Source organism: Rattus rattus, chromosome 6 (genome assembly GCF_011064425.1).
Source record: "Rattus rattus isolate New Zealand chromosome 6, Rrattus_CSIRO_v1, whole genome shotgun sequence".
Taxonomy (NCBI): domain Eukaryota; kingdom Metazoa; phylum Chordata; class Mammalia; order Rodentia; family Muridae; genus Rattus; species Rattus rattus.
Window position 1 is genome coordinate 3,639,916 of NC_046159.1, and position 71,884 is coordinate 3,711,799.

Consider the following 71,884-nt stretch of genomic DNA (forward strand, 5'->3'; position numbering starts at 1 on the left):
AGTTTGGGATGCTGATTTCCTGGCTGACACCAGACCATCTGCTCTCCCAGGGTAAGCACTAGCAAAGCCTATCCAAGGTAGGGTGATAGGATGGCATGCTACCCAGTTGCAAGAAGGGAGGGGAGACGGCAGTTGGTTTCGTCTCTCACACACTGGACTACAAGCCCTCAGATGCCTTATGGAGGGGTCCCCGGGGTGTAGAGAGTGACAATATACAGAAAAACAACTTTTGAATGCCTCAGTGTTCAGATAAAAGCTGTGACTTCTAAGAGGCAGTGGAAACGGGAGGCAAGATGAATGTCTGGAGACAGTGCTTACCTCAGCTCTCCACAGTATGCGACAGTGTGTGAAAGCTGTCTGTCTGTCTGTCTGTCTCTGTCTCTCTGTGTGTGTGTTATATGTATGCATGTTTTGGTTTGGTGTGGTGTGTGTGTGTGTGATATGTGTGCATGGTATGGTGTAGTGGTGTGTGTGTGTGCTATATGTGGGCATTGCGTGGTGTGGTATGATATGTGTGTGTTGTATATGTACATGGTGTGGTGATGGGGCATGTATGTGTGTTATATGTGTGTAGTGTAGTATGTGTGTGTGTGCTATATGTGTGCGTGGTGTGGTATGTATGTTATCCATGTGTATTATATGTGTGTGGTGTGGTGGTGGTAGAAGGTGTGTGTGTGTGTGTGTGTGTGTGTGTGGTGTGGTGTGTGTGCATTGTGGTGTGTGTTATATGTGTGCATGGTGTGGTGTGTGTTATATGTGTACATGGTGTGGTGGTAGTAGTAAGGGGTGTGTGTGTGTGTGTGTGTGTGTGTGTGTGTGTGTGTGTTGGGCATGAGCATGTGCGAACATGTGTGTGGTGGCCCAAGGTCAAATGTCTTTCTCAATCATTTCATCTTTTGAGATGGGGTCTCTGACTGAACCTGGCACTCATAGACTCATGTAGTCTGGCTGGCCATTGAGTCCCAGGATCCTCCTGTCTCTGCCTCTGCATTCCTTGGTGTATGGGTTTGCTTCTGTGCCTGACTTATACAGTGCAGGGCATCTGAACTCCGGTTTTCATGCTAATGAGGCGCCCTTAGCAACCGAGACTCTGGCCTAGCTCAAGAAACTGTACATCTGAGCGTGTAGAGTGTGCGTGGACACCTGCCCCTATTTTTGTGATTGAGAGGGGATCTCAACAAGGGTGGACTGACCTAAGTCCTTCCCACTTTCTCAGCATCTATCTAGTACAGAGCTGAGCTGAGAGGCATCTTCAAATGCATGGCATTAATTCCAATTGCCCTAATTAGGAACTGTCCTGAGCCATTAACGGACCATCTTCCTCCCTGACTTCAAAGCAGGCTGGAACATGGTGCTATTCTGAGTCTCCTATTTACCGAGATGGAAACAAGTGGGTTGATTAGCAGAATGAACTGCTTTCAAAGCGGCAAGGCACTGTACAACATCTACACAGGCATCTCAACCCCCCGAGTCACCTCTTGTTCTTTAATTAGCCCCCATCAGGACTCTAATTTTTCCCCGTGGCTTATGATTTGCTGACTCCAAATAAACGAGAGGAAATCTGCTCCAGTGCAGAATCCAATCGGCTGTGCTTTAGAATTCGTTGAATATGTACTTACTGAGAAAACTCCTCTCCCCACTTGGGTGTCTTTGTTCCTTCTTTAGTCCTAGCTGTGAGCTAAATGGGGGAGACTTGGGGAGCAAGAGCTTTGCCCTTTGGGTCATGGAGCCAATGAGGAGCGAGGGTGCTGTTCATTCGTTAAAGATGTACAAAGCGTGTAGCGTCACCGACATGGGAACTCCGAAAGTAGGAATTGTTAACCATTATTGTGTAGATGAGGAAACTAAGACTTGGGGTAAGGAACTTGGGCAGAAACTACTATACCAGTGGAGATGGCATTCAAGTGTCCCAGGTTAGCCCTCTGGGTCCTCTTCACAACACCACAGTTAACCCTTTTCTATCCGAGTCTGATGGACCACGCTCCTGTCATTGCTGTCTGAGCTTAGATGCATTTCAGTTAGTCCCAAAGTTGTCCGTTCCTTTGGCAGCTGCTGTTTTGATGCCTGTGGTGTGTGTCGCTGGCTGGATGAATATCAGTGACCTCTAGGTACCTGATTACACTTAGACAAAAGGATGGGAAGGACGGGCTACAGGCGGGGTGGCTTCCATGAGGGAAGCTCCCCACGGGGACGAGAACTGTCATTTGAAGACTTTCAGTTTCTTTATTTCTGATAATACTTTTGAGAGGAAGTAACAGAGTAACAGTTGCATTATGGCATTTTCACATATATTATATATGTGACATATATATGTATATATCTAAGTTTGAAGCACATCTATAACTATATATGAACAAACTCAGTGATACACACACACACACACACACAAATTGTATCTTGTTTTTATTCATCCCCTGTTCTCCCACATTTTAGTGACACCCCCCAGTTTGCAGATCTATTTCCCAACTCTTCCCCCTCAAAACTGCAGGTGCAGAGCCCAGTACCTGCTCACATTCCCCTTAGAGCCCCAGCCCTGGCCTCAGCTGGAGCCCGTCTCATTAAGGCTCCCCAAAGCCACCCCCTGCCAGGATGCTCCCTTTCTGATGGTGCCCACAGAACACTGGTGCCATATTGTTTTCTCTAAGTTGTTTTTCTACGTTTCCCCCTTCTTTAAGGTCATTTCTTTATACAGAGTCTGAGAATACACACAAACACATGCTTTCTTGTTATTCCAGAGGCCTGTGTCCTTCTCTTGGGAAGTTACTTCAAGCTTTGAGGGAGGTGGACAAGGTCCTCTAATCTTAGAATCATACATTTCAGTGAATTTGGAAAAAACATCCCAGGACACTAAAGTATGTTGACTTGGATTTTTCTTTCTTCCATTACTACGTTGACCTTTCGTGGCTCATGTCTATGGAAGATTAATCTAAATGGTGTCCTCAAGGTCAGATGGAGACATGATGACTCATAAATAATGCCACAGAACACCCAGGCACGGCTTATCTCAGAAACAAATGGAGTGGGTGGTGCTTGGCATTTCTGGATGAAGTTTACAGGTTTCTATTGGAAGATCCTGGTTGCAAGAGGGGGATTCTGTGGTTGAAAGCATTTATATGTATGTATGTGTGTGTGTGTGTGTGTGTGTGTGTGTGTTGAAGTGTGTGTGTATGTGTCTGTGTGGTATGCATGTGTTCATGTGTGTGTTGAACGTGTGTTGCTGTGTGTGTGTTGCTGTGTGTGTTCCTGTGTGTGTTTGTATGTGTGTTCATGTGTGCGTGTGTTCATGTGTGTGTGTTTGTGTATGTGTTCATGTGTGTTCATGTGTGTGTGTGTTCGTGTGTATGTTGATGTATGTGTGTTGATGTGTGTCTGTTGGTGTGTGTGTTCATGTGTGTGTTCATGTGTGTATGTTCATGTGTGTGTGTTCATGTGTGTGTGTTGATGTGTGTGTGTTGATGTGTGTGTGTGTTTGTGTGTATGTTCATGTGTGTGTGTTCGTGTGTGTGTTGATGTGCGTGTTGATGTGTGTGTGTGTGGATGTGTGTGTGTGTGTGTGTGTGTGTGTGTATGGGGGGTGCCCTGCTTTTATTGGTCTCCATGTATTAAGAATGCCTTGGTCACATTGTACCGATTAGGATCACAGCCTAGTAAATACAAAACAAACACATCCAGCAAAGCTCCTTGCTGTAGCCGTGGAAAATGGCAGGCATTGGCTGGGCTGGAACACAGACTTCTGGGCATCAGCTTCACCTCACTGCATACACAGTGATCTCTAAATATCATCTTGGTTAAATATTAATTGTTCCTCCAGCTCTGCTTAAGCTGAAAACACTGACCGCATCTTCCTGTGATTGCCCACGGATGGATTTATTAGAAGTGATCGACAGTCAATAATATACATGTAAAACGCGCCATTTGATACAGAGTGTGTCTGCGTGTACGTGCACGTGTGTGCGCCCAAGTGTGTGTGCGAGTATGTGTATGTGTGGGCGTGACTGAGTGTGCATGTGTGTGTGAGCAGATGTGTGCTCCTGTGTGTTTGCATTGTGTGTATGTGCATGCATGGCAATGTGTGCATACCTCTGTGTGTGTGTGTGTGCGTACACATGTGTATGTGTACGTGAGTGTGCATGGCTGACCTGTGTGTGCACGTGTGTGCATGTGTGCGTGAGTGTGCATGACTGGTATGAGTATATGTGTGTTTGCATTGTGTGTGTGTGTGTGTGTGTGTGTGTGTGTGTGTGCACGGCTGAACATGCATGCCCTAGTGTGCATGGAGGCTAGAAAAGGACTTCAAGTTCTCTGTCACTATCTCCCTTATTCCCTTGAGACAGGTCCCCCCGAATTGGCCCTGCAGTGTGGTGGCAGCCAGCAAGCCTCACTCCCTTTCCCACAGCACTGAGGTTGTAGGTGTGGTTAGTCATGCCCAGCTTTTTACATGGGAGCTGGGGATTTGAACTCATATCCTCATGTTTGTGCAGCAGTTTGCTCTGACCACTGAGTCTTGACACCAGGCCCTGCCCTATCTTTGTGGTGTTAACTGCTCTGATATGTGGAGTGATTTCCCACTGTGGTTTTAATTTGCATTTCTGTACAATAGGATAGGAAACGTATTTCAGCTGTTGACTGGCTGGCCATCTGTCTTCTTTCCTGAGAAGTCTGTCTAAATCGTTTGCCTATTTTTATTGGATTTTTTTTTTAATTCTTGAGAGTTCTTCATATGTCTTTTGGTATAGGTCTTTTTTCATTTTAGACTTTTGGTTACATATTTTCCCAGCCTGTTGAACCTCCTTTAATTCTCACTATCTACTTAGACTTACTTCTATGTATGTTACATGGGAATTTTTTTGTTATTTAAAAATCTTTGTATTTGAATTTTTTTTTAATTTGGGGAGTAGGTGCTCACTATGTGGACAAGGCTAGCTACAAATTCACAGAGATCTGCTTGCCTCTGCCACCTAAACTCTAGGACTAAAGTCATGTACTACTGTACCACAAAAATTACATTTATAACTGGTATATCTAGGTGCTCAGGTATACAGAAAAGCTGGGTTGGTGCCAAAATAATAACTCAATAAGTACATTTTGAAGAGACAGTGTACTCCAACTGTTAGTCCACAATGGAAAGTCCAGATCTGAATAATCCACTGACTACTTTTTGAAATTAAAGATTGCTTTTTAAAAACCCCAATAATCTTTGTAAGTATATTATATCATAAGTGTAAAACTTAGTTTTAACTTCTCAGATGAAAATAATTCAGATCTAGAAATCCTTTAATCTCTGTCTCTGTCTCTTTCACTGTCTCTCTGTTTCTATCTCTGTCTCTCTCAATGTCTCTGTCTTTCTCAATGTCTCTGTCTTTCTCTGTCTCTGTCCCTCCCTCTATGTCATGCTCTCTCTGTCTCTCTCTCTCTGTCTCTCTGTGTCTTTGTCTCTGTCTCTGTCTCTCTCTCTCTGTCTCTCTCTCTCTCTGTCTCTCCATCTCTGTGTCTCTGTGTCTGTCTTTGTCTTTGTCTCTGTCTCTCTCTGTGTGTCTCTCTGTCTCTGTCTCTCTGTCTCTGTCTCTCTGTCTCTGTCTCTCTCTCTCTCTCTGTCTCTCTCCTTCCTTCCTCTTTCTTCACTTAAACCCCCGCTCTGCGTATGTTTGGCTCTGTGGTCTCCCACTCCAGCCGCGAGCCTCCATACACACAGCTTTGTCTGGATGTCTCAGTCTGGATTATTGTTATGTAAGAACTTACTTATCCTCTAAGTCTGTGGCTTGTCACATGATGGAGGAGCCACAGTCTTGGATGGTTCCTAGAACATCTCCTAAAACATCTGATTTTGTGACTCACGAGTGCGTGAGGGAGAGACGCTGGCTGACAGTCTTACGCGAGTTACAAGACTAAATTCTTGTAGTGACACCACAGTCATAGTAAGGCAAATGAAGTAAGGCTGGTGAGGCAGCCTGTGCTAACTGGAACTGAGACCTGGCCATGGCTCTTTCTCAGCACACTGATGCAAAACTCTGCCCAGTAAGTTCAGTATTAAAACTCCCTCCCCTGGGCTGGGGAGCTGGCACAGTGGGTGGAGTGTCTGAAAGCATGAGGATCAGAGTTCAAATCCCCATCGCCCATGTCAATCCTGGGAGGGCTTGGCAGTTGGTGGTGACCCCAGCACAGGGGCTCCTGGAGTACTGGACCGTCCAGACTGTCTACAGAGCTGGGCTTCAGGTGAGAGAACCTGTCTCAGTACAGAAAATGTCCGAGGAAGAAATGCAGGAAGGCTCCGTCTTCCACATATCACCAGTGGCCGTACATATGTTCACACACATGAAACAGCACACATGAACATGCATACACGCAAGCATGCACACCCGTATCAATGCAAAGCAAACAAACAATAACAAAATTCTTCAGTTTCTACCATTGTTGTCATGACTGCTTACCCAGATTAACAGTGGTCTTTCCTCCATAAAGAGTTGGTTTTTATCTTCTAAAGCTACCTTGTCCTGTGTGGTGGTCACAGCACCCCTAAACTGGTAAACACGTAGGAATGATTTCCCCTTTCCGTGTTCCCAGTTCTCTTGCTCAGTTTGCTCCACCAGTTCTTGCTGGGTCACCGTGGTCACCTCCCATTGGGTGTCCCTGCCGCCTTTCTTCCCCTCTTAACCCATGGTTGTAACTATGACATGTTCACTCCAGACACCTCACTTGGTTCTCTGGTACTTGAATAGTTTTTATTACCTTAAGAATGAAGTCTCAGGCTGGAGAGATGGCTCAGTGGTTAAGAGCACTGACTGCTCTTCCAGAGGTCCTGAGTTCAAATCTCAGCAACCACATGGTGGCTCACAACCATCTGTGATGGGATCCGATGCCCTCTTCCGGTGTGTCTGAAGACAGCTACAGTGTACTCATAGACTTAAAATTTCAAAAACAAACAAAACAAAACAAAAAGAATGGTATCTCATATACAAAAAATAAATAAATCTTTAAGAAAAAACTTTTAAAAAAAAGGGGGGGCTGGAGAAATTGCTCAGCGGTTAAGAGCACTGACTGCTCTTCCAGAGGTCCTGAGTTCAAATCCCAGGAACCACATGGTGGCTCACAACCATCTGTAATGAGATCCGATGCCCTCTTCTGTTATGTCTGAAGTCAGCGACAGTGTACTTATATACATAAAATAAATAAATCTTTAAAACAACAACAACAACAACAACAACAACAAAAAGAATGAAGTCCAAGTTTCTCACTGCGACCTTTCGTGGGCCCCTTTGCTGAGCATTACCTTGAGACAGTACCAGAAGAAGAGAGGTTGGTAGAACAAAAGTTTCAGGATGTGGCAGGAAGGAGCAGGGAGGGGGATTTGCCCAAAGTACATTTGTATGCAATCTTCCTTGTGAGATGCAGTATCATGCACGACAGATGTGAGTAATTAAAACGTTTTGAATAGTTTGGTGGCTGTTGGGGTTGGGGTACAGGACCCAGAGAGAAGATGTAAAAAAATTACATCAGAAGGTGGCACATGGTTTTCATATCTCCATCCCCTTGGTCTTTGAGGAGTCCCTGAGAATTGCTGGACACTAGAATTCTGCTCTTGGTGGCTTCTTATTCCAGCTGGGATGCATGAAGTCTTGGATGTGGGATGGGTTGGTGGGTGGTTCCAAGCACTCAGGTATGTACTGGGTCACCAGACACTTGTATTATAGCTCTCCAAGAGAGTCAACCTTGAATAGTCATTTATGCCCTTTGGCCAAAGTCAAGGTCATCCTGGGGAAGGGACTGGGGAGAGGATGTCCCTAGAGATCCCACTGGATTTAGACTCAGTGAGGGTCAAGAAGTCAGAGAGACTAGCTACCGAACTGTTTCCCCAGATTGTGAGCACTGTGCATGCTGGACTCTCCCTGTGTCAGTTAGGAGAGTGGCGATTGCTGGAGCATAGTTACGTCACCCACATTCTCTCTGTTCTCCTTCTTCAGCCAATCTCTGAAACGCACTCATGGACATATCCAGAGGTGTGTCTCCCGGGTGATTCCAAATGCAGTCAAGTTGACAGTGAAGCTGAACCGTCAGACACCCACCCAATCCTTCATTTCTCTCTACGTACTGTATGTTTTGTATGTGTGAGAGACAGCATCACTAAGAGTGAGAGAGACGGCGCTTGTGTGCTTGGATAAGATTTGTAGATGGTGGCATAAGGGTAGAGAGCCCAGCTGCAGAGCGAGGCAAGTTAAGGACTGCGGATGGATCAATGTTTGTGTGATAACAGTGTGGGTGACATCCAGCATGGGTGGGGAGTGTATGAGGAACAAGGCGAATTAGAAAAGAGACCCTAAGAGCAAATTATTATCAAATTATTAATTGTTTAAGCTTGGGGGGATGCTCTTCAGTAGTGAAACCACCCCACCATTAAAGCAGTCTGGGTTTCATTAAGCAAACTTGATCAAACCCAGGGTAACAAAAAACAGAGCGCAGACAAAACTGTGCTAGTGCAGTGGTCAGTAGTCATTAAACACAATTTTAAAAAGTCATTCTTAGGGGTTGGGGATTTAGCTCAGTGGTTAGAGCGCTGGCCTAGGAAGCGCAAGGCCCTGGGTTCGGTCCCCAGCTCCAAAAAAAGAACCAAAAAAAAAAAAAAAAGTCATTCTTAGTGAAGGAAGCAACAGGGATAATTCAGTCACCCAGCCGTGCCCTACCGTGCTCACACAGCCACGTACAATGTCATGTATTTCTCCAATGATGCTCACAGCTTAGGTGTGGAAACCATTGGAACACTGTTTTAGTCAGTGTGCCTGTGTATCATTAGTGAAATATCCACTTCCACTGTTGTCTTTCAGTGAGAAGGGACCTGTGGGTCCCACCAGAAGCTGTGTACTGTGTAGTTTTCTGGTCTCTCCCAAGACGTTAGCCATGCTTGGCACAAGGTAACAGGAAGGATAAGGAAGGGGTCAGGAGAAGTTGATGAACTTCCTTTCCCTCTCCAGTGTCCTTCTGGAGGTGTGAACCAATCATGAAACTGCTGAAAAGAAAGGCAGTGTGAAGCAGGGTAAAGCAGGGTGAAGCAGGGTGAAAGAGGAGACCGCACAGTGGGTTCTGGGATACTCAGGATCTAGACCATTCCTGTAAATCCAGGCTGAAGGTGCCCAGCATCGTCCACACAGTTGGGCACATTGTAGCAAGCTGGATTTCTCCTCTGGAAACAAGGAGCCGAGTGTCCTGACACCTCTAGACATTAGGTGCTTACAGAGCCTCATCAAGGGTGACAGTCAGGAATGGGACTTTCACGTCACCTCTCACAGAACCCCCAAAAGTTCCATCCTTCAGAATGACACACAGGAGCCCATGGTACAAGGTGTGAGCTCAGCAAGGCAAGTAGGAGGTGCCTCTCCTCTCCACTTTGAAAGTAGACACATATCAGATATTTTCCCCCAATTGACAACTTGGACTTAAGTTTTAGTAATTTGTATCAAGATACCGGTTTTATTTATTTATTTTTTTTTAGGATACAGGCAATGTTATTTGAAGATACACAGAAACTCGAAAAGTGCTTGAGGCCTCTGGAGAAGAATGAGGAGGGGACTAGACGTTTATGTTCCAACTCCTGACTCCCAGGCCATCTCCCACAGAGCCAGGGGCTCAACAGCCACTGAAGAACCTATGTGCTGATATCCAGCAGGTGTTTGCATGGACACAGCAATGGAAGACAAATGGAAACAAATAAGGGTGAGAGCTCTTTAAGGGTTTGATCCTCTAGAAAGGAAACAGTATCAGTTTCAAGAGAGCCAGAACTAACGACACATGCCTCTCTGAAATCCCAACACTTCCTGGTCGAAGCAGGAGGATTACCATATGTTCCACAACAGCCTAGGTTACACAGTGAGTTCTAAGTGAGCCTGGGCTATAGGGTGGGAACCTGCCTCAAAAAATATATCCAGTAAGTAGACTGGGCGTAGTGGCAGACACCTGTAATTCAAGCATCCTGGAGGTAGAGGCAGGGTGATCATGAGTAGAGTCCTGTCTCAAGGACAAAGAAGCAAACCCCCTCCTGCTTCACTAATCTGCCCATTTCCTCAGCACTATGGTCAGCTGGACCCACGAGAACACTCCACAGCCACTACTGGGGGCGGGGGGAAGCAAACGAATCAGACACGGTACAGAATCTGTGGTGAGGCTCATACTTGCTCTGTGTTTTCAAAGCTTGATGTTCGTTCTCATTGTGTCCTATGACGAAGCTACCATGGTGGTCTGGAAAGTCCTCTCTCTGTACAGTCTAGTTGTCTCTGCTCTTTCTTTTGTCCACAGTGCTGGGCTGAGTAGCAGTTCCATCACCACTCAGGAAACCTTTCCTCTGATCTGCTCTAATCAGAACTGTGTGTTTTCTCATCTTTGGAGACACGATAACAGCCAACACCATGCCAGTTTATCAACGATGGAAGACCAGGGTTGAGGGCTTTCTTGTTGCTGGAAGGGGACTGGTTGACAGTCATGGCCCTTTATGACATCTTGTTTTCAAGACTGGGTAATCCTATAGTTGTGTTTTTTCACTGGTGGCTCAAAATAGGGGATGGTGTGGGAACACATTAGAAAAACCACTGTTTCTTTTGGAACTGCCAGTCAGTTTATAAATGGCAGTTAGACGGGCAGTCTTATCTAAAAGCATTTGATTATGAAAGTGGAGACGCTAATCAGAGACCAAAGTGTAGCTGCTTTTGTGCTCACTGGGCAGTTGAGCCTGAGTCCTATGGGGCAATCACCTTTGTCCAAAAAGCTGATCATCTGACCGAAACCTGCAGACGGAATCCAGGGCATCAGAGTCTGCCATGGGGAGTGGCAGGTAGGGGGGGTTAGGGGCATGAGGGGACAGTTATGAGAAGGTGACACAGGGTGATTGGAAACAGAGACGTGGAGACCAAGTCCTAGAAAACAGAATGCAGATGCACCAACAAATGCACTTCTTCACAGCAACTGTTTTTGAAAGGCGTGTCCCTGCACAGCGTGGATGCTGCTCAAAGAGTCTATGAAATTAATTTTTAAGAATTGTTTTTAAATGCTAACCACCCCATTATATTTCTTTCTGTTTGTGTAAAAATGGATTTTTTTTTTTTACTTAAGAAAAAATTTAATGTAGACGAGAGTTTTTGTGCGTGTGTATCTGTCTGCTTTGTCCATGCCTGAGTGCCTCCAGAGACCAGAAGAGGGCGTCAGGTTCCCCGGAACTAAAGTTAACAGTTTTGTTTGCTAGGAACCAAATGCTGGTCCTCTATGTGAGGAGGGTAAGTGCTGAGCCACTCTCTGGCCCCCATTATTTCTAGTATTTGCAAAGGGTGGACTTACCCTGAGGGGCTGGTGTTCGGCAGTAACCGGGAGAGGCCTTGAGTATTGGACATGGTCTAAGCTGGTTTGCAGCCTGCACTGATATTTGTCGGTAGTGAGGCAAATTGATTATCTGAAGCATTTGCATTCATTCATTCATTCCCAAAGCCAATCATTTGGTCAGCCACAGTTGTGAAAGCTGGGATGAGTGCATGGAGGTGCTGGGGTGAAGGCAGCATCTCTCTCCCAATCTCTGTTCTCGCCTAGCGATTACTATTTAAAACTATGAAGGTCATAGTCTAGGCATACCGTAGGATTAAGTAGTGATGGTAGTTATCTATTGCTACAGAGATGTGACGAAATAGATGTCCATCCCAGGAAGGGAACCGCTGGCAGCCAAAGTAACGAATCCATGAAAGTCCAGATAGCTCCCCTGAGCTCAGTGGAAAATGGAGGATTGTTTCCCAGCAGGGCTTCCTCTTGTCTACCCTATCTGTGGAGCCCAACCTCCACAGTCTACCTGAGAAAAAAATCATGAAATCCTTGATGGAAATCACAGGTTCAACTTCCTGGAACACCTCTCCATGCAAATGAAGTGTCCCCAGAACCTTCAATGGCATCCAAGGAGACTTCACCCTAAGAAGAACCCCTTTCCCATTCTCCAATGTTTATATAGTCCTTGTTCACCCCATTAAAGTGTATGTGCACAAGCTGTTTCGTTGAATACTGAGAGAACCGTTTCATTGATTGTCCCCTGAAAGAGCTATAACATTGAATAGCTTAACACTGAGATCTTCGGAGAAGACCTCCTCACTCCAGTGTTCACTGCGGATCCAGGATCCTGTTGACCCACCTGTTCGTCCTCTCCCACACAGTGTGCTTCAGTATCCAGACACCCTGAGGGGAGACTGGGACACCCTGGGGGAAGATTCGGACCCCCGACCTCTGCTCTGTCCTTCCCTGCTTGGTATGCAGGGACACCTAGAAACAGCAAGGGAAGAAGCCAAAAATGGAGCCACACTTCCTCACTCCCTTTCTTCATGTCCTCTGTGAGCGAGGCTCGAATTATCAGTGGAAATACTGGCTCTTTGGAAAGTGCAAATGACATTTTCCAGCCCCCTTCTTGAATCGGGGTTTGCCGGGGTGGGGGTGGGGGGGACAGACACGGACGTTAAAGAGCCTGGTGTTCTGATGCGAGGACTAGAGTCTGAGGTCAGTGCCCTCCAGAGAATTCCACCTTCCTGTCAGTAAGAACCCACCTCTTCTCGTGCAGCTTCCGTGTGAAACACCAGCTTGGAGCCTGGCTCTTGTCCTCTTAGCAAGCGTTACACACGCTTCTGTGCCAGCCCGAGTCACATCAGGGTCACGAGCCCGGCTACCTCTAACAGTTGATGGGAGCATTAAGGGCCGCTGCTCGTGCCCCTTCCGTGTGAGAACACAGAGCCCGAGGGCTGGCCACCAAGAAGGAACCGTGAAAGGCACAGGGCTCAGAAAAGGAGTGTGTCCTTTGGGCTTTAGAGGGGTTAAGACTGCACTATGCTTACATGTGTCCTGGGCAGGACTTAGCAGAACTTGGTCACCAGGCCATCTCCCAGCACACAAATAGCCATTCCAAGCACAGCTAAGTGACGTCCTGCCACCCTGCTTTGATGCAGTGATAAATCTTCCTTGTCCTGTCAACTAGATTTAGAGTCACCTAGACCACTGAGAGTCACCCTGGGTATGCTGTGACAGCTTCTCTAGAGAGGATTAGCTGTCCAGTGAAGACCCACTATGAACATAGTTTGATATAAAACCGTGAACTGGGAGCCTAGAAAGAGAGAAAGGAGAAAGCTGTCAGAGCTGGCATCCAGCATGGTCTGAGCTGAAGAGAGCCTTCTAGGGAAACCCTCTGGAGTCCCAAGCCAAGTGAGATAGGATTTCTTTTTCTTGGGTTCTGTCAGGTATATGGAGACTACCTGTCAGGTATATGGAGACTGCCTGCTGTGTTCGAGCACACACCTGAGTGTTGCTGCACATACCTGAGCTCTGCTGCGGGGGAAGTTCCAGTTTCTCAAGCCAGCCAGGCTGTTTTGTTGAAGCCACTCCAGCTTCCAGTGGTGCTGTTTATCAACTAGGACCAGAAGTCCCAAATCCTAAGTACTGTGGGGACAGTGGTACCAGACGGTCTCCCCGGGGGATGCTCCAGAAGGTTCTAGCTTCAGGCACAGTTGATTTCCAATGCTTAAGTAATGTCAGCAGCCTCCACCCCCTCTTTTTCTCTTATTTTCTATCCTTGCCTGTCATAACAACTCCCTTTAAATTATGGGAAAGAACCCCCACCAGTCAGCTCCCAGCAGGAGGAGACCCAGCCCTTGAGCCCACGGTAGTAGGCAGGGTAGCCCTGATTTGTTGTATGTTAAGCTGAAGCCCCCTTCTTGGGCCATGAATATGCCTCAAGATATGTCAAGGTTGGGCTGGTCATCTCTTGATACAAAGAGAGAAGATATGAGAGAATTTAGGTGTCAAAAACAGTGATGTCTCTAATCCATAATAGTATGTTAGGGGGTAAAATGTTTGAGAATTGTGAATTTTCTCCTGTTAAAGTTGGCTGTGTCTAGTTCAATATTCACATGGTAGTTCTTTTTACATTGTTGCAACAAAATGCCTGAGAAAAGCATCTTGAGGGAAAGAATTCATTTTGTCTTGCTTGAGGGTGCAGTCCACAGGTGCAGTCTGCAGGTGCAATCCATCATGGTGCAGTCCACAGGTGTGATCCACAGGTATAGTCCACAGGTGGGGTCCACAGGTGCAGTCCACAGGTGTGGCCCATCATGGTGCAGTCCACAAGTGTGTTCCACTGGTGCAGTCCATCAAGGTGCAGTCCACAGTTGCAGTTCACAGGTGTAGTCCATCATTGTGTGGTCCACAGGTGTAGCCCATCATGGTTCTGGGGGTGTGGAGCATCTGTTCACAGTGTGTCCAGACAGGAGGCAGAGGGTGCTTAATCCCCTTTCTTCTTTTTATTTGTTGGAGCCCCCAGTCCAAGGAATGGCTTGTTTGAGGTGGATCCACCTCCATGTTTGAGGTGGATCTTCCCTACACAATTAATCCCTTCACAGTCATACCCAAAGCTGTGTATCCTAGGGGAGTCTAAATTTAGTCAGACCGGCAGTGCAGATTAACTATCAATGTTAGATCAAAACATTTCTTTTGTTATTTGTTTGGTTTTGAGGTGGTGTTCATATAACCCAGGCTGGCCAGGAACTTGCTATGTATCTGGGGCTGGCCTTGGACTCCTTATTCTCATGCCTCCTGCACTGTGACCAGCACTTTGCCAACCTTCTGAGGTGAGTATTGTCAGGCCACACATCTCACCATGGGAAGCAGAGGCCGGGGGAATCTCACACCCGGCGTGGCTGACCCTGTGAGTTCTAAGTTCAGTGAGAGCCTCGAAAAGCAAAGTGGAGAGAGATTGGAGTATGCCTTCCACACACATGTGCGCCTACTACTGCAGCTTCACTTGCACACACACCTACATACAGATGAACATGTACAAGCACAAATGAATTTTAAAAGGACATTCACTTTCCCTCACTGAGGTGGGCAGTATGGGGTGACATTACTAAGAGTGCATAGCATCTCTTCATGGGGCTCGTGGCTGACACTCCTCATCCAAGTTTATTTCACCACCCTGGCACAATGGCGGGGAAATCTATGCCCAGAGTACCGTGTTTCCTTAGCATGAGCAGCTGTTTATGCACATATAAATTAAATCTATGCCATCAAAACCCCAAGATTTTCAGCTCAACTATAAGTGGAAATTAACAAGAGAAGTTTAGAATAAAAGATGCAGGTTTGAGCTACAGAGCTACAGGTTTGTTTTTAAAAGACTAAACAGTTTTTTTAAAGACTAGACACACACACACACACACACACGCACACACACACACACACACACCCTACCTCCCAGGCATTACTGGTATCGTAACTATTACTGGAGTTTTAGATTTTGAGAAAATGATGGCTTATACACATTGGAACTTTCACGATTACCAGATAAACGACAGAACGTATTGTGGACTGGAACGTGGAAATGCTGTGGTTCTGTACCTAAGGTCTGTGTTGGTTAAGGGAAATCTTGATGCTGCGTTCCTTGGGTACATATTCCAGAAGATCCCCCAGAGAAGAGCTTTCTCCACAGCCTTCCTTCATTAGCCTCCTTCTCAGCACTCGAACTGAAATATCTCCCGGGAGGGTGGGGGTGGGGTAGGGTGGGAGACAGTGGTGGGGGGAGCAACACCAACCTAAGAGGTACAAAGTTTATTTTTGTTCACTGTGTCAGAGGCATCACCATGGTCACTGAGCCCTGACACTTTGGGTCTGTTGTGGCAAAATCTACCAGGACAAGAACTTGAGGTAGGCAGATACAGTTTCCCACACAATAAAATGTGAGGAAGGGCAGGGTCCCAGTATCTATGCCAAGGGCGTGCCCCAGGGACACAGCTTCCTCCCACTAAGCCTCACCTCCTACAGGCTCCACCATTCCCTATTAGTGTCAAAGGTAAGAGACAATGTCTTTGATACATGGACTTTTAAGGGACATTTAAGATTCAAGCCATAACAAGAGAAGCTCTGTATACTTCTATGTGGTTCCAGTAGCCATTGGCTATTTTCCTTTCTGCCCCGTTTCTTCAGAAAGAGGTGGCTCCACAAACTCATTTCCTTTCATTTCATGTGCACGAGTGTTTTGCCTACATGTATGAATGTGTACCATGTGTGTGAAGTGCCCAAGGATGCCTTCCCACAAGCTGGAGTTAAAAATAGGTATGAGATGCCCAACATGGGTCCTGGGAATTGAACCCAGGTTCTCTGCAAGATCAGCAGGTTCTCTGCAAGATCAGCAGGTTCTCTGCAAGAGTAGCTTTTGAGCCATCTCCATGGCCCTAGGATGTACTGTTTAGTTTTTTGTCAACTAGACATAGGCTAAGGGTCATCTGGGAAGAGGAAACCCCAACTGAGACAGTGCCTCCATAGACTGCCCAGTGGGTGAGCCTGAGGGGTCTTTTCTTGAGTAAATGATTGGTGTGGATGTCCCAGCTTACCAGGGAGTGGCACCTTCTCGGGGCAGGTGGTCCTGAGTTTTATTTAAACAAACTTTGTTTCTGTTTTTAGAAACAGAGTTTAGCAGCTGTGAGGAGCAAGCCAATAAGCAGTGTTCCTCTAAGGCTTCTGTTTCCCCACTGATACATTGTGGCCTGAGAGTTGCTAGATAAAATAACCCTTTCCTCTCTCAGGCCGCTTTTGGCTGCCCTGTCTTACCAAGCTGTAGAAGCCCTAAGACAGCAACACTGACAGTGTGTTCCACAAACAAGTACTCTGCAGATTTCCCCATGCTCCCTTAAATCTGCGTCTTGAACTTACAAACCACCTGCTGCAGTCCCAGGCCCAACTAGGCCTACTAGGCCCAACTAGAAGCTGTGCTGTTAAGGTGAATCAGGAACTGACTACAGGTAATCTGCCGGCTCACTGTGATTTCTGTTAGATTCATGTCTGCTGGGCTGTCCATGTCAGTGGGAATCATGTTCTGTTTTAATACCAGCTTTCATCTGTCTCTTCTGGAATTTCTCAAAGTACTATGACTGCAACCCTGATGGTGGCCTTCCTGGGCTGTACTGAGCCTCCGGTAAGTGTAGCACTGTTCTGGCCATCCTGAGTGGAAACTGAAAGTTTGCTTTGCTTTCTGACTTGCTGACTTTAATTCGTGGGCTGCATTTATCTCACTGGTGTACAGAAAAAGTGTAAGGCAAAAGCTGAGTCTCATTAAGACACTATTATAATAGCTTTCAAAGAGGGGTGGTGCACATCTGTGATCCCAGAGTTGACAGGTAGGGATAGGAGGATGAAGAAGTCACGGTCTTCTGTGGATATCCAGCAAGTTTGAACCAGGTCGGGGCTGCTGGCACTCTCAGAATGCAGATGGGGACAGAGAGCTTTTAAAAACAAACGCACATTTGAGGTGTCATGAGTCGCTCAACCTCTCTATGAGCAATTATTTCATTGTTAAGTTTTAATTAATGATTATTGTGTGCAGCCATGTGTATGATATGAGAGCCACACGTTTAGAGGTCTGGGATTCAACTCTGAGGAATCCGCACTCTTCCACTCTGGATCCTGGGGATCAAACTGAGGTCAGCAGGTTTTACCTGCTCAGTCACTCCACCCGGCCAGGAACAATCATTTTGAAAGCAACTACCTCAATAAGAAAAAAAAAAGCATTTTCTTTTTCTGTTCTGTTTTCTTTGCTTCTTTCCTCTTGCTGCTTTTTTTCTTTCTTTCCTTCCTTTCTTCTTCCTTCCTCATTTCCTTTCTCCCTCCCAAATTACTTCTTTATTCCCTCTCTCCCTTCCTCCTTCCTTTCTTCTTCCTCTCTCTCACCCTCCCTCCCTTCCTTGTCAGTTGGATTACGGAATTTTTTTAAAGCTCAATTTAAACTTTTGTCAATGACTCCACAGCTTTTAGTGTAGCCGAGCCCATTTTGGATTCAGTGATCTATTAATTAAACACATGCGGTTTCAGCATTCATCACTTTGTCTTGCACTTCCTGGAAACCAAAAAGCAAAGCAGGCTGGCATTCCCATCACACAGGCCCTGGGCGCCAGGTCCCTGTGTGTTGGCAGTTGGCGACCCCCCTCGGGTCCCCCTCAGCGGCTCCTGGCTCGCCCTTGTTTTCCACTTTTGCTCAGCCCAGTAACAGCAGATCAACAGCAGACCAGGCAGGCCCAGCACCGTAGCCCAGAGGCAGGCACCACCACGGGAACATGGGGCGAAAGCCGGGCCCGGGGGCTCAGGAGCTGGCAGAGGAGGAGGCAAGGACCTGTTGCGGCTGCCGCTTCCCGCTGCTGCTGGCGCTGCTGCAGCTGGCCCTGGGCATCGCGGTGACGGTGCTGGGCTTCCTCATGGCGAGCATCAGCCCCTCCCTGCTAGTCAGAGACACTCCGTTCTGGGCTGGGATCATTGTAAGCATCAAGTCTGTTCTTCAGTCTAAGCACCAGCGGGCATGCCAGCCGCATGGTGGAGTGGAGACTAACCCAGCTGCATGCGCCCCCACCCTGGCTGCACCCCTAACTGCTTGGAGACTGACTGTGGGCACACTTGGGCTCCCCCAATCAAGGCAGGATTCTGGCCTTCTCTTGCCTGAGGCTTCTTGCTCCTCCCAGGGCCCTGACTCAATCTACTGGGGAGGCCCTGTGGACATCTTGCACAGCCTCAATGACAACTGCAGGCCCACCCCGTGTGGCTTGGTCCTTGTCCCAGGCCCCACGCCTGCCTTCATAAGTAGCACAGAGTGAAGTCCATCCTTTGAAAAGCAGGGTAGGAAACCTTACGTTGGAGTTGACACACTGGTTTTGTTAAACTACAGTTCCTTGTAGGCTTTGTGAAATCACTTTCTAAGACTGGGCTGGAGAATAGAGAACACAGCCTTAATCCTCACAGTGTAACTCGGGCTAAAGCTTTTCTGGCTACAGCAGAGTGCATTTGGGATTATACTAACTCCAGACGTATGGTGCTCTGAGTTGTGTGTGTGTGTGAATTCTTGAAAGTGAAACAGGTACGGCGGCATACAGAATACCTACTGTGTGCCCGCCCTGCCAGAGATCTTCCCTGTGTTTGCACCTCCACATCTTATAGGACAGTCCTCAAGTTAGAGAAACCAGGCTGGCCCCGCCCAAGGTCGTGAGCTGGGAAAGCAATCAAAGGCCAGGCTGGCTTCTCTGTAGTCGAATTCTGGCGATTCTAATACTTACTTTACTATTTAAAGCTAATGCCAAACTCTCAGGCTGTTGCATTTGATCCATGCAACGGTGGGGATTGTTACGCCTTTCTGGACATGAGGAAGTCCAGTAAGATACAGTAAATGCCGTCCTCAAGCCCAGAGGGTCAACGTGGCAGAGTCAGGAGACATGAGCATGGACCCTTGGCCTTCCATCTCACCTTGACCATTGCAGTTGCTGACCACACACACACACACATGCGCGCACACAAACACACACACACATGCACACACCCCACACACCCCACATACCACATACATGCCACATATATACACACCAGACATACCACACACATACACCACACATACCAGACACACACACACACATGCACACACACCACACATACACATACCACACATACACCAAACACACACACACATGCACACACACAACACACAACACACACACAACTACACACACATACACACACCACACATATACACACCAGACATACCACACACACCAGACACACACACACACACACATACACACACCACACATACACATACCACACACATACACCAAACACACACACACACATCACACATGCACACACATACACACACATGCACACACATATGCATGCATATAAATACACACATACACATGTACATACATACATACACATACACACACACACATACCTCACACACATTCACACACACAACACACAACACACACACAACTACACACCCATACACACACCACACATATACACACCAGACATACCACACACATACACCACACACACCAGACACACACACACACATGCACATACACCATACATACACATACCACACATACACCAAACACACACACACACACACACAACACACACACACACACACAACACCACACACACCAGACACACACACACACACACATACACACACCACACATACACATACCACACACATACACCAACACACACACACACATCACACATGCACACACATACACCACACAACACACACACAACCACATATACATACATATACCATACATACACATACATACACATACCACACACACATACCTCACACACATTCACACACACACACACACACACACACACACACACACACACACACACACCAAACTAACTTTGCATAGGATAGAAAACTCGGAGTCACCTGATGCATATGCATAGGTGCAGATATTTTTAAATTACGATTATTTCAAACTCACAAACTCTTTGCAGAGTAATTTCAAATGTTTAATTTGTGTACTGAGAATTCCCTTGAAATTATCGTGATTGGAGTTTTCTAAGCCAAATGATTTTAAAAATAACCTCTCACTTAGACGTACTGGATATTTTGGTCGCCTCGATGGTTGTCAACATACTCCAGGGGAGAATATCTGTCCTTGAAGGCCAGGACAAAGGGAACAGCAAGGAGAGAGATTGGCTTTGAATACTGGCTTTTATTTCAACTTCGGAAAGACCAGTTCCAAAGAAAGGAATTCATCAGGGGGACAAAATCGTGTCCTACTGTTTATGGCTGACGCACAAACCCTGGAGCTTCAAGAGTCAAAAGCTCCAGCGAGCTTCCTGGTGGCTCTCTGGGTGTGGCATGAGGAGAGTTCACACGGTGGAGAGCTCTCTTCTCCCGTTCCTTCTTTACACTAGGGTTGATTTGAAGCTCACCCATAGAATGTGGTCCTCTTTGGCTTTTCTTTCAGTAGAGAATCTGGGTAGAAAGGAGAGCTAGCAGAGACTGCCCCAAACACCCCTCCCCTGGAGTTTCTGAGAAGCCATGTGGGGCCATGTCTCATCTCAGCAGGATGAGGGCTGTGGGCGGTGTGTCCCTGTCTCTCAGACACAGGGTCCCTGTGTCTGTCCACACCACGTGGTTGGTTTCCGGGCACTCTTCCTGGCTGTCAGGAAGGGAGAGACAGATGGTGGAGGCAGGTGTGTAAACACCGCACCTGGTGCTGAGTCCTGGCTTAGATGTTATTTGCTGAATAACTGTGGGCAAGTTATTTAAAGTCTCTAGGTTTCAATTTGGGGGTGGGGGGCGTGTGTGTGTGTGTGTGTGTGTGTGTGTGTGTGTGTTCGTGAGTATATTCATGTGCTGAGAAGGAAGGCATTGGGTTCACACCTATGAAGGTCAGAGGGCAACGTTGTGATGTCTCCCTCAAACACTTCTCCATATTTTTTTGTTTGTTTTTTGAGACAGTCTCTCACTAAACTAGTGTGCTAGCCCAGCTGGCCATGGAGCCCCCAGGGCGTCCCCGTCTCTGCTTATGGAATGGTGAGGTCACAGACTCTTGTAGTAACGCTGATCTTTGCACCTGGCTACTGGCGACCGGAGCTCAAGTCCATAGTATCTGTGTGTCAGGTGCTTCACCCTGAGCTGTCTCCCCAGCCCTGATTTCCGTTTCTTTATTGAGATAATACAGTGAGTTCCAGCCCTCAGGTTCAACAAGTTATTCTGTGTAAAGCCCTTGGCACAGTGCCAGCCCATAGTTAGCAGGTAGTGATCTACCTCTCTGCTTTAGCCGTTAGGGGAACAGTCATTGATGGTGGACTTCTTAAAGGTTGGAGCACCCTTGGCTCCTCTCCCGGGTGGCAGAACAGTCCCTTTTAAAACTCTGTGTTTCACAGATCGCTGTGAGCCCCAAAGGAGTCTGGCTATCTCGCCTTTCTCTGTTCCCAGCCAAGGCACCATTTAGCAACCTAAGCACTGTGACATCAGCCTAGTACGTTCTGAATCTCTCTGGAGATTGATGATAATGAACGTGCAGGGGAGGATCTCCCAGGGGTCATTTTTCCTCTTTGAGGAGTGATTCTAATTTGGTTTATACTAGGGGACCCTGAGAAGTCGCCCTGTGCGGAGGGCACACTACCAAACCCACTGCTGAACAGAGCCACGCCCACTCCCCGAATGTGGGCGGAGCCTCCCATGAGACTCTTCTCTTGGGGTCGGCTTCAGTTCTCAGACTTTCCTCTCCTTAACTTCAGGTGTGGATATTGGTATTTCCCTAACACAATTTGGATATCTGGGCAAATCCACACAGGTAGGCTTCTGTTTGATCGGATCCTGTGTAAGTTGCTCAGTGACCCCGTGCTTAGAGACTTAAGAGGGTGATTTATGCTCAGAGATTTTAGTCCAGTGGAATTTTGGGAAACCAACTAGGTTACCTCCGGTCCTCTACTGTATCTGTCCATAAACGTGACTCTACTTATCCTGAATCGGGCAAACGGCCGAAACCTTTTTACTTCAGTCACTAAGGATTTCTCTATAGGAAAGGGAAAAGTAGACTGGGGCTGCAGTGGAGACCATGGCGTTGGTTCAGAGCCCTTTGTAGATGGCAGAGGTTGTAAATCATCACCGTTAGTAAGAAGAGGAGCGTTCTCTCTGAGAAAAGGGCTGCGGGCAGAACACCTAGGAAAGAGATGCTCTTTCTTGGGCTTTTTAAAGCTGTTTAGTGTTTGAACCAGATCATCATTCTAGATTTTACTTTTATGTTTGGATTTTGAGGCCAGGTCTCATGTGTGAACTTTGAGTAGCCAAGTCTGGCCTCGCACTCCCAATCCTCCTTTCTCCATGTCTCACATGCCCGAGCTGTTTCACTTCTTAAGCTGTGAAGGGATCCAATACTGTGGCACTTCTAATTTAGATGCCGTGGGCTTATTTTTCTCTGTTCAGCAACACTTGTTAGGGGTGTCTACGTGAGTCTAAAATGACGTTTCCATAGCTGGGGGAGATCTCCAGTTGCATAGTAATGAATACTGCCCATTAGAAAAGTAACTCTGGTGTTTTCAGATCCCCGCTAACCTCTCAGAGAGCCCAGCAGTGGATTACTTCCTTTGGCATCTCTGTCTTGAAGTCAGTTTCAGAGCTTGCTGTCCCTCCTCACCTCCCCAAGGACGCCGTGATGTTCTTCTATCTAGGGCCCAGTTGGCCTGTTTGTATTTACCAGGTAGACCAGGCTGGGGAGAACTTACAATAATCTTCTGGCCTCTGCCTCCTGAGGGCTGAGATTGCAGGTGGATGCTGCCACGCCCTGCCTTCTGCTGCTTAGCTTTCCACCTCATCTCTCTGCCCATCGTCCCCAAGTCCAGCCCACTGGAACCCAAACTCCTAGATGTGTGTCACAGTGATCGTGTCAGAGTGTTTAAGTCAAGAGCTTAAGAGAAAGGGAGCCATGTTTCCTGTATTCAACATCCTTTACGAAACTCATAGTCTGAATCTGTAATGGCTGAAAGGCATAATCAGGTACTCTAAGAACAGTGCTGGGCGTTGGGGTACATGCCAGTCATTACAGCAGTGAGGAGGCCGAGGCAGGAGGATTGCAAGTTCCAGGCCAGTCTAGAGAACACGGTGACACCCTGTCCCAAAATACATCCACGAAGAATTTCAATATGCCTCTTAAGTTTCAATATTTCAATATCAAATTTCTCTGAGGGACTAGAAATACAGGTGCGTTCCGGAGTTTCAGATCTGGATGGAGACAAGGCAATGGCGTAGACAGGTCGACTGTCTATTTTCAGAGAGAACTTTCAGCACCGGAAGCGCTAGAACACATAGCAAGTCAGGGTGAAGGTGTAGGTATCAGTTATGGTTTATAACTAGAGGAAGCCGGGAGAACAGAAGGCTGAAGTTTCCATCAAGTCAGAAAGCGAAAGGAACTGCCGGCTTCCACATAAGCGTTTCGACATTTGAAAAATTAAATCCGGAATAATATTTTTAGGAACACCGTGCACTGCAGTTCATTGCTTTTCATACTGGGACCTTTAGTATGTGCTCCCGAACCCAACACAGCACCTCAAGTCCCAGCGGGAAATATTCTTTTATTACACGACTGTCACAGGGCTGCTGGAGCTAAGGAATAATAATTACAGGGCTGATTCAATCCCCGTGGAACACATACAATAGATGACTAGTAAGAAAATAACTTGGTACTACGTGAGGTTCTCACATCAAATATAAAAATTAATTTTAATGAGAATGGCATGGGGTATTTGAGAATTCTAGGAGTGTAAGAGTGAGGTTAGGACTGACCAGAACCCTAAGATGTTCAGAATTGTGTGGGGGAAAGTTTTGCCTCTGCATCCAGGTTTACAGAGTTCAGCCTTGGTGGTGGTGGTGGTGGTAGGAGGGCAGAGAGACAGAGACAGAGAGAGGAGAGAGGGATGGAGGGAGGGAGAGAGAGGGAGAGAGAAACAGAGAGAGCGAGAGCAAGAGAGCGCTAAAGATGGGTCCTCCAATAGTGAGGAGATGGTGATTCCAATCTCATGTGTGGCCATCTCACGTGTGCCCGTGTGCCAATCCAAACGTCCACCCAGAAGGTTCGTCTCCAGAATCATCTGAATCATCTCAGTCTTGATGTCTTGGCAAGAGTAATTCTAGTACATAGACTTTTGGGGTAATCAGGATAAAAGGGAAGTAATATGTTATTTGCCCACGGAGCTACTGTGCGTCCCCCAACACATAATACACGGCGACGACATCTGTTCCTCTCAAGTTTGTTATTTCTAAAGCTTCTATCTAAACTTGGATATGGCCATTTTAGAGTCACAGAGCTGGACACTGAAATACAGAGAGATTTTATTTGCTATTCCTGCATCGTGGCTCAGGGCTCCAGGAATATTCAGAACGCTAACTCATCATCGTCAAGTTGCTTTATAGTGACCTGAGGCTGGAGGATGCCCTGGCTTGCTGCTCTTTCAGACGAGCAGAGTTTGATTCCCAGCACCTATGTCAGGGAGCCCATAACTGCCTGTAACTCCAGATCCAGAAGTTCTGATACCTTCTTCTGGCCTCCTGAGGTACCTGCACATACAGTTGCACACATGCATACACACATGCACACACATGTGCACATACATGTATACATATACACATGCTCACACGAATATGCATACTCACATACATACACACATGCACACACATACACATGCACATGCACACATGTATACACACACATGCCCACACAGGCACACACATTCACATACACATGCACACACATGTGCGTGCACACACACAATAAAATAAATCTTTTAAAAATATACTAAGTAGCAATAGCAAACAGATGAATCCACCTGCCTTATTGGCCTCCCCTAATAGACGAAATGACTCCTGGGTTGAAAACTCACTTGTGTTAAGCTCTCTGGGAGAGGAGCAATAGGGTCACTCTAATTCTTGGTGTAGCCATTCACAGGTTTCCAATACGCTGGCTGTTCACTTCTACCTTGCTCTGAGGAAATGTCTGGGTGTCCTTACCTCACCCCCCTCCACCCCCAGTGCTGTCCTTGCCATTTTAATTAAGATTGCTGTCTAATCAGCCCTGCTTGCTGGTACTGTGTCTGGAGACAGCACGTCAACATAACGATGTATACAGGCCACACCAGAGCCAGCCTGCAAGTAACTTCAGGACAAGAGTGAAAACTAGTCACTGGACTTGAACTTGGTACCATTTCACTGGAAAGTATAGATTATTTTGGGAGCCTAGGCCATTTCAAACTGAAGTGCTAATCACAAAAGCCAGTCAGAATGTGGCGCTGGATGGAGTCTTAGAATGTCATGGCTGTTTTGTTATTCTCCCCGTCCTGCTTTGCATGGGGGGGGTGTATGTGCACACGTGTGTGTGTGTGTGTGTGTGTGTGTGTGTGTGTGTGTGTGTCTGGGAGGAGGTGTGTGCTCATGCCTTAGAGGAACATTTGGAGGATGTTGGGTTTTTTTTCTATGATTACATCATTTAGCCTTTCCTTCCTTCCTTCCTTCCTTCTTCTAATTCTTCCCATGACCCCCCTCAAATTCCTGATCTCATTTCCTTTTATTGTTATTCTTACATACAGGTATAGATTTTGTGAACATGCGCATGATTGTATAAATACAATGTCTGTTGTTATTGTCCGTGTTCAGGTCCTGTTTAGGAAGCCATATTGTCTAGGTATCGTGGGTGATGCTTCCCAGTCATTTCTAGGAGACACACAGGAGTCACCACAGATTTCTTGGTTCTCTTGCAGTTCTTCCGGTGTTCCCTGACACTTGGCTGCAGGCATTGTGTCATGGATGATGTATCCACAGGTCTGAGCACCCCAGGATTAGCTGTTCCCTGCATCTTAACTAGTCGTGGCTTTCTGCAATGGTCTCTGTGTGTTGCAAAAAGCTTCCTTGGAGAGGGGCGGGAGCTACACTTACAAAGGGCATAGCCCTAAGTACTTAGGATAGAGTTGGGGATTATGTTGCTTTGATGGCATGGTGGTCATAGGTTTGGGGAGCAGTTGGGTTTGGGGAGCGGTTGCTCTCGGTGCAGTTACCGATCACATCTTCGTCAAGTTTCTGTTAAATTAAAAATCAAAGGGATCCAGCTCGTGAATGTGGTCATGAGAGCAACTGAAGGATCTTACTGGCTGCATAGCTCTCACAATGGAGTACATGGGGGTGAGGGTAGGGGTGGGGCCACAGCTCAACAGGGTCTAGAGTCATGTAGGAGATGGGCCTCTATGTCTACCTGGGTGGGGGATTATCTTGATTACCTTAATTGGGGTGGGAAGATGACGGACCCAGTGTGGTTGGCACTGTTCCCTGGACTTGGATCCTGAGCTGTGTGATATGGAGAAAGCTAGCTGAGAACCAGCATTTGTCTCTCTCTGCTTCTTGGCTAAGGATGTCATGTGACCAGTCCATGTGACCAGCCCATGTGACCGGTCCCTTCAATCTCCTGTTGCTATGACATCCCCGACATAATGGACTGTAATTCGAAATTATGAGCCAAAATAAACCCTTTCTCTTAAGTTGCTTTGGTCAGGGCATTTTATCACAGCAAAGGAAAATAAACCGGGGTGATCCTCAGTGTTCTGGAACTCAAGGGAATTCACCACTCCGCTCATCTTTACAACTTGCAGTTTTTGTTGTAGATACTGAAAATCCCATCGGTATTTCGGTTTGTACAATGTGGTGCAAGTCCTCAGCTTGGTCTCCCTGCTGGACTTCATTGTATCCCAGCCTCCAGTCCGGGTGTACTTCTGGGTAGTGCCTGCTCAGATGTGAGTCCAAGGACATCTTGTGGGATTCTGTTTGTCCATCAGCAGCACCCCAAGCAGGTTTTGCTTTTCCTCTTTTGAGTGCTTGACGAGCCTGAGCCATCTCAACACAAAGCCATTCAGGGCAGTCAGCCCGGCTCTATTCCCAAGTCAGTTGCGAACAGGGGGCACAACTACTGCTGAGGTTCAAGGGCCTTCCTGTCTCCTTTGTGGTGTGCGTGTGTGCGTGCATGCGTGCGTGCGTGTGCAGTGCCAGAAGTTGACACTGAGTGTCTTATGCAGTCCTAATCTTTACTTTGCGAGACAGGGTCTTTGATCCTGAGGCTCACCCAATAGGCTAGATTGGCTGGCCAGTGAATCCCAGGGACCACTTTTCCTTAACTTGCCAGTTCTGGGATTAGGGACATGTGGCCTTGCTGGGCTTTGTGGTGTATGTTGTGTGTTGGTTCTCATGCTTACATGCAAGCAACTTACTTACGGGGTCACCTCGACAGCCCTCTCCTTTGGTTTTCTGACCTAATGTTGATGTTCACCCATGTAATGTCTTTGAAGTCAAAGCTCTTAACTCTATCGAGGACAGGAATGCCCCTGAGGTGGCAAAAGGCCTATAGGTAACTGGTTATCAGCCATAAAGGGTCTCCTGGAGTACTGTGAAGAACTCTGGGGTCTGTCAGTACAGAAACAAGCAGCTGCCCCCTGGCTGGGCTACTCTCATTCTGAGAGCGGCTGTAAGAGCCCTGGATGAAGCCCTCGGTGACTTCTTACTCCAACACTGTTTTGAAGGTGTTTGATTCAGCGGTCACTGTCACATCACCGTTATCGACTCCTATATGATAAGCTGTGATCAAGGCCCTCTCTTGAGTGGGAGATGATAACAGGGAACAAGAGAAAGAGGGGAATTACTGTTGTGTTAGCCACTCTGATAACTAGGGGAGAATGTCACCCTCTGGCCCTTCTTTGGTGTCAGGACAGGGACTCTGATTGGACCACTGGGCCCAGGCTGCTGAACCTTATCTCCTGCTCAGCTGTGTAGTAAAAACTGAGGTCCTGTGAGGAGAATTGCTGGGGAGAGCAAGCAAAGGTGGGGAGGAGGGGAAGGCAGAGTGATGTTACCTTGGGAGGGACACTCAAGGCCGTGAGAAAGACAAGGGAAGGCGTCAAGGTGACCAATTTAAGAGAACTGCATGGAAGGCCAAGTTTGGACATTGTCCTTGGGAGCCCCTGTCTCAGGGGACCCGGGTTCTTTTGCTGTCTGTCTGTCTGTCTGCCTGGCCTCTAGTCTGATTCTGAAATGGTCTAAACACTCCTGGAAAAGTAGTTTATTGGATGTCTGTTGAAGGCTTTTGGTCTTTGCTCATGGTTCCGAGAGACCAGCTATAATTTTTAAAATGAGCGTGCTTTGGGTAACCAAAGCAATTGTGTCCCACAGCCCTCAATAAATAATCCTCACTCAGTCATCAAATCTAGTGCGTCACAGATTTTTCCACGCCGAGACCTCCCCGAAGCCCTCGCTCCCCTTCTCTCTGCCTCACACCTACCTCACAAAAAGCCCTGTGTCTGGCTGGCCACGTTGTGGAGAGAGGCACGCAGGACAGACTGCCAGCTGCTGGGGACATTAACCTCCTCACACTGAAAGATTCTCAAACACGGGGTTATGCTAACATTACCACGGCTTAACGTCCACTTACAGCTAGCTCATGTTTTTAAGACGTCGTCAGTTAGAGAAGCCCCTTGATAATATTTTAAAGATCGAACAAGGTGATTCTTATCGATTGACTCTACATGCCACAAGTTGTTCTTTTGAGCGATTTTCCGTCAAGTGTGCAGTCCTCACGTCTGAGCTCGGGAATGTCAGACCTTTGGTGCTGCGGTCAGGTCTTCATGCTCACAGGTCAGACCCTTTGCTGACTGACGTATCACTCCACCCTTATCGCTAGGGATTCCTATGGTTTGGGGTTTTTGCAGGGCATGGACATAAGCACAAAAGTACAGGTGCTGGCCTTCATTGATACATTAACTCTTTGTGATACATTAACTGATTTCGGTTTGCCAGTTCAACGTCTAAGAGGCGTCAGTGATCACTCGGTCTGGCCTACTTGAATGTATCTTCCGCGTAGTTCGGTTTTACCCAGCATCCCAATGGTTTTATAAGCTTATATAACCTCTTCTCTCAGCACACCCATCACGAAGACCCAAGCAGACCCAAAAGAGACAATGAGCTTCTGTGTTTCTGCCACCCAGCTCTGAAAATTATCAACTCATATTTACCCCTGTTTGCTCTGTTTCTTCTCATGATCCACTATGTAACCCCTTAAAGTTATTTTGAAGTAAACCCCAGTCTTGACATCATTCTATCCACAAATATTTTGCTATTTAAGTCAAACAGTAAAGATCATAACAGAATCAAATTCTAATATCACACAAAAATTAATTTCTTAATAGGAATTAGCTTGTATTTCTTTACGGTTTGATAAAAACCGAGATCCAGTTGCAATTTGTCCATCTGATTTTTATGTCTCCTTTACTAAAAGATTTGCCCTTTATTTCCCACACCCCATAATTTATTTATTGAAATTATCAAGTGTTAATCGAGGTCATTTTCATGTCCCTCTTCATAGGTTCCAGAATCATGCAAATAGTTTCAGAGACCCCACCCCGACCAGGCCCCATCATCTGAGACTCAGTTCTGGGGCCTTCTGGGACTTGTAGTTAGCCATTTTGTAGACTTGCCAGGGTGTAGCCACGTTAAAGGCAAACCCGCCTGGCAGTCTTGGTTTCTTGGCTCCATGCCTATAAAGATGTTCAGACCCGCCATGCTGTATGTTCAGACTCGCCATGGTTGTATGTTCAGACCCGCCACGGGTGTACATTCAGACCCACCATGGTTGTATGTAACTATTAAAAGCAGTCTCTTCTCACCTGCGAATGGGCCACATCCTCCCCCACTAAGCACCATCTCTCTTTTTAATACCTTTGCTTCTCACAACTTTTGCTTCCTTGCTAGTTAATAGAGTGGATATTTGCTGTGTTTAATCCAGTATTTTAAGATGTTTTTAAGGAGTTCTCATGTAATTTAGTCTTTGGTATTATTAGACAAAATAGAACCTCTTGGTGCTTTTAAAATCTCTTTTGAATCAACTTTTAAATTTCAGATCTTTCTAAGTCACAGTTTTGTATAAAGGAATATAGTACTTCTTTTTTTTTTTTTTTTTTGTAAACTTACTGCATTTCTGGAAGCAAATGACCTAATATATACTCAGGTCACTTTCCTTTTTGAGTAGAGAACTTAGCAAAACGTGGTTTAAATAATAAATGAGCAGGGTTGATTTTAGACAAAGGCATTGCTCTAACCCCAGCAGATAAGGAAAGAAAAGGACATTCTCACTCAAAGCTCTAGTTGCTGTCCCGTTGGCATTTAGCTCGCTTTATAGTCATCCCCTGTTCTGTTGCTTCAAGATCCTGTTGTCTGTATTTATTCAGTCTTTTGAGGATGTAATTGCAAAATTTCCCAGTAGTTCCCATGAAGTGTGAACCTTCACCCAAACACACAAATCTGTGTTACACTGAGAGAAGACACCATGGGGAAGAGCTTCCGCGTGGAGGCTTCGGCTGTATCCCAGACAGACTCTAGGATAGATGTTTTTTTCCCAAGAAACACCCAGCCAGAGAGCCCGTTGGCTTAGAGCGATGAGTCACTTAAAATAGTTTTCAGACAAGGCTTTGAAACGTCCGTGCCGGGGCTACCGAATCCTGGCTCAGTTCTCTAGCATCTCCCCAGTTTTTTTTTTTTTGTTTTTTTTTTAAACAGAAATCTCACTTTGGCAGAAGCATCAAGGAAAACTCAGAGTTTCCATAAATTTAGGGGACTCCCACTCCCTGATCCAGCCAGTGTTGCGCATTTCGTCTCATCGCATCGTGAGCTCTGTAGGAATCACTGTGTACCATGTACAAAAGGCAAGTTATCTACCCACACGGTGCCGTGTGCTGGGAACAGGGCAGTGACTTGCTGAGCACATCTTCCTTCCCACTCGCAAGCTTGTGTAACCGATCTGGCTAAACACATACCAGCATACATTTCAGAGCCTCCAGGGTGGAAAATACTAATGAAAAAAAAAAAAAAACAGTTGTGCTCAAGTCATGATGAAGCCCATCTCTTTGAGTTGGACAGAGGTCCGGGGACTGGAAGCAGCAGGGGCAGCACTGGTTTTAAAGGTTCTCTTAGAGACTATGAACTCATTCCCAGCCCCACAGAGCTTTGATCACATCAGAGTAGGTGACCTTTTGTTGCTGTCACTGTTTGGGCAATAATGCCTTAAGAATCACTTGGTTTAAAAAAACAAAATCTCAAAAAGTTGTTCTCATGATTTGGTAAAGAGATGTATGTCTAACAAATCCGTGGGTGGGGCCAGGTTGGCTTTTATATTTTAAGGAAATCGCCATATTATTAATCATGGTTTAATGTCACCGTCCTTGCATGCTGATTTGTGGAAAGTGTGTGCAGTTATTGTAAGTCAGCCTTGTGCGTGTCACACAGACACTCTTAAGGCAAAAGGACAAGAACTAAAGGAGAGAAAGGGTTTCAAGCTGTCATGGCTGTCCTTCCGTCTTTTCTCTCTAGACCCTGAGAGGACACGCTTAATCTATTTGTCATGTAGACTGGCTTTCAGACAGAGATGTTTTGACCCATACCACTAATATTTGCTTCTTTTAAATGTAAGGCACTATCTGGTGTGCTGGAGCACATCTATAATGCCAGCACTTGGGAGGTAGTGACAGGCCAGAGGGTCAAGAGTTCAAGGCTACCCTCCACTACAAAGTGAGCTCCTTGCTGGCCTGTGCCTCATGAAACCTTGCTGACCTTACAAACTAATATTGTAGCATCCCCAACGCTCCCCTGGAAGACTGGGAAAGGCAAAGCCAAGGGCCGTGGGCCAAAACTCAGACTTTCATGAGAAATCAGAGATTTCTCTGCCAGGCCTTCCCATGGACAGCGTCTGCTCCAAGGACAATTAAACAAAAAAACTTAGGAAAGATAAGGAGTAAGATGGGTGCAGTCTAGAACTGCAGTTTCTGGAGGCAGATGACAGCATGGCCCTCTTTCCCATCGTGCCTTGTAAATGAGAGGCACCTTAGCGACCATTCCCGGCTGGACGATTCTTTCACTATATAGATCTGTGTGATAGAAGGAACTCACTATTCTGAGCCTGGTTTATGAAACCGAGACCTTTTATCCCAGGATTATAGTGAAAGCCCTGAGTTTAGTGCCCATGCCTGATGCTTCCTGTATCTTTCTGTTTGGTTCAACCTTGAGCCCCCAGGCCAGGTTTCAGCCCTTCTCTCTGTTCCCTGTCACCTCTGTCCTCTGCTAATAATGTCTTGTGCACTAAATTTGGCTGAAACTCTTGTTTCCAAAAACCAGCAGTACTGAGTTTGGATCTGGTACACCCAGAAACGATTTTTTTTCACTGAACAGTTGCTCGTTTGTCTGTCTGTCTTTCAGCATTTATTCATGCCTTTATAGCATCATCACAGGGTCATCAGAAATTGCAAAGCGCACTTCAGTCACTGAGCTTGGCCTCTCCTGGGCACGTGTGGTAATAAACAGGCCTAGAGCCGAAACAGAACAAAGCAGAAAAGGAAACTTCTCTCTCCAGATGTCTGCTAAATGTTCGAACCAGCGTTAAGGAGAGGTGTCTGAGAGGTGCCCGTTGCAGAAGGCCAGGTCACAACATGAATGGATTCATGTGTTTGCTTGACGCTGTTTATCAGCTGCCTTGTGTGCGTTGGGTGTTACGCTAAGCCCTTTCCGTATGCTACCCCTTCAGCAGCATAGGAAGTCGGCCTCACTGGTGTCCAAGACATGATAGAATTGCCAGACCTCCATGATAGAATTGCTAAGTCTCCATCTATAGCTGGGTGGCCCATCTTATCATGGATCCATGGGTGGTAACGTTCCGTCCTGTGCCCTTGGTCCTTGCATGCTCCCCTTCGTGTCACATCTGTGGGTGTGAAGTCTCGGGTAGCGTGCAGTGGCTATGTGCTGTTGAAGAAGGGGAGCTAGAAAGACCCATGGAAGGAGCAACTCCACTGTCTCTGTGCCCACGCCAGGCCTGTGCAAGCTCTAGCGTTGGTCTTGTTGAGGATTACCAGTTCTTTTGTTTTCCAGGAAAAACTATCATTTAAAAATGTGTGGCCTCTTTTATGCCACTTCGCCCTGCTTGATGAGGAGGATGTTGAGGTGTTTGTTGTCTGTAGTTCTCGGCCACTGCCGCATCGTGGGCCCCTCTACTCACTTAAGGACACCTCAGGACTATGGAGGTAGAGATCTGGGTCTTGACTCCTCACTGTGGATTTGCAAGCCTCCAGGAGTCCGTGGTGCATAATGGTGTCACAGTGCACACTGGCTAAACAGTGAGGCTGTGTCTAGGATGTGGTAGGGTGCTTTTGTTTATTTGCATATATTTTCCCTTTTCAGCTCAGACTTCAGGGTACGTTACTGGCAGAGACTGAGGTCACGTGAGATGGGAAGCGAAAGAGTGCCTGCCGTGGTTCCAGGGAGTTACTTAGCAGTCTTTAAACCAGTTTATACCTTAGGCATTGACTTGGACCCCCCCAGGGCTTCACACAGGGCTCAGCCATTCAGGGGAGGAGCAGGCTACACAGGTCCCCTCTGTGTCACTGGCTGCCAGGATTCCTCCAGGGAGATCCTGTGGCCCCTATGGTGGCAGGGACAGTTGGTGTGCTCTGCTGTTGGATTGGTGAAGTTGATTCCCGGGCTTCTCACTGAGTTTTCTGTTCCTTGTCTACAAAGCAGAACTACTAACAGTGATCTACCGGACACTCGTGAATGTGAAGTAGAAGCCTGGTGTGGTGCACACTTGAGGACCCGCCACTTGGGAGGCAGAGGCAGGAGGATCCAGAGCTCAAGGTCATGTTCAGCTGCAGAGGGAGTTAGAGGCCAGCCTGGATTCTGCGAAACTCTCTGGAAAGCAACAATAAAACAAAACAAAATAATTTGCTTGCACAGTTTGCTTACTGAGATACCTGGCATTGAAATTGCTTGTTCTTAGCAGTGATTGTTAAATCATGCAGGCTTTTCCTAAATTAATATCAAGAGAATGGGCAGTGACCACTTACACAGATACTAATTAAAAGGCACAGTACCTGCAACCAACAGTGTCGACTTCGACCCTGGCTATCCCGGCAGTACATTCGGGACCTTTTAATAGACTTTAAACTTGATCTCTGACAGCCACAGTGATGATGGCATTAGTAATCACCAGCTGATGATATATCGGTGATCGATAGCGGCCTCAGGCTGTACAAAAGGATTACCCCAGGTGCCTTCTTTACATCCCTATTAGTCATCAGATTAACCATCACGACCAAGCATGCACAATTGCCTCCTTTTGCAGAGGGAGGAACTGGGAACACGGAGAATCAGTTAGAGCCAGGCATGGTGGTGCATGCCTGCAGCCCTACTACTCAGGAGGTCAAGACAGGAAGGCTGGAGTTCAAAGCCAGTCCTAGCTACTTCCTAGTAGTGACTTCCTAGCCAGCCTGGGTTCCATGAGATTCTGGCTCAGACGGAGGTGGGGATTGTACTTCTCGAGCAAAGAGATGGAATAAAAATTGAAGCTCTTCCCCCCCATGCAACGCTGATACCACCCGTACAGTTCCATACTTGATTTTTAATTGAACCAGCAAATCAGTTCTCGCTTGTTGAAGGGACTCTGACTCAGGGTTTCATGGTTTTGGCTGTTATTTTTTTCCTCTTCTCCGTGTGTGTACTCATTAAGAAATATGAAGGACGTATTTCTGTGCCTTGTTATTTTGCATTTACCGAAATCTGTAGAGAAGAGTGAGGCTGTGCAAACAGACACAGAAGCTGCCCGTCGCGATCCCGTTGCTCTCACACCCCATTCCGTCAAGCCCAACAGCTGTATCTTCAACGGATGTACACATGTTTAAAAGATACGGCTGTTTCAGTGACTGTAACATTATGAAAGGGACAAAGGGTCCTGACATTAATTGGAAGGGAAGCACGGTTTTGGCTGTGCTTATTCCACAAAGGGATGTGGGTCATCCTGATATTCAGTGTTTCCATGGTGTATACGCTACCCACCGATTATCCACTTAGCAGAGGGGCAGGCTACCACATCAACTGTCATTTTTATTTACTAGTGGTCTTGGCATACTAGAGTATCGACACTAATAATTTTATTAGAGTATATTGTTATAAGTGTTGTATTTTGTGATTACTATGATGTCATGCTGATGATATATATATATATATATATATATATATATATATATCTCACATACATGAAGTATTTTCCATGCATAGATAGGTAGATGGATGGATAGATAGATAATGGATAGATGAGTAGATGTAGATAGATAGATAGATAGATAGATAGATAGATAGATAGATAGACAGACAGACAGATAGATAACTGTCTGCTGTCTGAAGCATCTAGGAGGGTCCTTATGTCTCTCAAAGACAAAGGTGAGCAGAGAGTTTAGTGGGGTTTCTCTTTGGCTCTCTCCTGTGTTCCTCTGTACTGAGTCTCTGCCGACCACAGAGATTCTGTACAGCTGGTAGAGCTTTATTTGCCGTATGTAGGAATAAACCAACCTCACTGGGCGAGCAGATGCTCCCATCAAAGCAGAGGCAGAAGATGTGGGAGCGGGTACAGGAGTAAGTCCGGCTGTCTCATGAGAACTGTGGACGGCCATGCCCCTCTGCTCAGCATGCCTCAGTTCAGCATTCTGGCATCTGCCCTGGCAGAGTTTACTGCATGGAAATGACTGCATGCAGTGAACAGCTCTGGGCCGTTGTTGGACTTTGCTGCCACACCCCTGAAGACATGGTCCAGTTTTGCAAAGGATTTTTTGCTTCTGTTGTATGGGCGATAACCACTCCATGTTTCAGGGTGACTTGCCACACACGATGATAATTCAGAGATGCTCCCAGAGCCTTCTGGAGGACGGAGGGTGTGGGTTCTGGAGTGAGGTTGTGTTTAAGTAGCAATGAAGACAGAAGGGCTCTGCCTCCGATTTAAAGGGTTCTTACATTAGGAAGCACTAACTTGTCTCGTGGCGCCAACGCTTTTATTGTGTATACATTATGAATATTAAAAATTCATCTTGCAATAAATGTACGCCTAACCTTTTACATTCCAAAGTCTCAGAGGACGAGGGGGAAGAAATATATGTAAAGATTTCCACACTGGGCTGAACACACTGTCAGTGGCCATCAATAACAAATCTGTTTTCACGCCTCATAAGAAAGGGCTCTATACCGTGTCCCGCCATTCTGATAGATTCCACTCGGGCACTCAGGGGGCTGCTGTGTTTGTGCTTAGACCTGTTCTTCTCAGGATGTGGCCCCAGGACCAGCAGACTTGGGGTTCGTTAGGGATGCAAATTCTGGGTCTCAACCCTAGATCTATTGAATCTTAAATTGTGAGGATGGGACAGCCCGTAAGATGATTCTGAACCTTCTCGGCCTTGTCTAATGAGGAAGGGGCAAGGAGAATGAGTAGAGAAAACCCTCCAGCCATGTCGATGTGTCCCCTGCGATCCTGAAGTCTTGACTCTGTAAGCAATGTTAATGGCTCTCTTGCTGATTCATATTATGTATTCTCCCGGCTCAGTATATGCTAACAGCTGTCTTGACTAAGGCCACATCACGCTGATAGACTACAATACGTTTATCAGTTGTGGAAAATGACTCTGAGTAGTTTACCTTAGATCATGGATGCGGGTGGCCGGCTGTAGAGATTTTCTTCAAGAAGATGCAGCAGAGAGCAGTGCCTCTGCTCTCCGTGGTGGTCTGTTGGCTTCATGACCGTAGGCAGAGGTTAAGTTCCTCCTGTTACAATATTGATCGGATGAAAGCCCTCTGCATCCAAGAGTTACAGAAATAGAGTCATGTTTCCAGTTTACAAGTGATCGATGGGGCCGAGAAGGGAGGAGAGATAACGAACGGTATTTGGCAGGAGAAGGTTGTATCCCCCAGTACCCCTGTGTGGCAACACTGTCAACGACGGGAAGAAGGAAACAAAGAGGTTGAGGTAGTGAGACCGTCACAAGGCCAGACTATACACATTGAGAGAGGGGAATGATAATAATTCCGGTTTTTGCAGACTATCTTGGAAAGTCATTTATACAAACATCTCACCGTGTTGGGTCTCCCTCCTGCTCACAGTTCCTTACCAGGCACCTCTGCAGTCCATTAGGTCAAATAATCAAAGCCACCGTGTAGCAAGACCCAGGACCCCTCCTCCCGGAAACAGACCTGACATTCAGAGACCGTTCCAGCCCTACTTAGCTCTCCAGCTCACAAGAGGCAGTGCAGGCTTGACCACATACAGACAAAAAGGTCTTTCTATAGATGGGGGGGAGGGGTGGTTAGAAGCAAAGACCCACATATGTCTAAAGTTAGGTTAACGTGATTCCCTTTGCTCCCTTCCATTCAAAAGAACACTTCAAGATTTTCTTATCAATACAGTCGGTGATCTGGTCTCCCCAAGCGTTCAGAGACAAAGGCCCTCTCGCTTCTGAGCACTGATGTTCAGGCCCTGTGTCTTCGTGGGTTTTGTGTAGTGTGGTACCAGCCGGCCCACCTGGGCCTTGGTCTGGTCCATCAAGTAACTTCTTAAACACCTCCCGCTAATGTCTGCCTTGTGTTCTGTGGGCTTCCTCTCATAGATATGAGGGGAGCTCTGGCCCCAGTCCAGGAGATTCATGCATGAGCTTGCCCTTCTCTCTTTTGCCTGAAAGCCAGAGCACCCTGTCTTCTGGACATGCCTATACCCTGCCATCTCAGGAAGGAGGCCCTTCCTTCGGACTGGCAGGAGAACACTGTTTCCTTTCCCTGAGGCCATAAAGCTTTCTGCTTGAGGTAGTCAATAAATATGATTTTTCTAGAACATCCTTGTACATGCTACCAATAAAGAGATAAAAAAAATTGTTAGTTGTGCTGTGGGTACAAACTCTCAGCCAGCTTATTAACATATGCTCAAGCCCTGTGATGACGTGACACGATGTACCAAAGTTAAAAGAAGTACATTTGAGGTACTTTTTGTCCAAAGTGGGTGACTTGGACTTTTTCTCCATCTTCACAAGGTTCTGTAGCCAGGCCAGTATTCCCTACAATTTTAACTGCTTCATGTAGGTGCATGACAAACACATCCTCAACCATCTTCCTCCCTGGAGCTTCTCTGTCAGGTCAGTTCCGCCACCTGTACAACGCACGGCGGACATATTGTTCACACCTCCGCTGTACTGCAGCCTCTCTCTGGAAGGCTGGGTCAGAGTGAGCCTGTGGTCTTCATCTCTCGGTCTCCCAGAGTCAGAGAACAGTACGGCACAGACTGTGTAAATCACTAAGTTCAGTGGATGGTCGAGGACAGGCAGTATGCTGTTGACGGTGGCTGGACACTGCTATGCAACACTGTGCCTTGCTGGAGGTCAGGCCCAGTGAAGCAGAGAGAGTGGCAGCTAAGGAAAAGAGGCTTTTCCGTTGGGGGTGGAGCAACTGTGGTTACTTTTAAGATGCTGGTCAGTCAGTCTCAAACTTTTGAGTGCCTGCATCTCATAACAAGAAGGAGGGACCTCTCGGCAAGTAAGATTTCTGTCCAGCAGCCTCCAGGGACAAAGACAATTGCGTGGGGGGAAACTCTTGATGCTGCTGACAGAAGCCGAGGAGAGAGCCCAGGCATGTGCTTCAGGATATGACAGAAGCAAGTTCAGAACGTTCTGTCTGCCTCGCCGCTGCCGAACAAAACAAGGCCTTTGTTCCTTTGCTTCGGTTCCGCAGGCCCTCCGCGTGAGGATGCAGAGTGAAGCCCTGCAGCCTTGTCAGACGGGTGCTCCATTGGCTTGTTTAAAAATGTATTTAAAGATTTGGAAATAGAAGCGGGGCCGGTTGGGAAGAGAAAGGAGGGTGTCACTGGAGTTGGGGGTCAGTGAGGGTAGAGGGTGATATGATTAAGAGATACCATGTGTATGTGTATAAAAACATCGTGATGAGACCTGCCGTTGTGTGTTAGTAACTCACACCAGTGAAATAGTAATTTAAAAAGTTCCTTCAAAAATAACCTGCTCCCTGACTGAGGAACACAGGTGCACAGTGTCTGTCTCATCCAGAGTCACCGTGTGGTACTGGACAGAAGGACTCACGTCTTCTGTGGTACAGCATCACCTCCTTGAGACCTGCTCTGGTTCCCATCCACATCTCTTCAGACCAGTGTGCTCATGATGTGTCTCTTTAGAGATGTCATCTGAGCTGGGTGTGGTGGCCCAGGTCTTTAATCCCAGCACTTGAGAGGAAAAGGCAGGCAGATCTCTGAGTTCGAGGCCAGCATGGTCTACAAAGCTAGTTCTAGGACACCCAGGGCGAAACAGAGAAACACTGTCTCAATCAATCAATCAATCAATCAATCAATCAATCAAGCAAGCAAGCAAACAAACAAACTAACAAACAAAACGTCATCTGGAAGTTAGAGTGATGCTCCTGCCTCAGCTTCCAGAGTGTTCAAATTACAGGCATGGACCACCACACCCAGAATCCTAATAGATTAATCTTGTTCAGACTGGTTGAATACCCATCCACTCAGTACCCTTAACAAGTTATCAGACATCTCTACTTAGTTTCCTAAAGTGTATCTGAGGCTATCCCACTTCCTGCTGGAGAGCCTGTGTCTGAGGCTATCCCACTCCCTGCTGGAGAGCCTGTGTCTGAGGCCATCCCACTCCCTGCTGGAGAGCCTGTGTCTGAGGCCATCCCACTCCCTGCTGGAGAGTCTGTGTCTGAGGGCTATCCCACTCCCTGCTGGAGAGCCTGTGTCTGAGGCTATCCCACTCCCTGCTGGAGAGCCTGTGTCTGAGGCTATCCCACTCCCTGCTGGAGAGCCTGTGTCTGAGGCCATCCTACTCCCTGCTGGAGAGTCTGTGTCTGAAGTCATCCCATTCCCTGCTGGGGAGCCTGTGTCTGAGGCTATCCCACTCCCTGCTGGAGAGCCTGTGTCTGAGGCCATCCTACTGCCTGCTGGAGAGCCTGTGTCTGAGGCCATCCCACTCCCTGCTGGAGAGTCTGTGTCTGAGGCTATCCCACTCCCTGCTGGAGAGTCTGTGTCTGAGGCTATCCCACTGCCTGCTTGAGAGCCTGTGTCTGAGGCTATCCCACTTCCTGCTGGAGAGTCTGTGTCTGAGGCTATCCCACTCCCTGCTGGAGAGTCTGTGTCTGAGGCTATCCCACTCCCTGCTGGAGAGTCTGTGTCTGAGGCTATCCCACTCCCTGCTGGAGAGCCTGTGTCTGAGGCCATCCCACTCCCTGCTGGAGAGCCTGTGTCTGAGGCCATCCCACTCCCTGCTGGAGAGTCTGTGTCTGAGGCCATCCCACTCCCTGCTGGAGAGCCTGTGTCTGAGGCCATCCCACTCCCTGCTGGAGAGCCTGTGTCTGAGGCTATCCCACTCCCTGCTGGAGAGTCTGTGTCTGAGGCTATCCCACTGCCTGCTGGAGAGCCTGTGTCTGAGGCTATCCCACTTCCTGCTGGAGAGCCTGTGTCTGAGGCTATCCCACTCCCTGCTGGAGAGCCTGTGTCTGAGGCTATCCCACTCCCTGCTGGAGAGCCTGTGTCTGAGGCCATCCCTCCCCTGCTGGAGAGCCTGTGTCTGAGGCCATCCCACTCCCTGCTGGGCTGTATCCCATCCCTCCCTGCTGGAGAGCCTGTGTCTGGGCCATCCCTGCTGGAGAGCCTGTCTGGGCCATCCCTCCCGCTGGAGGCCTGGCCATCCCTGCTGCTCCCCTGCTGGAGAGCCTGTGTCTGAGGCCATCCCATTCCCTGCTGGAGAGTCTGTGTCTGAGGCCATCCTGCCTGCTCCCTGCTAGAGAGCCTGTGTCTGAGGCTATCCTACTTCCTGCTGGAGAGTCTGTGTCTGAAGTCATCCCATTCCCTGCTGGGGAGCCTGTGTCTGAGGCTATCCCACTCCCTGCTGGCGAGCCTGTGTCTGAGGCCATCCTACTGCCTGCTGGAGAGCCTGTGTCTGAGGCCATCCCATTCCCTGCTGGAGAGTCTGTGTCTGAGGCTATCCCACTCCCTGCTGGAGAGTCTGTGTCTGAGGCCATCCCACTCCCTGCTGGAGAGTCTGTGTCTGAGGCCATCCCACTCCCTGCTGGAGAGCCTGTGTCTGAGGCCATCCCACTCCCTGCTGGAGAGTCTGTGTCTGAGGCCATCCCACTCCCTGCTAGAGAGCCTGTGTCTGAGGCCATCCTACTGCCTGCTGGAGAGCCTGTGTCTGAGGCTATCTCACTCCCTGCTGGAGAGCCTGTGTCTGAGGCTATCCCACTCCCTGCTGGAGAGCCTGTGTCTGAGGCCATCCCACTCCCTGCTGGAGAGCCTGTGTCTGAGGCTATCCCACTCCCTGCTGGAGAGCCTGTGTCTGAGGCTATCCCACTCCCTGCTGGAGAGCCTGTGTCTGAGGCCATCCCACTCCCTGCTGGAGAGTCTGTGTCTGAGGCTATCCCACTCCCTGCTGGAGAGCCTGTGTCTGAGGCTATCCCACTCCCTGCTGGAGAGCCAAGCCGCCTCTTTGTCACCCACCTGCTGTGTTCTGTATCTCCACCATGCCTTTTCTACTCTACACCTTGTTACAGTTCTACTGTGGGTCTGTTTGTCCCACTTAACCTACCTTGTAGGGCTCCGTGACAATGGCATGAAGTTAGGTATGGAAAGCCCTTGAAGGAGCTCCAGCCGCTACTGGTGCCTCTTGCTGTTACTAGCAAGGGTCATTTCAAGCCTTCTTTTTAAGCAAATCCTCCATATTTCCCTTTAGCCTTAATTCCTTTTAGAATTCTCTGAGTGGTGTGTAGCCAATGGTGTCCTGCCTTAGAGTAGTGTGTGATTTTATTCTGGCCCTGATTGGACATACACTAATCGAATAGATTAGACTTTATTTATCATTGTATATGCTCTGAACTATCTTTTAGACTCTTGGGAATACAGAGGAACTTAATAAATACTGGTTAAGACGATGGCTTTACTATTTTAAAGCCACGTCCCATCGGGCTACAGAGACGGCTCTGTGGTTCCTTGTCTACTGCTCACCCACAGGACCTACCTGCGTGCAGTTTCTCACCCATGTTGGATGGTTTACAGCTGCCTGCAATGCCAGCTCTGAGGGATCTGACACCATCTCCAGGCCTCCGAGGACACTATGTTCATGTACACATACCCACACATGCACACACAAACACGCTCTCCGTTAAATGTAGCGAAAATGCATCTTTAAAGTCGTGCCTCACAGGTTGAGAGAAACACAAGTCACGAGCAAGAGAAAAGGCTCGGCAGCAGGGGTGGCCCCTGTGGGAGACACTGACTGAGCTGTGTGTTGCTGGCATCCTCGTAACCCAGTCCTGTTTCTTTCCTGCGTTCCCTGCTGCAGGTCTGCGTGGTGGCCTACCTTGGACTGTTCATGCTTTGTGTCTCATACCAAGTTGACGAGAAGACGTGTGTCCAGTTTTCTATGAAGGTAAGTGGTTTCTCCTGTTTTCGGAAGCATCGCATAGAGAGGAATGTGACTGCAGACAAGAGGGAGCTTCTTAAGGTGCTACCTATCTGCTGACACCAGAAACTCCATTTACAGGCAGATAAAACATGTTCCGGGAGGGCGTTGGTCCAGACATAGAGGTAATGCTAGGACCTTTAATTAATATCCATGAGTTGGGTTGGCCTACAGCATATGAAGTGGGACCTTTAGTGACCCAGAACAAATGCTGAGCAGTCCAACAAAGCACTATGCCAGGGAACGGTGTCTCTCTGGGTGCTCATTTTCATATCTTGGGGGTATTTGGAATATCCCAGCAATAAAACAGTCCGACTGTATGCCCCCTTGTAGGTGGGGTGCCAACGCAGAAAGGGTTCACTGGGTGTGTCCGGCGGGCCCTGCTTATAGTCTGTGGGAAATGGCTAGGCTGTGCATGGCTTGGCTGTCACGTGCTATGAACTTCCTGTCTGCCAGGGGAGTGCATTTGATTGCAATCCTTTCAGGCACACAGCGCCGCACTGTGCAAAATGTCATCTCCAAGGAAAGGCTTGGATGGTCTCCCCTCAGAGGTAGGAAGAGGCTTGGACACTCCTCAGAGGTGGAGAACGTAAGGTCATAGGATAAACTGAGCACCCCTGGCTGGTGGCTTCACTTGGCGCCATAGTCCAGAATGAGAATGTCCTGTGTGTTTCTCTTGTCCGTCTGTAGTTGACTTCCCTCTTTGTTTCCTAAACCCAGGAGACATAAAGCCCAAGAATAAGTCAGTGATGTCATTTTAAAATCACAAAGGTAAAAATAGGACATGCTTAAAGTATGGAGATGTAGCTAGTGATGGCCCAGCATGGATGAAACCCCAGATCTGACCCCCAGCACCAAATCAATGGGGCATGGTAGTACATGACTGTGATCTCACCATTCAGGAAGTGGAAATCGGGGAGATCAGAAATTCAAAAGTTCAAGGCCAGCCTCAACCGTATACTGAGTTGGAGGCCAGCAAAATTACATCATGGGATTCTGTCTGGAGGAGGAAGAGGTGGGAGAGGTGAGAGAGGAGAAGGAAGAGTTGTAGGAAGAAGAAAAGGAGGAGGAGAAGGAAAAGAAGAAGGAGAAGAAGAAGAAAGAGAAGGAGAAGGAGGAGGAGAAGGAAAAGAAGGAGAAGAAGAAGGAGAAGGAGAAGAAGAAGGAGGAGGAGGAGAAGAAGGAGGAGGAGGAGAAGGAGAAGAAGAAAAAGAAGAAGAAGAAGAAGAAGAAAAAGAAGAAGAAGAAGAAGAAGAAGAAGAAGAAGAAGAAGAGGAGGAGGAGAAGGAGAAGAAGAAGAAGGAGGAGGAGGAGGAGGAAGGAGGAGAAGAAGAAGGAGAAGAAGGAGAAGGAGAAGAAGGAGAAGGAGGAGGAGAAGGAGAAGAAGGAGGAGAAGGAGGAGAAGGTGGTTGTATACTCCATGATAGTGGTATAAAAAACAACCTGCTCACATTTTTTAACAGATAACTGCGAGCTACCATGTGGATGCTGGGAACTGAACCTGGGTGTTCTGGGAGAACAGCAAGAGCTCTCGACCCCTGGACCACTTCTCCAGCCCTGAAACTCACCTTTTTGATATGAGGTCTTGGTCTTTTTTTTTTTTTAAGAAGCACAGACATCTGCTCAGACTCCTTTTCTGTGAGGTTGACCAAATACCAAGGTACGATGATGAGAAAAGAGAAAGAGAAAAGAAAAAGAAAGCCAAAACCCTCGTAAGAAATAGCGTGCCAAGTCTCAGGGGCTTAATCCAGAAAGTAAAAACATCCTAACCTGGACTTTTCTGCAGTCACGGAAAGCACCCAGGCCTCCTTCCTTGCTTCACTTTCAGTGAGACCCCCAGCAGACCCTCCAACATCTGTACCATAAAATAAAATAAAATAAAATAAAATAAAATAAAGGAGATGGGGAAAGAAAAGATTGAAGCAAAGCAACCAGCAACTGTTGTCAGGGCCAGCCAGGCTGCAGATCCCCACTGGGAAGCCCTCATTAGCTCTATCCTCTCTTCACCCATGACAGAGGCTGACAGACAAGAAACTCTTTCTCCTCTCCTCAAGGTGACCTTCAGCCAGGCGGCTGCCAGCAATCCCAGACATTCTCTGGCATCTTCAGTCCAAAAAGAGCTTCATCTGGGCTCCAACAGGGCATAGCGGATGTCCCCTGAGCTCCTCACAGCGTTTTAGGGGGAATGAAAGGGGCTTTTAGGCGGGACTCATCCTTGCATGGCTGCATTTTAGCCCCCACCCCTGGGCACTCTGGCCTAAGCTTTTTATGAGAATGCATTGGGTATCTAGATAGACAGGGCAAGCCTGCTTGCTATGGTGATGGACTTTTCTGTTTTCTCTCTCTCTCTCTCTCTCTCTCTCTCTCTCTCACACACACACACACACACACACACACACACACACACACACACACACACACCCTGCTCTTAGACTCCAGAGACCGCCAGCACTTTCCTGCTTTCTCCCTGGACTCTGCCTCTGGGCCTGGCAGACCGCCAGTGTGGACCCTCTTACCTGCCCTTCTGAGTGTCCCCCCTTTTCTGAGAGCTCTTGTGCAGTTGTTGAACCCTTGAAGGTCATGTGCCTGTGGACACCTTGCTGGCATTTCCCTGGGCTGCTCTGTGGCAGTCACTTCCCAGCAGCAGCCAGGCCTCACCTTCTGGCCAAGGGGAGATCATTAAATCCAGACAGAACCCCCTCCTCCCAGAGCCACCAACTGGGAAAGCCACAGCGGGTTCCAATTACAGCAGGGCAGGAGAAAGCCTGGGGGTTACATAAGCACCGAGCTGGCCTCCAGAGATGTTCTGCAGGGACACCCACACTGGCTGCTGTCAAGGTCCCAAGGTGACTCCACACGCCTGCCTTCATTGTTTATTCTTGTCATGCGGGCAAAACAGGGTGCTTGGTTTTAAATTATGGGTTTTACTGCAGGAGCCTGTTGCTGTCAGACTTAACATCCTGAAAGGAAGGTGCCACCAGGTGCCACCAGCAGGCCTGAGTGTCTGTAACCTGACAGACAGGCAGCTTGCCTGATTCTGAGAGTCACTAAGTGTGAGATGTCACTTGGCTAAGGGAGGTGGGTACTTTCCTTCTGTCCTGGAGCTGCTGGGTCCTGTAGTTAAGGATTGAGATTGCAATTAAGCAACCTCTGTGTGCCGTGCTAATGTTTACACCCTTCTGCAAGCCAAGTCTGCACTGCTCCTCTCACAGGACAGAGAGCAAACAGGCAGCAGATCTCTGCTGGAGGATTCCTGGAACTGGCAGTGTCCCCCCTTGCTGGTTTAATTCACAAATAGCCAGCTAGGGCTCCTGTGCCCTTCAGAGGTGGCAAGTCTGGATCCTTCTAATGACGATGTAAAGTCAGGGTTACAGGTATCATTCTGAATTTACAAGTATAGAAATATTGCTTAACATGTGCAATGGATAAGCTTCCCCCTCCCCTACCCCCAGGAGCACTAGGAATGAGCTTCCTCCTCCCCCTGGGAGCACTATGGATGCGCTCCCCTCCCCCAGAAGCACTATGGATGTGCTCCCCCCCCCCCCAGAAGCACTATGGATGAGCGCCCCCTGCCCACCAGGAGCACTATGGATGAGCTTCCCCCTCCCCCCAGGAGCACTATGGATGAGCTTCCCCCTCCCCCCAGGAGCACTATGGATGAGCTCCCCCTGCCCACCAGGAGCACTATGGATGAGCTTCTCCCTCCTCCCAGGAGCACTATGGATGTTTCCCCCTCCTCCTCCCCCCAGGAGCACTATGGATGAATTTCCCCCTCCTCTTCCCCCAGGAGCACTGTGAATGAGCTTCTCCCTCCTCCTCCCCTCCCCCCCAGGAACACTATGGATGAGCCCCACCCCCCCTCCCCAAGCACTAGGGAGTGAAGCCTTGTTTGGGTGGCCCGGCCTGCCAGCTCATGCTCTCATGGTTGTGCACTTGTTCCATGGTCTTTGGCAAATCAATATTTTGAGTCAAAATGTATCCTTTACATTTTTAAATTATACTTTATCACTCATTTATTTTTTGCGTGTCTCCATGCTATGATATGTGTATGTGGAGGTCAGGGGACATCTTTCAGGGAGTTGACTCTTTCCTTCCACCATGTGGGGTCCGGGTATTGAACTCAGGTCATCAGACTTGGTGGCAGGAGCCTTTACCCATTGAGACATCTTGCCAGCACTGTTTTCTTTAAAATAGACAAACTTCTTATTGTCGGTAAGTGAACTTTCCCAGTGGTAGGTGTTATGACTAGCTACAGTTTAAGGACACGTGTGTGCATCTGGGTGTGACTGTGCTTATGTGCATCTTACACAGTAGATGGGAGAGCAATCACATTGGTTGCCAAAACCCACAGCTAAAAATGCTGTGGTGAAAGTTCAGCTTGGGGCTCTTCTACTAAGAGATGACTACCCGGAGGGTAGTGACACTTTAACTGGGTCTCTCCTGCTAGCAGTTGCCCATGGCCAACACAAACCTGCTTTTCATACCGGGAACTTGAATTCCAACACCAATCTCAAATGTTTCGGAAAAATCCATAGTACTTTCAATATTCTAACCCATTAGCCTTACACAGTAAGTCCATATTTTAAAGTCCACTTCCACATGAAACATAGCCACTGAATGCTTTGGGGACAGGAGCAAAGCAGTCCTTTGAATATCGCAAATTACAGGAATACTTTCTAAATTTTATAATGCTGTCATTTTGCATTTATCTGATTCTTTCCCTCCAAGGAACATGAAACATGTCAAATACAGATTACTCCTGTTATGTTTCTAAGGCATAAGTTGTTTCATCCAGGCACGGTAGCACCTGCCTGAAACCCCAGTACTTGAGGGGAGGAGGCAGGAGGATCGTGAGTTCAGGACTGGTCTCAGCCACACAGCAGAACTACTGCTGGTAAGGGGTAGCTTTTTGTCTCCATGGCAGCATAAATCTTGCCCTACAAACTGTAGACGAGAGTTCCAATGTCTGTGGAACTGGTCTTTATCTGGACCTCACGCGGGGGAGCAGTCAGAGGTCTGTGAGCCCAGTCACAAGAGCATCTCTCTTGCTGTACAGTGGACCATATTGTGGCCATTGCCAGTGAGAACGTACAACTTTAGCTCACAGTGGTCCAGACGTCAGTGAACTAAGACAGAGATGTTTATGGAGAGTCCGTCATCCCTTGCCAGCAGTTAGAACTTTAACCAGTCACGTCCAGTCCCAGAGCTAACACGAGTCATCTACCCTCTACGGCCGCATTTTGTTTTCCTCCCAGAGGCCTCTTGGTTGGGGGTCTTGACTATCATGGCTGTAGTGCGGTGCCACATCAAGCACGTCTGTTTTTCATTAGCCCTTATTGTTAGTTGATCAATTTGTAACAATTTTGACCAGTGTGATGTTTTCATTACAGAAACCTGTTTTTTGCTTTCATATCTTGTTTCCACCCTGTGACTGGCATTTCCCAATTTTATTGATAAGTGTGGGGTGCCCTCTGGAAGAGAGGGCTTCTTTGGGATTCATTTGCGTTACTTGCTAAAGCTAGACATAAACAGTTCACGGGCAAGCGAACAGGTCGTTGCAATCCATAAGAAAGGCCGGCTCTGCATGATAAAGGGTTAAGGACTGTTTCCCAATAAATAAGTGTAAAGCTGTCATGGCTGCACACATCTACGGTCCCAGCACTTGAGCGCTGGAGGCAGGAGGATTGGGAATTCAAGCCCTTCCTCAGCTTTAAAGATAGTTCGGGTCAGCCTGGGGTACGGGAACCTCTGTTGCAAAAGCCGGTGATTTAACTGATCAGCGTGGGAGTAAGATCCGCGTCTTGGGTGTTATATTTTGAGAAGAGATTGGCCCGTGCCTCGGAGAGCTCAAACAGTGTTCACTGGTTTGCTTTGCAGTTGCCGGGTCCTCTCTGGTAACAGGAAACGCTTCTTCTCTCTTGCAGGTGTTTTATTTCCTGCTGAGTGCCCTCGGCCTGATGGTCTGCACGCTGGCCGTGGCCTTCGCCGCCCACCACTGTTCCCTGCTTGCACAGTTTACCTGCGAGACCTCCCTGGATTCTTGCCAGTGCCGGCTGCCTTCCGCGGAGCCTCTCAGCAGGGCCTTTGTTTACAGGGATGTGACTGACTGTAGCAGCATCACTGGTACTTTCAAATTGTTCTTAATCATCCAGATGGTTCTAAACCTGGTCTGTGGCCTGGTGTGCTTGCTGGCTTGCTTTGTGATGTGGAAGCACAGGTACCAGGTCTTTTATGTGGGTGTTGGGCTGCGCTCCCTGATGGCTTCTGATGGCCAGCAACAAAAGGCCTAACAGGTTGGCTCAGTGGGAGACAAGCTCAGAAACAGCACACCCACCGGCCAGCCAAGGCGAAAACCACAATTTTTTAAAGGCAAACTTTTGACAACAAATACCTTTTCATTCTCTAAATGTGTATTTTTAGATTCCCCCCCCCCCGCCGAAAACAAAAAACCGTATTTTTGGATCTCTATTGTACTTAAAAAAAAACAAAAAAAACTTTTTGTGAGCACAGGGGTGGAGAGACACGGCTCACAAGGGAAGAGGACTCACTGCTCTTGCAAAGGACTCGAGTTCAAGTTCAGTTCCAGAGCCCAAGTTGAGTGGCTCACAGCTACCTGGATCTCCAGTTCCAGGGACACTGGGTGCTGTGCGCATGCGCGCGCACATACGTAATTTTACAAGCCAACTTATTTTTAAAGTTCTAATGAGAAACAAGATTCAAATTGACTTGGTGAACACCAAAAGGAAAAGAACAACAGACAAGGGACGAATGACCTTGAGCCGGTGCTAAGCTCTGGTGCCTATTTAGCCCTAAGGCTCTCCCATCCCCGCCCTCCTCTGCCTTTGTGTCAGTCCAGTGCGATGGTGTGAACTGGCAACGCAGGCCACTCCCTAGACCCTAGATTCTTCTAGCTCTTTCTGCCGCCTGCCATTATCCCCTTGGTGTCTTGAGAAAGGTCTAAGGAAAGCCGGGTCTCAGTTGAGAGCTTTTATTTTTCACAGTGGAGATGTCTTCAAGGTATGAAATGGCTTTTTAAAAAAACCTAGTAGAACAGGAAGGCTCAGTGATTCCGAACACCTGGGCTGGGTGCAGCCTTCCGGTTGCCTTAGCTCGGATCCATGAGTGGGCTGCAGCCTCGTGAGGTCTGATTCACCATAATTGAAAGGTGGTGCTGTTGTATTCCTAACGACGTAGAAAGTTTAAAAATAATTATATTATGCCTCTAGACTGTCATCTAAAACAAATCATTAAGACTAATTTCCAGCTAATTGTTCATTAAAATTATGCTCAGGATTCTGTTTAATGAGCTCTGGCTGTTCTTAGGCAGCACCGCTGGTGTTAGGAAAAATTACAGCCACAAGGGAAGATGTCTAAAGATCTACTTTTCCTGGAAGATAACCACCACAAAAAAAATAAAAGAAAAGAAAAGAACACTCAGGTTTAAAACACTCTCAGAGAAAAAAAAACAAGAGCATTTGTCATGGGAAATACTTCTATTAATAGCATGTCTGTGATACATTGAGAAAAATCTCCCCTTGACCACCAAGTACCTTTGATGGGGATTGGGAACTACGAGTGAGTCCTGTCAAACACATGGACTTCCTGTGAAATCCTAGTGATGATGACTTTTACAGTTGACCTAGGGACAGAATGCCTCCAAGTCCTTGTTTGGGTGATATGTTAGGGCATTTAGGTTCAGTTTAGACTTAAGTCACAGTGCTGGTTAAGACAGGCTTTGCTATGTAATTGGTACTACCCAGTGCAGACATGCATCTGTGGGTGCAGGTGCCATCATTAATGTCTCTCAGCGAGTCCAGGTCCCAGCTCAGCCAGGCTTGCCCCCACTCTGCCTATCCATATACTTTCCTGTCACAAAATTCCCCCCTAGAGAACACATACTCTTTTGCCTTTGAGGACTTTCTATGATGCCGATAATGGAATCAGTCCTTCGTGATCCACACACCCTACCTGAAGGAAAGGGATCGCCACTCACTCTTATTCCTGATTAACAGATGCTTAAACTTTTTACGTTCTGACTTGCTTTAAAGCTGTTCTTCCTTCCCGATCACTCGGGTCAAGGCAGCCCATCAGAGAGGATGGTGAGTAAAATTCCATCAGAGGAACAGGGGTGGGGCGGGGGTGGGGCAGGGGGCTGGTACGCATCTTTAATCCCAGCACTTGGAAGGTAGAAGGAGATGAATTTCTGTGAGTTCAGAGCCAGCCTGGTCTACAAAGAAAGTTCTAGGGCAGCCAGAGCAGACAGAGAAACCTTGTCTTGAAAAAACCAAAACCAAACAAACAAAAAACAGGGGGGTGAAGGACTGATCTCAGACAAAATTGCATGAACACAGCACGAAATTTCCTGATACCAACCTGGGATACCTTTAGTGTTTGTTAAGAATAACCAGCTCTGGGTTCTGAAGATAGTCCAGTAAGCTAAGTCCTTGCCACTCCAGTAAGAACTTGATCCCTTATAGAAAGGCCAGGCGTAGTGGCGTGTGCTTGTGATCGAGGAGGAAGAGAAGGCCACATCCCTGGGGCTTCCTCAACAGCCATCTTAGCATTTGAATTCCGGGTCCATGATGAGAGAGTTTGTCTCAAGGGAAAACAAACAAACTGAAAATAACCCAGAGTGGATAGCCGACCTCTGGCCTCACACAGTTAAGAGGAACCAAATTCACATCGACCTGGGATAGTTGTCTATAGAAACAGGAATGTGGTAGAGTAGCCAGGATGTCACGGGCCGTCCTTTCAGAGTGAAGCTATCTTCCAGTCCGTTTCTGTGCACCCCGCCTGGCTGAAAGCACACACACAAAATGCCTTTGTCCAACAAACTCAGCAGGGTTTTGTTTTTGTTTTCTCAATGAGAAAATGAAGATTCTCCGCCCAGTTAAGTTGCGCTATGATTTGCAAACGACTCACGGGGTGGTGGGGGTGGGTGGGCATTTTAAAGGGTAAAATAATTTTAGCCTGCGGGTTCCTACTTTCTAACACAACCAAGAGTTGGGGTGGTTTCAGCTCATGATACTATGTCTGCGCAGAATGGGGGATTTTACTGTTATGATCAGATATCCTTAACTCCCCAGAGAGGGGAAACGTTGTAAGTGAAGAGAAGGAGCAGAGCCCGATGATGAGGCCCTTCGCTGGAAGCTTGCTATATGCTGGGATGTGTAAGGATTGGGTTGCACGAAAAACAAATGGCTTTGGGCTGGATTTGGAGTATTTTGACGTTATGTTTTGCAAATATTGAAGCTTCGGTAAGGGCAACAGAGAAGGAGCAGGCACACAGCTTCTCACTTAGCAAAATGTTACACTTCAAATCTGTCGCAGAGCCAGGACGGTGACTGTGCCTTCCAAACTGTAGAGCAGTGAGCTTTGAGCAGCTCCCCCCCTCCCCCAGCCTCCTTCAGGAGGATTAAATGAATCAAGACTTTTCCAAGAGGAGAAATGGCCAGGGCTTGGGATAGGAATACGGCCGCCTGGGTTTACAGACTGTAACCGAGCCCACTCAACGGGTCTGTGCCTTTACGGTGACTGCCATCTGTGGCTCCGAACTCCATCCAAATTGGTGTAGGCAGCACCTTGGAGCCGTGCCTAAACCGTAGCTACTCAAAAGCCCTAGAAACTGTAGTCAAGTAACAGGCATCACGTGCCCCTCTTTGGATTGAGAACTTAGATATTCTCTTTCGACCGCCTTCCAATGTGTTCCTACAGTGGAATTCCATTCTATATTTCTTTTATCCATGTCCAAGACCTGAGGATCTCCTGATACTCCCTCACTCACGTCTCTGTGCATTATATCTGGGGCATATTTATGAAACTGCCTTGATGAAAGTGACCCGAGGGATGTCAGGAGGGGCAACTCTGGAGGGGCTACTGAAAGACGACCAGAAATGAACTTGAAAGCTGTCCATCACTTGCAAACATGAACTGTGTCTTGATATTTCCTGATGACTATCTCTGAACTATTACCGTGTGATCACCTCTGTATAAATATGCCACTGGATTTTACTCTTGTTAACCCAGAATGTGCTTTAGCCGTGCAGTGTAAGTTCAGCCTATCTGACGGCCAACTGCTTAGTGTTGAAGTCACTGAAAAGAATTCACGTTTTCTAATTTTCTTTTCTCAAATGAGCACTGCCTCTTTCAGAGCCATGGGTCTGCATTACGGGGCTGTAATCTCCTTTCCTGGCCTTGATCAAATCAAGAGTAGAAGATGGAGTGTTTCTATACACTTGAGGTGGTTATTTTTAAAGGGTGTGTGTTTCCTTTCTTAATAAACTTTTCATAATCCACAAAGACATGGTGTTGAATACGTTTTATATTGACCAGGTGGTGCGTGTGAACTTGTATATGTAAACTCTCTCTGGTTAGTGTTTGCTTCAGAAACACGGCTTGGAAACCTCAGATCATTATGTTAAGTGAAATAAAGCCAGGTTCAGTAAAACCAGTATTGTGCGTTTTCTCACGGACATGGAGACTAGAACTGTGTGTGAGTGTGTGTGTGAGTGTGTGTGTGTGTGTGTGTGTGTGCAGCTCATTAAACTTCAAAGAGGACTATAAGGGAGGAGGGAGAGATCTTAATGAGGAGGGTGAGGGGAAGGGAGGGGATGAACATGGTGACTGGAAATTAATTATCGCAGTGAAACACATTCTATGCTAACTTTAAGAAATGTGATTTAGGGGCTAGAGAGATGGCTCAGTGGTTAAGAACACTGACAGCTCTTCCAGAGGTCCTGAGTTCAATTCCCAGCAACCACATGGTGGCTCACAACCATGTGTAATGGGATCTTCTGATGTGCCTGAAGATAGCAACAGTGCACTCACATAACTAAAATTAAATAAATCTTTTAAAAAAAATGTAATTTGGAAAAAATTTAAGAATGAAAAAAAAAAAAAAACCAACCTGGCTTGGGAATAGAGAAGAAGCGAGGCAGTAATACCGATTTGGCCCAGGCGGTCCGTATGCCACGCTCTACACTAGGGTAGAGGTCAGAGTTGTAATTGGTCCCCAGGTAGAACACGAGCTGGAGGGAATCTTGGAGGGGCACCTGGGATGCTGATTCCTAATTTCTATCAATCAATGTCAAATAAAGCTGACTGGCCCTGAGAATGGGATACACATTCATAAATCTTCCACATTGATATGTGTGTGCCTATGTGGAGGTCTTCTCCTCAGATCTGGATGCGAGGGCCTCCTCTTACCAACTAAGGAGCATCGTAAGAGCCCCTCACACTATGTGTGCAACCCTTATTGATTAGTTCGGGAGGCGTCTGAAATAAAAAAGCAGGAGATAAGTAAGGCTGTGTATCCCGAGCTGTGTATTCCTGGTGTTAAGGCCCCTAGGGTTAGGAGCCTGACCGCCATTTATTGCCCTAAGGTTGGACAGCCATTTGGTTTTTAGTTTCTGCATAGGTGGTTTTCAATTTCTTACCTAAGAGACTTCAGTGCATGCTTTCTTCTTTCTGTGTTGACATAGCCTATGGTACCCTTCGATGACTCCATAGTTGTTCCCCACGAAGCTGGTCATTGTGAGGTACAGGACGTGTAAGTGCCATGTCGTTTCAAAAATTCACAGTGCAAGCAGAAGTCGGGACATCTGCAGACGGCAGTTCTGTACAACTCATTCACGTCTGTCCGGTAGATATTTATACATGTGTGGTGTGGTCCCTTAAAAAGTCTGGGAACTTAAAGGCTGCCCTTTTCGTTGGGGAAGATCATTAGGATTCTTAACCTGAGGGACTGTGACATACAATCACATGACGGTTGGGGGACAGTAGAAGGTATATCATCATTTCAAAAGTGAAGGTTCCAGGGACCCCCAAGCATTGGTGGGGCCATCCATCCCCTGTGACTGCAGATGGCTTTGTAGGCCTACAGTCTCATCTGTGCAGCGCAAGGCTGGCCCTTAATACCGAGACAAGAGACCAAGGAACAAGAGACGAGAGGTTCCGTGGACTCCGGACCTAAAAACACGGGACGACTGCTCTCTAGGTGAATGTCTCCGTACTCGGTTGAACTTCCTTCCAGAACTTTCTCCCGATAAATGGACATTGTCTCTGTCCAATCAGGTGTGGCTCTTGACAAGAGGCTGACTCAAGAACCGAGTGCTGTGACCAGAGATGACTTTTTTCCTTGTGAATCCACAGCTGTCCCCTCCGCCTTCCTAGACGTGAGTCTCTCAGACCGGTGGTGTCTAAGTGGGTGAAGTAGGCAGGCACACTATTAGACTCAGAAAAGCCAGAGGGGAAAGTGTGTAACTGGAGTTATTTTAAGTTCTTCCAGCCAGGGTAGAGCCCATATGCTCTTACAAAAGGGCTGTGTCTTCTAGGGCAGGCAGCCTCTTACTATGTCTTTCATCTTTCGGCAATGTTTAGATTGCAGCAAAATGACAAAAAGGTAGAAAATAATTCTCCAGGGAGAGAAGACTTCCTGCATTTAAATATGGGGAACTTAGAATTTCAAACACTGAGTTTGACCAGGAAAAAAAAAAGTGTGGGGGCATGACATCTTGGGCATATTTGGGGGCTGGGTGAGGGAACCACAGAGAAACCTGGATTCCGTCTGGCCTGGTTTGGGTTAGAGCAAAAGCAATGTCCCTGGAACAAATTTTCCATCCACCCAGCCTGCAGTGTCAAAAGCTACTCCAGATAACTCTGGGGGAAATGACCAAGGTGGTTATTTCTCCTTGAGGTTTCAATCCCTCTTCTCCATGGGCTTTCTGCATCCTAGAGATTTTTGTGCATATCACACACATGTGAAACACACACGCACACAAGCACGCTGCCCCCCACACACACACCAGAGCAAACCTGCCTCTCCTTTCTCTGATAAAGTATTGCAAACTGAAATATTAGTGGCTGACATAGAGATTCCCGTGAATGCAAGTTGCACATTAATAGTTACTTTTTTTTCTCTCTCTCTCTCTAAAGACTAACAAATTTTTCAGATCTAGAGAAGGGACTCATGATGCCAGAAAGTGGAGACCTGGCCAGCTGCTTTAAACCCAGCCATGTAGGTAGCCACCTACTCTGTCTGGCCAGGATTTTGACAGAGCTCTGGGGTTGGTGGGACACAGAGACTATTTCCCATCGGCCTTGGCTATGCTATCAGCCCGCAGCCTAAGTGGCTGCAGGTTATAAGGCTGACATATTGAGAGGAGGCTACCAGAAAACGAAGGGGAAGGGGTCGCTCCTCACTCCACTGCAGAGGGCTTTTACTGTGACAGGAGGGTGAACGAACAGAAGGGGAGAATTCACACAGTAGCTCCTGGCCTGTCTAGTTCCAGGAGCATTGCTGAAAGCACACCAAGGTTGACTAACTTTTCTCAGACCCCAGGGCTTCTCCTTGTCTCCCACAGAACACCCCCAGACGCTGGCCTGGCTCCACACCAGCCCAGAGGAGGATGCCAGCCAATAAATGGGAAAAACTCCCAAATTGTAACTTAACAGAGTGATCTTTTTTTTTTTTTTTTTAAATTCCCCAAATGTGTTTTCCCCAGTCGGTGAGCACAGACCTGTGGTTTTCTTCTCCCCTGGCTTTACAGCCTCTGCCTCAAGCCAAGAGACTTGGCTCCGCTTCCCCCTGAGTCAGAGTCTCGGCTGGTAGCTGAACCCAGGAAGCCCCGGCCCCCACATCTCTCCCTAGAACCACCAGACCACACCGCCTCCTGCGCTCGGTCCTCTTGGCTGGGCGCGCTGCCTCCTCTTTGTTTGGAAAGCGCCATCTTACGTAACTCCAGAACCTTCTAAATGCTCCATTGTTTTCTACTTGGGAGCACTCAGAACAACCTATTACTGACTTATGACTTATCACCAAGATAGAATCTTTTGCCCACATCTCCTTAGCCCTTGGAACCGGCCTCACCTGCCTCACAGGAATCAATGGCCAGGTTTAAGACTTGTGGTCTTTGGGGAATCACAGGTTCGGCGGAAGGTGCAGGGAATACAAAGGCAGGTTCACCCATAGGTCATGGTGGTTCGCTCCCCTCAGGCCCCACAGGGAAGCCATTTGTAACTCAAGGCCGAGGCGCGCATAAACAATTCTGATCTGATTATTCCCTTATAATCTGATTTTGATAAGTAGCTGATGAAACGGGAGGTGTCTTGGCCCTAGGAGAAGAGATACCCAGGCGATATAATCAGGTTCTCTTATCTCGCCAGGCAGGGGTTGATTTCAAGACTCCTATTAATAGCTCAGGATGGCAAGACCTGCGACCTCTGCCCTGGATCTTCCGAGCCTTGAGAGCGAAGCAGCGACAGCAGCCGATTGGATAAGGTCTCTTCGTCCATCTTTATTTTCTATGAATCTCTGATTGGCCCTGTTGGGGATTCTAGTAATTACTGTAAGCTGGCACCTCCAGAAGAAGAAAAAAAAAGACCTCTTAGGATTCAATTAAAAATTAAAGGGACCTTTGTGTGTGGTTACCAAGGAGCTTTCACAGCACAGGCGGGGTGTGATCTGCATGGATCAAACACCCGCAGGTGACATTTCCATCGGGTTCTGCTGCCTCAGCAGCCCGAGGAAGAGGGGCTGGTGAGGTCAGGGGAGAATGGGCTGCCGCTCTCTCTCTTCCCCCACAGACCTGCGGTCCTGTTCTTTCTTTCCCTTGTGGGTCCAGCTAGCTGTGTGACCGGGTTCAGGCAGAAGGGTGCTTCTTTCCTTTGCTAATGACAGGGAACCTCAGGCAAGGCTTTCAGGGAGGGTTGGGTGGGCTGAGTTTTTGTTTTTTTTTGTTTTTGTTTTTGTTTTTTTTTGGGGGGGGGAGGAGTGCTTCAGCTTGTCCTGTTTATTTACTGAGTTTCAAAACCTTAGAAGCTGGAGACATGGTTCAGAGTCAAGGGTGCTGTCTGCTTTCTCAGAGGTCCAGACTTGGTTCCCAGCATTTGTACCTGGTGGCCCTTGGGGAATCCAGTGCCCTCTTCTGGCCTCTACAGGCGTCCAAACGCATATACCTGTAGACAGACACACTCCTAAATAAAAATATTTTTTAAATAAAAAAATACTTTTAAATAAAAATAAATAAATAAAAATAAAATAAAAGTATTTTTAAGTAAAATAATTTTTAAATAAAAATATTGGAGACCCGTTCAACAATTGTTAGGCAGAAGCTTCTCGCAGGAACTACCCTCGTGTCTTACAGGGGGAAATTTTAGAGCATCTACTTGGAAATGCCTACCTTGTAAAATCAGAGGAAATCTGCTGATTCTGATACCTTCTTTCCTGCTGACAGGTTTGAAGTTCACTCACCAGGAGGAAGTTAGGTTGTTTGGTTTTGGTTGAATACAACTTGCATTCCCGGAAGTGCGAGGGCCGCTTCAGCGGATAGGTACACGCAGAGCTGCCCGTGGCTTGAGAGGTTATTAGAGACCTGCTCCTCATTGCCTTCTGTCTGGCCATGACCCGGTCCGCAGACATGGGAGGGAAGCTCCCGAATGAATGCGTGTGGCATGGGAGAAACCCTTACAGGGACCTGGGGAATGTTTCTGTCTGGAGGATAGACACCATCCTCTGAACGCCCTTCACACCGCACACAGCTCTCTCTGTAGCTGCTTCCTTCGCACGGCACCCAAGAGCTGTGAAAACATCTACTGCTGAAAATCAGGGAAATGACAAGCTAACAGAGACCTTAGATGTCCCTACTGTCCCCGTTTTAAAATTTGTTTTCTATTGCATATGTGTGGGTGTGTCCCCTGCATGTGTACCTGCGAAGGCAGTGCGTCATGACAGAGGGCAGAGAAGGACATTGCATCCCCTAACGAGTTACAGAAGGTTGTGAGCGGCCATGTGGGTGCTGGGAAATGAACCCAGTCCTCTGAACAGCAGCCAGTGCTCTTAACTACTGATCCATCTCTCTAGACCCTGTCCCTCTTCTCAGACCCTGTCCCACACCTTCTTCTTATCTCAAAAGCTTAGGGAATAGTGAAAGACAAGATCAAAAATGGATTTAAGGAACTTTAGTAAAAGACTAAAATTGGATTACCAAGTATCATTCAATGGAACAATGAAAATTTATAGTGAGTCACCTAGTAATAGTCTACACATGTAGACATATGCATGTTATATACATGCATATACACATACATATGTACATGTTTTTTTTTTCAAGACAGGGTTTCCCTGTGTAGCCCTGGCTGTCCTGGAACTCACTCTGTAGACCAGGCTAGCTTCAAACGCAACGATCCTCCTGTCTCTGCCTCCTGAGTGCTGGGATTAAAGGAGTGTGCCACCCCCTTGCCATACAGCCTGCATATTTTAACACATAAAAATAACATACAAAAGCTTGTTTCTCTTTAGCTAGTCTTAGGGAAGCCACAGATGGTGTTTGGAGGTTCTCTTCTCTGTGTATGAGCTTAAGAGGGCATCCCTGACAGCTGAGAAATGTTCCAAGATAATTCTGGAATCAAACTGTCTGTGTCTGAATCCCCATGGGAGCTTAGGCAGACGACCTCCTCTTTGGGCCTCATCTGAAGGGAGACGAAGACGGCTTGGAATCGTGCCCGCAGCCAGCACGGTGTGAAGGATGTTGATGATGGTGGTGGAGTTGGTGATGGAGACGCTGCCGCTGATACCGACTGTGCCGACCAGCTGTCAGCTTGATCTGGAATCAACTAAAGCACGAGCCACAGGGCACTCCTGGGAGAGGTTTTCTTGATCACGTTATCTGAGGTGGTAAGACTCACCCTAAGTGCGGGTGTCCACTTCCTCTGGCAGTCCAGATAGAAGAATGTGGAGGGAGGAGACTGCTTTTCGCTTGCTGGCCCTCATCCTTACTGTTGGCAAGGTCATCTATCCTGCTGCCGAGGCATTCCCTCCGTCACCAGAATTAGAGCCAAACTCTTCATTTCTTTCTTTTTTTTAAGTTACAGTGGCATTTAAAATTTTTATTCATTTCTATTTCATGCACATTGGCATTTTGCCTACATTCATGTTTGTGTAAAGGCATTGGATCCCTTGGAACTAGAGTTACGGACAGTTGTAAATTGTCATTTGGGTGCTAGGAATTGAACTCCGGCCCTCTGGAAGAACAGCCAGTGTTCTTAATCACTGAGCCATCTCTCCCTAGAACCTAGAGCCCAACTCTTATGGGTTCCAATACAGACTGAAGATCGGCAGCTCTAGGAATCCTCTAGGCCTTCAGCACCATTCTAGGATTTCTGAGGCATCCAGCCACATGGCCCAAGAAACTACAGGACTCTTATCCTCTCCAGTGAGAGCCAGCCACTGTTGGATTAGCTGGACCATATTATGTAAGCCACTGTACAGTGTGTGTGTGTGTGTGTGTGTGTGTGTGTGTGTGTGTGTGTGTGTGTGTGTTGTTGGTTCTTCCCTTAGAGCTCTCTGGCTAATACAGTGATGGTGGGTAGTAGAGAGATGTGTGGTAACCATGTCCATGTTGAAATCACAGACATAGTGGGAATCCCAGAGAAGCCATTTAAGCTCTTGAAGGTCCTCTAGCAAAGCATTCACCCACCACAAGCACGGTTAGTTTTTGTTGATAACCAATCCCTGCAAACACTGCATGGAGTTCTGATGATTGTCTTGGGCCCCTTCTACAGACGTGCCTTCTAATCAGTGAAGAAAGTGAAGTGAAGCTTCCAAGCCCTGGCATCTGGAAGCCCCGAGGCTTGGTGCCCTTGGGGAGCAATGCCACGCCAGATGCGCGCAGGCTGTCAGATAAGCAACCCCGAAGGCCTTTCAGGGAGTGAAGAGATAAGTGCTTGGAAGGACGGCTGGGCCACCTCTGCTCTGGGGGCCCTGGCAGGTCTATGAAGAATTTGCATGGATTCATACGGGCCTTTCTCTTCAAACCCAGCTGGGAATATTATGGTCTGGATGTGAAATGTCGTCCACAGGCTCATATGTTTAAACACTTGGTCCCAGTTGATGATGCTGTTTTAGGAGGCTGTGGACCCGTACGAGGTACAGCCTCTCTGAAGGAAGTAGGTCATGGGAGCGGGGCTTAAGGGTTCCTAGCCATGCCCCATTTCCTGCCCACTCTTGGGTCCCGACTCCTGAGTTCGTGGGACCAGCTGCCTCATGTTCTAGTTACCTTGCCTTCCCTACCCTGACGACTCTGTCCCTACCTAAAGCATGAGTCAAAGTAAATTCTCCAGTCTTTAGTCACACTCATCTGTCACTACGTCACAGCGACAGAAGAGTGACTGATACATGGTCGCTCTCTGTTTACTCATTGTTGTCTCTGTCCCTGAACCCCACACAGCAGTTGTAATTCAGATCCCATAGTGGGGCAGCTCTTTGTAAAAGCCCTACTAAGGACCCTTCTGGGCAAACCAGCATTCCTGGGCTCTGCAGTCTCCCACCTAGACAGTCAAGGTCAGCCCTGGAATCCAAGAGCCCCTTTCTAAAGCTTTGCTTAAGGCCACACTGCCTGTCCCGAGGCACTGCGGCTTGGAGCAGGAGACAAACTATGCCGGCCCTGTCTGTCAGAATCTAAAGGTAGAGGGCTGTGCATTTACTTCCTGTGGACTCCGAGGAGCTAAAACAGACCAGCTATAGATTTACCACTCCAAACCTCTGCCACTCCCGCCCCAAGGGAGCTTGCTGCCTTCGTTTTCTTTTAAAAACCAAACTACAGAGGAGGGTCCATGGAGGGTCCACAGTGTGAAAACCCTTAGACACCCGCACACATTTTATGCTTGTTTCTCCCGGAACACAGCAGCGGTTTCTGATTGAGAAGTGTGTAAGGGTCTGTCAGGTTCCTCCCGCTTCCCCCGTTTCTATTGTAGCATGACTCCGTGCCTCTCATCAACATCTTCAAAGAAGAGAGGTTTGTTTTAATTCCTGATTTCAGAGATGTTAGATGCCACAGTCAACTCTATCAGTTCTGGACCCGGGTTGAGGCACAACACTGTGGTTGTAGGATTTTGTGACAGGAATCACATGATGGACAGGAAGCAAGGAAATGTGGAAAAGGCCAGGGCAGGATCTAGTCCCTAAGAACACACTGTTGTTCACCGATTCTCTTTCTCCAAGGGGGGCTCGCCTCCTGCTCCCCAACCCCTTACATCACATTGTGAACCTGTTAAGGCATCAGCTCATCGATTAAGTCAGAGACCCTAGGGCCCAAACACATCTCCAAATCCACCAGTTGGCAATCAAACTTGATGACAGGAGCCTGTGGATAGCTTTCATATTCAACCGTAATAGAAGGCCACACGAAAGAACGCGTGTGGTACTTCCACAGTGCACTCTGGATTTCCTAAAGGGGTCACAAGTTGCTTTGCAAGAGGGGCTCCTGGGGGTTGGGGATTTAGCCCAGTGGTAGAACGCTTGCCAAGCAAGCGCAAGGTCCTGGGTTCGGTCCCCAGCTCTGAAAAAAAGAAAAGAAAAAAAAAAAAGAAAGAAAGAGGGGCTCCTGGTGGGGTCTAATGAAATTACTGGATTTTAATACATATATTTTAGAGGCTTTTTTTACACCCCGCATTCATATATGAGGGGTACTGCTTGGACCTTGACATAAAGCAAAAAAGAATTTTTTCTGCCAAGTTTTTTTTTTTTTTAAGTTTGGGTCTTGTTACTAAGAGTCAAAGATTGTTTTTTATAAGCTGTTTGCTTTGAGAAAAAAAATACAAAACCAAAAGGAAATATTATTATAATTTTTTTTCTTTTTTCTTTTTTTTTTTTTTCTTTTTTCAGAGCTGGGGACCGAACCCAGGGCCTTGCCCTTGCTAGGCAAGCGCTCTACCACTGAGCTAAATCCCCAACCCCTATAATTTCTTTAGCAAGTTTCTACACCATTTTTCTTAAGTGGGGAAAGATTCTTCTCAGTCAGATACCAAGGGTGTAAAGCAAGAAGACTCTTAGCCTGACACGTTCATTTTACACAAGGCCAAGCAGGAGAGAGTGGAGATTGTCTGCCCAGGGTCATCCAGCTGCAGCCTCACCCTGTGTAGACTTATGCTAAACACTGGCAGGATTTTCCTTTCCTTTATTTTTATTTTACCTTGGGAATTTAAAGTGTCTTCCTCTTGGTCTGGGAGCTAAATTAGACACAGCCAATCTCAGTAAACTCAGAAGTCCTGGTCTGGGTTCCCGGGACACGGGCTCAGCCATGTGCCTTCCAAGGACGCGACAGTTCTTCTACATGGATTCTAGTCATTTGTCCACAGGTATTTCTCCACCTTTGTTTCCTTTTTCTTTTTAAATAAAAGCAAGTGAAGTAGGACTTTCCCATCTTGTTCCGGCTGCAGTGCTTTAGAGTGGAAGTTAGGAAAGATGGTGAGATATTGAAACATCTACTAGCGAAGCAAAGCATCACCCGGGCTAAGAGGCAGCATCTGACACCTTGCATTGGCTCCGCCACGTGACTCTGCCACGTGACTCCATCACCACCACGTGACCCCGCCCCCAGCATGCTTCTCTTCTGCTTCGCTGTGGTTCTATGGTCTCCCTCAGTCCATTTCCAAGGCTCTTGTCTAGGCTTTGATGCCATTTTCCGGCTATTTACAGTTGAACAAACTCCCTAACTACCCCACCTAAGTCCCCTCACTCATCAAAGGAGAAGGTTGCAACAGAAGTATTAGTGCTTTGTGAGTGCCTGGGGGTCTTACACGGGCTACCATCTGTCCCCCGCAGGAAGGAGCATCTGGAACATCCTAAGAGTGCAAATTATGTTGATTATCACCAACCCCTTACTAGTCTTGTTTCCCACCCCATATTTGAATCTGAAGATTGGGTTCAGAGATGAAGAAGAGAGGAGGATTCCGTTGTGATGAATGATGGGAACCAAATTGGTACAGCATCATAGTCCTTTTTTCTTCTATCTGAATCCCATGCACACAACTCAGATGTGCTTACATTTAATATAGGGAACAATTTCAGGGGATGGAGAGATGATTCCATAATTAAAGTACTGGCCTTGTAAGCGGGAGTTGAGTTTGATATCCCGGAATCCATGGCTTAAGCAAAACAACCAGGCAAAGTGGTCTGTGCTTATAACCCCAGTGCTGGGGAGACTTAGACAGGCAGACCCTTGGGCTCACTTGTGGGCCAGCCTGGTCTACTCAACAAGGCTGAGACTAGTGAGAGACCTGCTCATGAAGCAGGGGAGGCAGTGCCTAAGGAACAGCATTTGAAGTTGCCCTCTGGCTTCTACACGGCACTGGCAAACGCGTGTCCATGCACACCTGCACCCACATGGATATACCCCCTCATTAAATAGCGGTATTTAGAGCACCGTGCTTCAGAAGCACGTCTGGATGTCTTCGGCCTTTGAAAAATCTATGCTCTGGCTGTCATGACCCTTTCTGAAGCCAGTGCGTCCTGCTGTCCTCACTGGTGCAGAGCTGTGACAAGGGATGAAGATTCTCCTCCCTATCTACATGCACAAGGAGGGGTGGCTTTTAGCCTTTGGTCATGCTGCCAGTAGGCACTGGATCCTCCTGCCTCACTGTGCCTCTGGTGGTCTTGTTGTCCAAGTTAAATGTCCTCTAGGTGATAATGCATGTGGACTTCCAAGGAGCTCTGGGGTTCCCAAGCCAGCCTTTCTCAGCTGTGTGAAGAGGTTGAGTGGGAAAACAGGAAGTGCGTCTGCTGTAGCCATCCTCCTGCCTTGTGTGGATCACTCCGGAGGTATCGCTTGGAGTCTAAGACAGTTAAAAAGGCAGAAGAGAGACTGCCTTAGTTAGGGTTTCTATTGTGAAGAGACACCATAACCATGGCATCTCTTATAAAGGAGGACATTTAATTGGGGCTGGCTTACAGTTTCAGAGGCTCAGTCCATTATCGTCACGGTGTCATACTAGCAGACATGGCGCTGGGGAAGGAGCTGAGAGTTCTACATCTTGGTTCACAGGCAGTGGGAAGAGACAAATGATTAAGCTTCCCCAAAGCCCACCCCCTAGTGACGCACTTCCTCCCGGAAGTCCATGCCTATTCCAACAAGGCCACACCTCCAATGGTGCCAATCTTCAGTCTACAGGGGGTGGGGGAATGGGGCATTCCTGTTCAAACCACTACAGGGATCTAGACAAAATTTTCAATGACAGTCAACTGAACTGACACGGATACATTCTGAGGGCCATTTAATGCCAAAAAGGAAAAGAAACTAATCAAGGGCCCCTAGATTTGTGCTGCAGAATACACCTGTTGGGTTCTGATTTTATTGTCTCTCTGTTTTACAACCACCCCGGGGCAGCATAGCCAACATGACTGGAAAATGGAGGTCTGTGTTCATTGTACAAACTCAAAAAATCAGATCTTTTCCCTCCCCAATATTTCCAGGGAGGAGCCAAACAAGCAAGCTACAACACCAGACTTTGGAGCCAGAAGAGAGATGAGTATTGACTGTCGTTGGCCATCATTGGCTGTGGTTGGCTGTCATCGGCTGTCACTGACTGTCCCTCCAGAACAGCTAAGAACATTCTTCACCTGTTCAGCTTAAAAATAAATTTAAAAAATACTTGGCTCCAGCTTATCTTAGCAAGTGACTCATGTGGGCTCAGCTGGGAGGCTGACTGTGGCCTGGGAGTCTCTCCGCCACTCCGCACTGGGCCTTTGACAACAGGACAGGAGGCCACAGGGGCTGGGCGAGGCTGGACCCAAGGAGAGGGAAAGAATGGTAAGAAATTCAATGCAGCTGTTGAGATTTCCTTTCATTAACTTAAATTATATCAATTTCTCGACTTCAAGTATCTATTGAAAAGCGAACAAGAAAAGCACTAAGGAGGACAATCTAACTGCTTTTACCCTAACTCAAATTGGACAATAATGGAAGTAATTCAGTCTGGGGCTGAGATGGGACCCCGGCTCCTGCTGTTCTCCTGTCTCCTTTCCTGCCTAGCTAAAAGTTTCTATTTCAGCTCTCTGCTTCTGAGGCAGGAAAAATCGGAGCCAAGGAAGCTGTCCCCACGACTGTGTCTCTGGCCTTGCCTCACCCTTTACCCAGAATGACTCACTGAAGTAGTCCCTCACAGAGCGTCTCTGTAGGAGTGAGCGCCATATCGCCGTTATAGCCTGCTTAGTCACACTGCCCAAAAACTCTTTTATTACACATCAGCACTAGTGCCTGGACTGCTCAATTATTCATGCGTTTCCCATTCCAAGTATATGTTGTGGGAAGAGCTGATCAAAACGATGTACCCTAGCTGTACTAGGCCAGTGGAGACTGAGGTGGGTGGAAGGAAGCGGGAGCAGAAGCTGTTAGTTAGCCCACAGTCTCACGTCAGTCCTGCTGCTCGCTGCAAGGCTGGCGCAGAAGTTTCTTACCGAAGAGGTGAGAGGTGAGAGAAACTGGCAGGGGGCGGGTCTCTCGTAAGAGCTGGCCAATGATTTGTAACCACAGCCCTCCAGCTAGAAGTGATGGGGAATGCACCGGAAGTGAGGTAATAGGGGAGAAAGCCATGAGGTTCCTGAACCAGAGCACCGTGGTCAGTGGTTTGGGTACCGCTCATATGTCTGAAAGCTGTGTGGAGGGCCACAGAGCTCATTTCCTGTGCGTCGTAATACATGTCATACACACAGTCATACACACATGTGCATGTACACACCAGCACGTGTGCGCGCACGCGAGCGTAAACACACATACACACGCACGTGCGCGGAAGACATTCTTTGCTTGGGTTAAGAGTTGGTTCTTCTCTGTCAAGTTGGCTGGATCTTAGCCTCACCTAGGAGACATACCTCCGTGCACGTGTCTGTAAAGTTATGTGGGAAGGGAAGAGCTAGACTGAACAAAGTGGAGACAGAGCAAGAGTGTGAGACTAGACCCAGTGTCCACCTCTCTTTGTGTCTGTAAATAGCACCTCCTGCTCCGACCACTACTCCTTCTAACCCACATAAACCCTTACGTCACAGTCCAAAATTAACCCTTTGTTTTGGCACAGCAACCAGAAGTATAAACAGTACAGGTTGGGAAGATATGTTTTCATAATTGACTGTGTTAGCTTTGTATCATTGTGATTAAAAAAATATCATGTTACAAGCAACTTGATGGAGGAAAGTCTTATTTTAGTTCATGGTTCCAGAGGTTTCTGCCTATGACCCGCTTTCTGTTTCTTTTCTATAAAACCTGATTATTTTGTGTCTATGGGCGTTTGCCTGCAGGTATGTCTGTGCACATCCTACTTGTACTGATCATGGGGTTAGTAAGAGGACACTGGGGCTCTGGGACGGAACTTACAGGGGGTTGTGAGACATCACGTGGGCGTGGGGAATCACACCCGGGTCCTCTGGAGGGCAGCCTGTGCTCTTCACGACTTGGTGCTCTCTGTAGCCTCTCTCTTGGTTGTTTTTAGGTAAAACATCATGACAACGAGTATGCAGTAGCGTGGGGCTGCTCAGCTTTTGGTGACTGAGAGGCAGAGAGATGAGAAGCCGGGGCCAGACACAAGGTACTCTAGGCATGCAGCAGTGTCTCCTTTCCCCCATCCAGGCCCATGACATGAGTCACAGTAGGAAAAAAATCTGACATGCTTTCCCACCGAATACACACACACACACACACACACACACACACACACACACACACACACACACCAGGCTTCTACTGTTTCCCAACAAAACCCCCCAAAGCACGAATCCATGTTGGGCTATTCCTCTGACTTTGTCTGAATACCCATGATCCAATCGCTTCCCCCAAGTCTACCTCTGAGCATTTCCATCCCTGAGCCTTCTGGGAACATTCTCTATTGCTGGTGATTGCTTCAAAATTGACATTTAGAGGGATGGGTACTTTCTCAGAAGTATGAAAGGATGGACTGGGTTGGAAAACCATGTGAGCATTTCTTTGAATCCCTTTAATAAAAATTAATGCTTAAATGGAAGAGCACTGAATATATCACACTTGACACTGACCTTTCAAAGCCGACCTTTAAGACTCATGTCATGGGTCACAGTAGGAAAAAATTCTGACATGCTTTCCCACCAAATACACACACACACGCGCACACACACACACACACAGACACACAGAGTTGCACAGACACACACACAGGCACACAGGTACACACATACACACAGGCACACACATACACACACACACACAGAGGCACATACCGCACACACATACACACACATACACAGTTGCACAGGCACACACAGGGACATACAGGCACACAGACATACACACACAGGCACACACATACACACACACACACACACAGAGGCACATACCACACACACATACACACACATACACAGTTGCACAGGCACACACAGGGACATACAGGCACACAGACATACACACACAGGAACACACACACACAGGCACACAGACATACACACAGGTATACAGACATATGCACACGTACAAATACACACAGGCACACAAGCACACACACAGGCACACATACACACAGAGGCACACAGGCACACACAGATGCACGTACACACACACACACGCAGACACATACACACACACACTTACCTGGTAAGAGATGACACAGCTTGGCTTGGAGAAGCAAAACCTTGGAATCACCACTGGCATAGCTGTCTATGATTGCTCAGGGCATGGGTCTGCTGCAGAGGCCCAGACAGGAACCCCATCCTGTAGGCTTATGTAACCACAGGCTGAAAACATTTAGGCCTAGATAAGGTTGTACAGAGCCTAGAAGCTTCCAAGACTAGGCCTAGGTTAGCATCAAAAGTCAGTAAACCTTCAAGAGGACAATTACATCAGGCAAATGGAAGTACACTTATAGACAATGTCTGAACACTTATTTTTACCTGCTTGCTAACAAAAACGAGGCAAAGACTGTTGAATGAAGTTGGAAAATTCAACTGTATTCTAATCACGGACAATCTACTGAGTAAGAGGACCAGCTTCGCGAAAGAAACACGGAGTTATAACCCTGACTTCTTCACACCGATTCCCTGAGAGTTCCCTTGAATGACTGAGTAGGTTAAATGAAAACCCGTCCCAGGCCGTGTCTTTATCTTCAGAGCTGGTAACAAACAGCGCATGGCTGGTGATCCTGTGTGAGACGCTGTGAATGAGTGAGCATGACTTTTCCTCGTGTCACGTGTCATGGGTACAGAGTGAGGTTGTCCTGCAAACCGTGAACCTCAGTCACTGCAAACTGCAGAGGGAGCAGCTGGGAGTGGGGGGAGGGAGAAGCTGGGGTGGGGAGGAGGGAAAAGCTGGGGTAGGGGGAGGAGGCTGGGGTGAGGGAGGAAGCAGCTGGGGTAGGGGGGAGGAGGGAGAAGCTGGGGTGGGTGAGGAGGGAAAAGCTGGGGTAGGTGAGGAGGGAAAAGCTGGGGTAGGTGAGGAGGGAGAAGCTGGGGTAGGTGAGGAGGGAGAAGCTGGGGTGAGGGGAGGAGGGAGCAGCTGGGGTAGGGGAGGAGGGAGAAGCTGGGGTGAGGGGAGGAGGGAGCAGCTGGGGGAGGGGAGGAGGGAGAAGCTGGGGTAGGGGAGGAGGGAAAAGCTGGGGTAGGTGAGGAGGGAGAAGGTGGGGTAGGTGGGGATGGGGAAAAGGTGGGGAGCTGGGGGGTGAGGAGGGAGAAGCTGGGGTGAGGGGAGGAGGGAGAAGCTGGGGTAGGGGAGGAGGGAGAAGCTGGGGTAGGGGAGGAGGGACCGTTTAGCCTCAAGCCCATGCTTAGCATATGGGAGAGCATGGCTTCAACTTTCCACACCCATAAAAAAAATAATTGTAGCTGATTGCAGCACTCTCAGTATTTTATTTATTTGTATCATTTTATGTGTGTTTTGCCTGCACTCATGTTTGTACTCTGTGCATGCCTGGTGCACATGGAGGCCAGAAGTGGGTGTCAGATCCCCTGGAACTAGAGTCACAGATGCTTGTGAACCACCACGTAGAGGCCAGGAATCAAATCCATGAAAGTCATTTCTCTTAACTGCTGGGCCATTTCTCCACCCTACCCATTCAGTATTTAATTGACTGTTATTTCCTGGAGCATAAAACCCATAGAAAAATGTCTATACAGTATGAATGTCTAACTGATAAAAGAACTCACAGGTTGAAAACCCAGATTTCCAGTCTGGTTGCTTACCTGCAAAAGCCCTTGCTGCCCGCCCCCAACAACCCTTTTATTTTTCTCTCCATCAGAAGCATTTCTTTGCATATTAAGGGTAATTGCTATTTAATTTTTAATTCTCTTAAGGTACATGGCAAATATTTCCTTGTTTTGATTCTGATTCAGTCACAAGAGAAGAACGGTTCTGCCCAGGCTTGGGAGCTCCTGGTCACCCAAGCAAGTTTGGAGGATTGACTCCTTATTTGTCCAGAAAGATGGTGGCTGCTTGCTTCCCAGTGGCTTACAGAGTTGGAGAACTGAGGCTTGCTCCCGCATTCCTACCTGCCTCACGTCCTAGATGCCTCCAGTGGAGTATAGTGATATTTATAAAAACAAAAGGAATACCAGAAATTTCTCCTTTTAGAATTGCTCTCCAAGCCAACCGCGTGCTCACATCCAGAGAAGCCAAGGAGCAGGGGAAGGCTTACGCTGCCCTTCTAAGGCTTGGCACGGCGTAGAGGGTTTTCCATTTTGTTTATTAATCGTTACAACCAACTAACATGTTCCTCTCACTCTTGAGTAACAGAAGATAGATCAACAGGAGAAACACAAAAAGAAGCTGACTACTGTGTGTGTTTCATGCCAGCTTGGAAGAGACCCAGAGAAATGTCTAAAGGAGGTCCCAGAGAAAAGCTGAGAGTTCTTGAATACTCTGTAAGAAGGGAGCGGGAGGAAGAGTGTACGAGAGGTGCATTTGCAGGAGGCACATTCCGGTCTCCTCTGCTCATGTTTAGGGTGGCGTGTCCCGAGCCCCGTTGTATCATCAACTCTACTTGAATTATGAGGAATCTGAGGGGAGACGTGGCTGAGAGGGTGACAAAAGATGACCTTAAAACCAGGAAATTATGATCCTTCCTTGTCATGACACCAGTAAGATATAATCATCCTAAGAATTCTTATTAACAGGAGCCTAAAAGTCAGTGAAACAGGCCAGAACCGGAAGGGGATTTTACAACTGAGGAATTACGGTCAGAGCTTTCAGAACCTTCCTCAGCGATGAGCAGAAACCCTGCACAAAACCATCAAGAGTGGAGAGTTGAGAGCACCACAGGCTGCCTCACTCACTGCGCTTGGTGTAAGGGAGGTCCCCCAACTACCACCGAGCATACATTTTTTTCAGGCACACGCGGATGACCACGGTAGGTAGGACCCTTGATAAGTCTCAGAAGGTTTAGAAGATTAAGATCAAGATTAAGGACGCCCTCTAATAAAGTCAGATAAGGGCCAGAAACAGAAATCAGAGACATTACCAAGTATTGAGAAATTGAAAATACTCTCAGCAAATCACAAAGAAAACCAGAAAATGTTATTAACCAAGGGAAACTGGAATACGGCAGAACAATCCATAATGGCTGAGGCAAGCTACATTTGCAGGAAAGCTTGTATCTTTTGTTACAGGAGTGGCTTTCCCGTCCTGGGGAGCGCACGCAGGCTCTTACGCTTTTGAAGCCAGCGCTGTGAGCACGGGCTATCTTCCTGCCCGCAGATTCGTGATTTTAAGTGCCTTAAAGAAGAAAGCTTTAAATCAGTGAGACTACCTTTTATTTAAGGAAATTATAAAAAGCAATTTTTAGTGATCAAAGAAATTGTTAACTTGTAAAGCTATCCTCGTTGGCTTTCTGTGGTTGTGATAAACACCATGACTAAAAGCAACTAGAGGAGGAAAGGGTTTAGCTATCTTAACATCTTAGAGCCCATCCTGAAGGGAAGTCAGAACAGAACTCACGGCAGGAACCTGGAGAAAAGGAGGCACAAGTTCAGGGATTCTGGGGTTTGGGGAGCACCATGTACAGAAACCGAGAGTATTCTAAGGAAAGGCAATGAGATATCTCCTGCCCACAACTTCAGAATAATGTGATTTTGGAAGAAAGGAAGTATCTGAATAAATACATAATTAAATTAAAATTTTTAAGTTAAAATCTTTCTAAGAGATGCTCAGGCCTAGGTGTATTTAAAGAGGTAGGCACCCATCTTTTGCTTGTTTCCCTCAGGAAGTGTGGGAGTGAATACTTTCCAGTTCTGAAGCCAACACCGTCCTGATATTCAAGCGGAATAGAAACATCACAAGAAAAGGAAGTTACGGTTAATAACCTTCGGGAACTCAGGCCTGGTAATCACTGCACCACACCGGCAAACTAAAGTGAGCAATGCGCAAGATGAAGAGAAATCACAATTTATAGCCCAGAATGTAAAGATATTATAGCTGAAGATACAGTA

The 71,884-nt window shown here is 47.4% G+C and overlaps 1 protein-coding gene across 1 annotated transcript; it reads left to right on the plus strand.

Moving 5' to 3' along the window:
• The first annotated feature begins 18,029 nt into the window (after positions 1-18,029).
• Positions 18,030-50,037, plus strand: Sspn (sarcospan). Its single transcript, XM_032905405.1, has 3 exons — positions 18,030-18,290; positions 42,553-42,639; positions 48,597-50,037. Exons 1-3 carry the CDS (start codon positions 18,093-18,095, stop codon positions 48,960-48,962), a joined length of 651 nt encoding a protein of 216 aa, XP_032761296.1. The 5' UTR covers positions 18,030-18,092; the 3' UTR covers positions 48,963-50,037.
• Positions 50,038-71,884: the final 21,847 nt, after the last annotated feature.

What these genes read in the sequence shown, in the direction of transcription:
- Sspn (XM_032905405.1), top strand. Translation starts at nt 18,093, where the DNA reads ATGGGGCGAAAGCCGGGCCCGGGGGCTCAGGAGCTGGCAGAGGAGGAG. An exon ending in CGTTCTGGGCTGGGATCATT is followed by an intron (nt 18,291 to 42,552) that starts GTAAGCATCAAG and finishes TCCCTGCTGCAG; the next exon opens with GTCTGCGTGGTGGCCTACCT. An exon ending in GTGTCCAGTTTTCTATGAAG is followed by an intron (nt 42,640 to 48,596) that starts GTAAGTGGTTTC and finishes TCTCTCTTGCAG; the next exon opens with GTGTTTTATTTCCTGCTGAG.